We start from the raw sequence: 72,089 nt of genomic DNA, 5'->3' as shown, positions 1-72,089 counted from the left end.
AAAAACCTTTAAAAATCTTTTTCCCAAGAACCACGGGGCCAGGAAAGATGAAGATCATATGGAATTATCCTCAGGTAGCCAGATTCAAGTTTGTTCAAATCATGATCCCCGGGGGTAGGGTGAGGCCAAAATGGCCGATCAAAGTTTAACATAGGAATGTATAGGAAAAAATCTTCTTCTCAAGAACTATTGAGACAGGAAAGATGAAACTCCTGTGGAATCATCCCCAGGTAGTGTAGATTCAAGTTTGTTCAAATCATGACACCCCCCCCCCCCCCCCCCCCGGTAGGGTGGGGCCAAATGGCCGATAAAAGTTTTACATAGGAATATCTAGGGAAACCTTTTAAAATCTTCTTTTCTAGTACTGTAAAGCCATGCTTAGTGATATTTATAGGGAATCATCCTTAGGTAGTTTGGATTTAAGCTTTGTTCAAATCATGACCCCCTGGGGTGTTAAAATTCAGCCCCCCCCCTTCTCAGTAAACTTTTTGATTTGATGTGTGCTTTTTCCTAGCTAATTGCACAGGTGAGCGATGTGGCCCCTGGGCCTCTTGTTGAATTTTGCAGGCATTTGTTTTCGAATTATTTAAAAGGCATATTTTGATTACCTTCAGACCTATGATCATCAAAATTGGTCAGCGGATGCATCTTGGGACTTTAAAAAAAAATGTCGACCAAATCGTAGGTCACGATGACCTACTTTCGACATTTTATGGCGATATTTAAGTATCTTATGTATTTATTGGTTTTGAATCATCAAATTTTGTCAGTTGATGTATCTTGGGTTTTTGATAGGTTACAGTGACCTACTTTTGACATTTTATGGCTTTATTTAAGTATCTACTTATTGGCTTAGAATCATCAAACTTTGTCAGTTGATGCATCTTGGGTTTTCGGAGAACGACGTCCAAAAAGCAGGTAATGGTGACCTACTTTCAACATTTTATATTTAAGTATCTGTTAGGTATTTACCCTTACCAAAATATTGACCTTCTGGCAACATCTTCTGGCTTTATTGCAGCAACATTCTGGCAAAACATTGCCGCAATATTGCAGCTATATCGTTTTTAGCTCACCTGAGCTGAAAGCTCAAGTGAGCTTTTCTGATCACATTTTGTCCATCGTCCATCTGTCTGTATAGCTGTCCGTCTGTCTGTAAACTTTTCACATTTTCGACTTCTTCTCAAGAACTGCTGGGCCAATTTCAACCAAACTTGCCACAAAGCATCCTTGGGTGAAGGGGATTCAAAGTTGTTCAAATGAAGGGCCACGCCCTAATTCAAGGGGAGATAATTGGGAATTAATCAAAATTTAGTGGTATGTTTTAAAAATCTTCTTCTCAAGAACCATTGTGCCAGGAAAGATGAAACTTATGTGGAAGCATTCTCAGGTAGTGTAGATTCAAATTTGTTCAAATCATGACCCCTAGGGGAAGGGCAGGGCCATAATGGCCGACCAAAGTTTTACATAGAGATATATCGGAAAATTCTTTAAAAATCTTCTTCTCAAGAATAAGAAAGCCATAATTGATCATATTTATATGGAAGCATCCTCAGGTAGTGTAGATTCAAGTTTGTTAAAATCATGACCCCCCGGGGTAGGGCGGGGTCACAATGGCCGACTAAAGTTTTACATTGAAATATATAGGAAAATTCTTTAAAAATCTTCTTCTCAAGATTAACAAAGCCATAATTGATCGTATTTATATGGAAACATCCTCAGGTAGTGTCAGATTCAAATTTGTTCAAATTATGACCCCCGGGGGTAGGGCGGGGCCAAAGTGGCTGACCACAGTTTTACATAGAAATATATAGGAAAATTCTTTAAAAGTCTTCTTCTCAAGAATAGCAAAGCCATAATTGTTCATATTTATATGGAAGCATCCTCAGGCTGTGTAGACTCAAATTTATTCAAATCATGACCCTCAGGGGTAGGGCGGGGCCAAAATGGCCGACCACAGTTTTACATAGAAATATATAGGAAAATTCTTTAAAAATCTTCAACTCAAGAATTAGAAAGCCATAATTGTTCATATGTACATGGATGCATCCTCAGGTAGCGTAGATTCAAGTTTGTTCAAATTATGACCCCAGGGGGTAGGGCGGGGCAAAAATGGCCGACCACAGTTTTACATAGAAATATATAGGAAAATTCTTTAAAAATCTTCTTCTCAAGAATAAGAAAGCTTTAGTTGATCATATTTATATGGAAGCATCCTGAGGTTGTGTAGATTCAAGTTTGTTCAAACCATGACCCCCAGGGGTAGGGCGGGGCCAAAATGGCCGACCACAGTTTTACATAGAAATATATAGGAAAATTCTTTAAAAATCTTCTTCTTCAGAATAGCAAAGCCATAATTCTTCATAATTATATGGAAGCATCCTCAGGTTGTGTAGACTCAAATTTATTCAAATCATGACCCCCCGGGTAGGGCGGAAGCCACAATGGCCGACCAAAGTTTTACATAGAAATATATAGGTAAATTCTTTAAAAATCTTCTCCTCAAGAATAAGAAAGCCATAATTGTTCATATTTATATGGAAGCATCCTCGGGTAGTATAGATTCAAGTTTGTTCCAATCATAACCCTGTGGGGTAGGGCGGGACCACAATGGCCGACCAAAGTTTTACATAGAAATATATGTGTAAATTCTTTAAAAATCATCTTCTCAAGAATAGCAAAGCCATGATTGGTCATGGGACTACTTCTGGATTTGAACTTTTCAATTAAAAAACCAATTTCTACTTTTTCCTAGCCACAGTGCTCAGGTGAGCGATGTGGCCCATGGGCCTCTTGTTCGTATGTAAATAAGTTTTGCGGCAATATTGCCAGAAAGGTGTTGCGGCAATATTGCTGCAAATCATGACCAAAATATTGATCTTCTGGCTACATCTTCCGGCATTATTGCCGTAATATTGCGGCTATATCGTTTTTCGTATGTTTATTAGTTTTGCGGCAATATTGCCAGAAAGGGGTTGCGGCAATATTGCTGCAAATCATGACCAAAATATTGATATTCTGGCAACATCTTCCGGCATTATTGCCGCAATATTGCGGCAATATCGTTTTTCGTATGTAAGTTAGATATAAATTGGTATTTAATAGAAATAATGATCTATCAATCTAACAATTAACAAACTGTGCTGAGGAATATAACAAACGATAGCAAGCCACAGGGTCAATAAGAAATAGCTACTTCTGCTATTCTTTGAACAGATAGAAAATTATGTTGATCATCATGATGAAAATCAAGATATGTTTGTGAAACACTATGCGCCTGGTGGCAATAAAGTTTGAAAAAGCTATTTATAGCATATGGGTCACAGTCAAGGTCACAAGGTCATTGATCTTGGTGTCATTTGAAAGAACTTAATTAGTGGAGTATGCATACTAAATATGAAGTCTCTATCTCTTATAGTTCAAAATTTATGGCAGAGGATAAAAATGGCAATTTTTAGCATACGGGTCACAGTAAAGGTCAAAATGTCATTGACCTTGGACGGTGTTACTTGAAAGAGTTTAATTAGTGAAGGGTGCATACCAAATATGAATTCTCCATCTTTTATGACTCAAAAGTTATGTCGAAGTTTCAAAAAATCTATGTAACTAAAGTACATTGTATATGGTCACAGTCAAGGTCCTAAGGTCATTGACCTTGGTGTTATTTGAAAGAGCTTAATTAATGAAGAGTGCATACTTAATACAAGTTCTCTATCTTTTATGGCTCAAGATTTATGTCCAAGGTTCAAAAAATCTACAGGTGACTCTCGATGGCTCGAACTCCGATCTCTCGAAGTTCTCGATCTCTCGAAGTGAACCTCCGGTCCCGTTTTTTCCTCTATATAACTAAGCAAATTTACTCCTGATCTCTCGAACTTCTATCTCTCGAAGTTCTCTATCTCTCGAACCAAAACATGGGTCCCGTTACACATATTTCATTGAATTTTACTCTCTATCTCTCGAAGTTTTGATTGCGTGTGTATACAAGCCAATCAAGCGTAAAATTGATGCAGCCTGGACTTACCTGGAAAACAGTGAACGCCTGGGGCTTGGCATTGAGGTGTTAATTGGGTGTTTACATAGATGACACTTCACCTGTGGATAGTCCGTGTGTTTATATAATTAACTGATTATATTGGTAAATTATAAACTGTTTTTAAATTCACAATTTATTTGGACTTGAAAACGAGACGATAATTTTTAGAACATAATTTATAATAATCAAATCAACAGGTTCCCATAGGCCATGAACTTTTATTAGAGTCTACATAATCCCAGTATGGCAAAGATTGCACAAGAAATTCCTTTCTGAAGGACTAAATACCGGTTAAGAAAAATCTTGTGAACAATGGTGAACAGTCTGAACAGGTGAAGGACGCGATCAAGCCGCGGAATAGTGAAACCGAAAATTGCTATCATGTAATCATTAAATAAGAACAAATAACTGTATTGAAACTTTAGGTTTTATTTAGTCGGAATACGATCATTGTTGTTGAAATCAAGTAAGTATTACCTGTAAAATACGATAGAAAACGTGCAATGACTTTATTTACATACACTTCCGGGATCTATAAAAGTAGAACTTCGATGATCGGAACTGAAAATTCCGGATTTTATTTACCTTCTATCTCTCGAACCCCTCGATCTCTCGAACTTTTCTTGCGGTCCCTTGAACTTCGAGAGATCGAGAGTCACCTGTATTTTAAGGATATGGGTCACAGCCAAGGTCTCAAGGTCATTGACCTTCAGGTGTCTTTTGAAAAAGCTTAATTAGTGAATTATGCATACTAAATATAAAGTCTCTATCTTTCATTAATTTTAAGTTATGATGAATATTCGAAAAAGCTTTTTTTAGCATATAGGTCACAGTCAAGGTCACAAGGTCATTGATGTTGATGTCATTGAAAGAACTTAATTAGTGTAGTAGACATACCAAATATGAAATCTTTATCTCTCATTGGTTCAAAAGTAATGGTGAAGGTTTAAGTTTACAAACAAACAGACAGGACAAAAACAATATGTACCCCCGATCTATCGAGACGGGCGCATTAAAAATGTTTATAGAAACAATATTAATATGCTACTGTAAAAATGTCCAGCAACTCTGCATTAATTTTCAAATAACATGCTTTAATTCATCTTTTCCTGCTACTCTAGGATACTGTATAGCAGGTTAAAATCGCGGTCGGAAAAGATCGCGATTTGATCAGTTTTCAGCAAATCACGGTCGTGTGAATTCGCGAAAGAAAAAAATCATACATTACTTACAAGCATTTTTCTAAAGGTATATATTGTGTGAATTGAGATTTCCTGTTTCTATCTTACCAAGGTTTGTAAATCTATATTGTGCATATCAGACAGGAAAGCCAAGTCTATATATTGTGTCGATGTTGAACCCGATTGAATAATAACGAAACACTGGACAGATTCCGATTTGAAGTTAAAATAATGTTACGCATTCAGATTTTTAAAAAAATTTCCCGGTCTAAATTAGGAAAAAATATATTGCAGTCAAAATGTTGAACATTTAATCATCATATAACTAAAATTAATTAATTGTCGTTACCGTATTGTTATTGTAAGTGACTTTATTAAAGGTAATGACTGAGTGATACGCACGGGTAAAATTATTAAAACAAACATGTTTTACTAAATAATTACATTGCAAGTCTACTAAATGGCAAAATTAATCGCTAGCTATAGAAATTAATTTAACAATAATTAATAAGCTTTAAAAACACCAACAACTACGCAAATATAATTCAATTTGATCCATACACTCGCATAATTATAAAGACAGTCTACATCTAATCACAGTAAATAATAAAATTTCAATTTATCCTTATAAATCTTTTAAAGAATTATTCACTGTATGTTGAAGTCGCGGAATTTCTTTTTCTGCGAATAAAGCGAAAATTTACTCTGCGAGTTAATTTCCTGCTGTACAGTATATAGACATACAAGTCTAGTATGCATGCATCACAAGCACTAATTGAAACTCATATATAATTTTTCCAATTTTATCTCCATTGAATCATTCATCTCAAAAAGAATATTGGTTTTGACTCACCAAGTCTGATGATATGGAAACAGAGTACACATTCCTATAATTCTGCTAAATTCTTTTTTCTAGTCATTCCACACTATGCAGTCTTACTGCTCATCTTGACTAATCCCACTGTACACAATCAACAACTCTAATTAACTTGATACAAGTCAGTAATGAAGAAAAACATGCTTGCCTTTGAATTCCCTCCACTTTATTTAAAAAGAGGAAGTAAATGACTGAGCATGCTCAACAAATGGCTCATGGGTAATCCTAGATGTTGCCAGAAAGTTTTTTCTGGCAGTATTGCCAGAATGTCACCGGAAGTTGTTGCAGCTAGCGGTGATATTTCATTTTTTCTGGCAGTATTGCCAGAATGTCACCGGAAGTTGTTGCAGCTAGCGGTGATATTTCATTTTTTCTGGCAGTATTGCCAGAATGTCACCAGAAGTTGTTGCAGCTAGCGGTGATATTTTACTAGCCCAAAAAGCTTGTTTCTGGTGACAAAGATGTGTTGCCGCAATATAGCAGCAATATTGCTGCAATAATTTTACTTTGGTAAGGGTATTGGCTTAGAATCATCAAACCTTGTGAGTTGATGCATCTTGGGTTTTCGGAGAATGACGTCCAAAGAGTAGGTCACGTTGACCTTCTTTTTGACATTTTATGGATTTATTTAAGTATCTCGGGTACTAATTGGTTAAGAATCATCAAACTTTGTTAGTTGATGCGTCTTGGGATTTTAGAGAATTTCATAAAATCACGGTGACCTACTTTTGAATATCTCAGGTAGTTATTGGCTTATAATCATCAAACTTTGTCAGTTGATGTATCTTGGGTTTTTGAAAATCGTTTACTAGAAATTAGGCCACAGTGACCTACTTTTGACATTTTATGGCTATATTTAAGTAACTTGAGTACTTATTGGCTTAGAATAATAAAAACTTTGTCAGTTGATGTGTTTTATGTTTTCCAAGAATGTAAACAAAAAAGTAGGTCATGGTGACCTACTTTTGACATTTTATGGCTATATTTAAGTATATCAGGTAAATATCGGCTTAGAATCATCAAACTTTGTCAGTTGATGTATCGTGGGTTTTCAGGGAATGCAAACCTAAAATTACATCACCTTGACCTACTTTTGACATTTTATGGCTATATTTTTATATGTCAAGTACTAGTTGAACTAGAATTATTAAAATTTGCCAGTTGTGGCACCTTTGGTTTTCGGAGAATGTCAACCAAAAAGTAGGTCATAGTGACCTACTTTTGAATATCTCAGATACTTATTGGCGTAGAATCATCAAACTTTGTCAGTTGATGTATCTTGGGTTCTCAAAGAATGTAGACAAAAAGTATGTCACGGTGACCTACTTTTAAATATCTCAAATACTTATTGGCTTTATTAGAATCTTCAGTCTTTGTCTTTTAATGCATCTGGAATCCTCAGAAATCTTCAATCTTAAAGTAGGTAACTGTGACATACTTATGGTTTTTTATAGCTTTATTAAGATATCTTCAGTCCTAATTGGCTAAGAATCATCAAACTTTGTCAGTTGATGCAACTCGGGTCTTAGGATACTTAGAGTTAGAGGCTTCAAATTCAAGTGATATGTTGTACAATTAATCAGAAGAGCGATTCAAGAACCTTGGGCCTCTTGTTTTTTTGTTTTTTTTGTTTAAGTAGGTCAAACTTCAAGGTCACAGGGTAAAAAATCATAGTGTATTTAGAAAGGTATTGTCACAGGTAATATATGAGGGTTGTCCGGTAAAATTGTGGACAAAATGTTTTTCTCGAAAAGTTATGGGCGCACTAAGCTGAAATTTTCTGTAGATACATGTATTTATTTATCATATTGAATGTTATAAATTTTTGGATAAAATGTAGACAAAAATAAACAGTTCATTATGCATGAATTTGCACAGGGTACGGTCCTACGGTGTACAGTCAAAAATTGAAGGTTTCATCTGGGAGTACAATAGTATTGATTCTAAATAAAAGATTTAAATTAGATAAGATTGGGTTAAGAATAATCCTTATATGATTCCACAATTAAATCTGTAATCTTCTTAAAAATTTTAAGGCATTTGGTTAATTTTGGCTCAGTTTCCTGAGCATTCGAAATTTGAAAGTGGTAAACGCAATGCACAAAAAATAATGACATTTGATGACGTAAAGGCGCACCGGAAAGCAGTTGAGTTTGATTTAGATGGTGTTATAACACCCTGACTGACTTGAAATAAATATGGAAATTTTTTTTTAAAAATCAAAAGTTCCTTTACTTAGTATAGAATCGAAATAGGAGTTTTCTTAGTGAAGTCTTTCTTGATCGAGTCCCCAGGTAGTACAAACATACGGACAAACTGCTATAATTGTAATAGCAAAAGACACTGTCACTGTTGACTGTCAATATAAGATTTTCTAATAGTTGATAAGAGATGGGAATATATTTACATTTGCCAATGTCTTTCCTTATATGACAATACTAAAAGATTGAAATTCAATTTTCAATGACATGCAGTCGGTCACATGATCTGACTTTCTTGCATATATGGAAAGCCAACTGCACGAGACATTTGGGAAGTCTTAACTGTGACGTCATATGACGTTGTATTTATACGTTATGTTGCATTCAATAACAAAGTCTTAATACGGCATTTTTTCTTTGTAATGTGAATAGAAATAAAAATATAAATGTAAGAAATAAAATATTATTTTTAGAGTGTCAATTGGATATGACATGAAGTCGGTACGTGATCAAATCTATTATATAACGCCCTTCGGGCGTTATAGAATTTGATCACGTGACGGACTTTACGTCATATCCCAATGACACTCTAAAAATGTTATTTTATTTCTTGAATAGTCCGTAAATTACTAATAAATCATCAGAAGATTGCTCGTTTGTGTCAGATTGGTTCCTCAACTGTTTATTGAGATTAAATTATGTGGATCAATGACGTGCACAGTAAGGCGATACAATACATAATATAAAATCTCATAATTATAAAATTAAACAGTGTTTAATTGTTATTAATTTATGTAACGTGCCTTCTCATGTTATGTAACACATACTTTTCATGCTTCGTTTATCTAAGGCACTTTACCCTCATGTAACAGTCTCTTTTCGTGTTATATGTTTCTGTAGTGTTAATGTCCATGACTATTATATGTATTCATAACTTCATGTGTTTGTACGTCTCTATTTGTGTTATTTTTATTGTTTATATTGACACCATTTTGGTTTTAATTAATGGTCAATTAGTCCGCGCCTCTTAGCAATTGAGGGGTACCCCCTAGGGGGCATTCATCTACTTACGTAAATTAAAACAATAGAGGGAGACCCTCTAGGCAATATTGCCACTGGTCAAGTACCAGGCGCCCCCTGGCGACAGGGACCTTTTTAATCAATCAGAGCCCTGATTGAGTTATTTTTAAATAAAAACAAATTATTCAGCCAAACAAAAGACGTAATTTCATAATAACTATCTGCAACTCTCCAGGAAAGCGTCACTTTTCTGAGAAATGGCAAAGGGGAAAGGTCACAAAATTTTTTTCTCTCTCAATTTCCGCTTTGCTCTAATTTTACATCTGACGAAATTCATGTGCTTCCTGTTTAGAGCTAATTCTTTCAACATGGCGCAGGGACTTAACGTTCGCTCGTTCTTCGGCATCCCAGCCTGGTATGTTATGTGCGACGAGGAAGTTGAGAGACTTTTCGAAATCATTCAGGAGGCCAATTAAGTTCTTACCGATGCGCTGTTTCTCGTAACAATGGACTGTTCCGCATTCTGTAATGGTTGTACTTTTTGTTACCCTCAGGATTTCGCTCCCGTGCCTGCTTGCCATGTGCGTGACCAGCGTTCTCAGTGAATACTAGCCTGCATTTTCTGCGTATGTGATTGTACATTTGTTTATTGTTATATCTAATCATGTTATCCGACAACGAAATAGAAATGACAGTCGGCGAAGCCGCTGTGACTAAGTGGGCTGACCGGAAGAAACTTTCACCCCGCACAGCAAGTATACTTATTGAGCTGGGGTATGACAGCATGGAGGCTCTCTCATTACTACTCGTAAAGGATCTGCCCTCAACCATTCCTGTGGGACAAAAACGCCTGCTCCTACATTCTATAAGGCAAACCTTTCCTCGAGGCCTAGCAGCGACTGAAACCAGTAGACAAGTCTAGAGTCAAGTGCAACAACATCGGAGGCCCCAGTGGAAGTTCACGCTGATCCCTCGCCTGGGACACCGTTACTAACAGAGCAAGTGCAAGGACAATCGAGTGATAAATTCATCTCTGAGATGTTAGGCCAACTTCAATCAGCCCAAGGATCCAGCCAGCCCACAATCAACACTGCCCCAACACTGGACCAACCAGGTATGTTCTCATGGCAGGACCCTCAAATTTATCTTAAATCCCTTTCTGCCCCTACATCAAGCCAATATCATGATATTGTAGATTTTGTTAACCTGGCTGCTGCCTCACAATCTGAAAGAATTTTTATCCAACAATGAAGATGGGCATTTAGTTTTTAAGTCAGGGCCCTCAAAACCCAAGCTGGAAAACATTTCTCTGTCCCAATGGTCAGTAGCCAACTTAGCAATCCTGCAAAAATTATTGCAGGAAAATGCCTTATCGCCAAATCATATGCTAGATTACTTATCGTTTACCACCAGGGTGTACCAACTTCTGGCGTCGTACGAAATTAAGTCTGTGTTTTTCTATGACAGAGAATACAGAAAGCTTCAGAACCTGCACAAATTTAGGTGGGGCACAGACATCCCCCATATGCAAACGGTTTAATTAAAACCTAGGGTTCAATCTGCCCAGCCAAATCCCACAAAGTCTGTACGACCTATACCAAGTGGTCAATTTCCCCCTAGGGCTTCCCATACACCCCAGAGTTCAGAAATTTGCAAGCGGTACAACACGAGGAAAGGTTGTTACTCTAAACAATGTAGGTTTTCACATGTGTGCGCAATTCCGGGCTGTGCCGAGAAACACTCTTCCACTGATCATACTGCTTCAAAAAACGGTTAAAACCTTCAGGTCTCATCCTGTCTGCTTGGGAAGACAAACTCAAATATGATCCAGATAAATCTTTCATTCTTCAAGGTATCAAAAATGGCTTTCATATCATAGATCCCTCTCTGTCCCCCCAGTCAGTTGAAATGGATAATCACCCTTCAGCCTCCCCTCAGTCAAAATTATTTTCAAAAGCCACGGCCCAGATTTTAGATGAAATTAGCGAAGGCAACTATGTTCATGCACCAAATCCCCCCTATTAGTAAGTCCAATGGGCATTATTCCTAAATCAGATGGGGGCGTTCGCATAATACATGACTGTAGCCGCCCCAAAGGTGCTGCAGTCAATGATTATGTGTCAAACGAAAAAAAATTCAAATACCAGTCGTTAGATGATGCAACTAAATTAGTCAGACAGGGCTGTTACTTGGCCAAAGTAGATTTAAAATCGGCTTACCGATCAGTTCCTATTAGTGCAGAAAGTCAAAAAGTTACAGGTTTTAAATGGCCCTTTGCAGGCAAATTTTCTTATTTTTATGACACTAAACTCCCATTTGGATCCAAAGAATCCCCTGGTATTTTTCATAGACTTTCCCAAGCAGTTCGCAGAATGATGGCCCGTAGGGGTTACATTATTGTAGCTTATCTAGATGATTTCTTCATTTGTGAGAAGTCTAAACAAAAGTGCGCACAAGCTCTGTCAACATTAATACATATACGGTGGAAGAGTGTTCCTGCGCCGCATCATCAATGCCTTTACCGGCCTCAAGCACAAATCTCACAAGATTCGCTTGTCAGATGAGATCTTCCAGGATATTTCCTGGTGGAGCCAATTCCTTTAAACTTTCAATGGGAAGTCCCTACTTCTCCATACTAAGCCCATTACATCAGTTTACACTGATGCCTGCACACTGGGTGCAAAGGGTTCATGGAACCACGACTGGTTCTATTGCAATTGGGAATTAGATTTACTGTAGATCACTAAATTTTCGCGACACCTTATTTTCGCGAGAGAGTCATTGACTCTTTATAAGCGAGACATAATTTTCCCGAATTAATAATATTTCTCTATATAATCTTTAGGAATACTATTATACGCGAGAATGAAATTTTCGTGTGCTCACTGTCTCGCGTAATTACGCGAAAATAAAGTTCTCGCGAATAAAAAGTGATTTACAGTACCTTCTGCAACCAATATGCATATCAATGAAAAAGAAATCTTGGCTGTCGTTATCGCGGCTCATCGCTGGGCCCCACTCTGGGCCCACCATAGGGTTACTATGTTTTCTGACAATTCAGCCACAGTGGCCAGTATTAATAAATGCATGTCAAAAAATTCTGCTCTCATGCAATGTTTGCGCAATTTGTTTTGGCTCTCAGCCACTTACAATTTCAGATTTACTGCCAAACATGTACCTGGTAAGCTTAATTGTAAAGGCGGATTTTATTTCTCGCCTTCATGAGAAACAAAATTTTACCACCTTCTTAGACTCCATTGCACATCCTCGCACAGGATACGTGGATGGGAGTACCTGGTACTCACATATTTCTAAGCCCGCCTTTTCTTGTCTTTTTGACAGGCACACACCAACTTTCAACCACTTCCCTAGATGCAAGAGTGCGGTTGCTTAGATGCAACATCCTGGCTGATTCCACCAAGAGGACATACTGGTCTTACCTTCAGTCTTTTTTGTTGTTTTGTAATTCCCTGGGCATTGCCCTGGTGCCAATATCACCTGATAATCTGTGCAGATTCATAGCTTTTCTGTCGTTTAGGTTATCTTATTTTTCGATTAGTAATTACTTGTCAATCGTACGCCTACTGCACCTAGAAGCAGGTCGCCCAAATCCTTTAGAATCCTTGCAAATTACTAATCTCCTTAAAGGAGTGAAATGCCTCCTAGGTGCAAAATCCAATTCTAAGCTGCCCATCACCCCTGACATTTTATATAGAATGTTTCAGTTCATTAATCTGCAAAGCCCAGAGGATCTCACCTTCTGGTCAGCCTGCTTAGTAGCATTTTTCTCCTTTTTTAGGAAATCTAACCTACTTGCCCCAACTTTGGACAAATTTGACCCTAACAAACATTTGTCAAGGTCTAATATTACCTTCACCTCTAATGGAGCAGTGATAACAGTGCTCTGGTCAAAAACCATTCAATACTCTCAAAGGTCACTACAAGTACCCTTGCCCTATATCCCATAGTCCCCTTTTTGCCCGAGTTGTATGTTAAAGCTTACCTTTAGCCTCTTTCCATCCGCTAAGACCCATCAGCCAGCCTTTACCTATTTAGTGGGGTCTCAGTGGCATATATTATCATATTCAACCTTTCTACGAAAACTAAAACATGTTTTATCAAAGATGGATATTAACCCTGATAAATTCTCAGGGCACAGTTTCCGTAGGGGAGGGGCATCCTTTGCATTAGAGTGTGGTTTACCACCCAAGTTAATTCAATCCCAAGGAGACTGGCGATCAGATGCCTATCGTTCATATTTGGACCCATCTCTTTCATTTCGGTGTCAGGTAGCTGCCAGGTTAGGTTCGGAATTCCAACGAAAATACCCTAGCTAACCTGCCATGTGAGCATACCTTTTTTATACGCCCGTCTTAAGACGGGACGTATTATGTTATAGGCTTCGTGTCCGTCCGTCCGTCTGTCCGTCTGTCTGTTAGCTTTTTCGTTTCCGGCTCATAACTTTAATACTACTAGGCTTAGGATTATCAAACTTTGTCATCTGATGCATCTTGGGTAGAAGGTGTGTCGCGTACAAAAAGTAGGTCGCTCTGACCTTTAATTAAGAAGTTATAGCCAAATATGGAAAAATCCTTTCCGGCCCATAACTAGAAAACCATAAGACCTACAATCGTCAAACTTGGCCAGTTTATACATCTTAGGTAGAAGGTGTGTCGCGACCTATTTCAAGGTCACTGTGACCTTTAATTTAAGTGATTTTTTTAAAAAAAATGTGTCTTTTTACTATTCATTTACACATCCCAAATAATGTAAGAGTCTTGCACTGTTCTTATTAAAAAAGTGTTAAATCAAGAAAATACTTATTTTTTCTAAGCATATACTTGACAGCAATCAATAACAAAATAATATAATGTATGTCAGAGAAATCCTGCCTCTCCCATGAGTGTAATTATCAAGCACTGGTCAAGAAGAATTTTGATAACAGAAAATTGCATGTCAAATTAGAGAGAAATTAATGGGTTTTGAGTGCGAGGAGCCAACTGACAGAGCATTGCTGTTATCTATATCCCTTGAGTATTGGGCAAATGGGTAAGCCTGTTTGATTAAAAATAGCTTTTGTTGACTAGCTTAAGTTTTAAAATGAATTTGATGAAAAGTAATTAAAACTAATTTGATTTGCATAATAGACTAATCTGATATTATGTAATATTATTAATTTAAAAACTAATTTTATGGGGTGGGATGGAATCAAGCATGTCCATATGAATTAAATATTAAAACCTGTCGGACATTAAATCTCAACCAAAAAAAAAAAATCTTTGAGTATTTTATATGTTTTTAAAAAAAAATTATAGTAGATAGTGCAGACCCATTCATCTCTTGGTAGTAAAGAGTAGACAAGCATTCAGTTAAAGATTAATTAATGAGTTCAATGTTGGAAGGCTAGCTGTCTCAGTCGCTCTGATTAAGCTGTACCCTTTGGGGATTAGACAGAGGAACTGTTGGTCATTTGATGGCCAGCCTTTTCTTTTCAAAATTAATTTGGTATAGATTAAGTTGTTAAGACTAATTTGATGATGGGCATTTGACAAGGTCTAACACAACCAGCACAGAAATCTTTCGGTGATGTAATATTTATTATAATTGATGCCTACATCACAGGGGATGGATAAATATTTTAAGGAATGGAAAAATCATCAAAATCCTAGAATCAAGGTTGATGTGATTTTCTTGCACCTAAACTGTTCAAGAAAATTGTGTAATTTTTTGACGGGCGTATCATGCTGTGGCGCGGCACTTTATTGTATATTGATCTATGTACATATTTTTGATATTTGATATATATGTGTTTTGCTTAGTTAAGTTGCTTGTGGCTGGTGCTTTTGTGGGTTGGCCTTCACAGGATTCACATTCCTTCATCCACCCCACCATGTGCCACTAACTATTCCCTGTGCTATCCTACCTTGTGCTTACTCGGAGAGTTCACCTATTCTAAGACTCTCGATGCGAATTTCACTCAAGCCATGGTGAGACTATTTCATGAGCTAATGTACACCTCTTCGATTACCGTACTCATTCTTGGTGGTGCTTCCTCCTATTAGATCACTGATGCGTCGAGTCTGCAGCACACAAACTGTCGAAAAGATGTTCACGCTGGATGTGATGACCCTACACATTCCTGACTATACAATTATAACAAACATCATGTGCAATATCACTGTAATTGTTACTACCACCACTTGACTTGTTGTTATTTGTTTAAATTGTTAGAATAGGTGTGCATGTTGTGTGAAAGATTTTATTTATTTATTCTATTTTAATTTTATGTTTTTTTTATTTATTTTTTCCCTACACTCTACTCAGTTTGGGCCTTTGGAGGTTAACCATGATTTCATTCAACTGATTATTATCACTTACATGTCTAATGTATTTTATATTTCATTGCATAACAAATAAATCAGGGTGGTATGTCTGCCCAAACTTAACATTGTGTTGTCTTACTTTATGTCATGGCTGCAGTTTCTAAGTTTAAGGTTAAGCAAATTAATATAATATTAAACAGTGTTTAATTGTTATTAATTTATGTAACGTGCCTTCTCATGTTATGTAACACATACTTTTCATGCTTCGTTTATCTAAGGCACTTTACCCTCATGTAACAGTCTCTTCGTGTTATATGTTTCTGTAGTGTTAATGTCCATGACTGTTATATGTATTCATAACTTCATGTGTTTGTACGTCTCTATTTGTGTTGTATTTATTGTTTATATTGACACCATTTTGGTTTTAATTAATGGTCAATTAGTCCGGGGCTCTTAGCAATTGAGGGGTACCCCCTAGGGGGCATTCATCTACTTACGTAAATTAAAACAATAGAGGGAGACCCTCTAGGCAATATTGCCACTGGTCAAGTACTAGGCGCCCCCTGGCGACAGGGACCTTTTTAACCAATCAGAGCCCTGATTGAGTTATTTTTAAATAAAAACAAATTAATCAGCCAATCAAAAGACGTAATTTCATAATACTATCTGCAACTCTCCAGGAAAGCGTCACTTTTCTGAGAACTGGCAAAGGGGAAAGGTCACGGAATTTTTTTTTTTTTTTTTTTTTTTTTTTTTTTGTATGAGAGTAAAGTGTGAGTCTGTGTAGTAGGTCTAAGTTAGAGGTTAACCATGATTTCATTCAACTGATTATTATCACTTACATGTCTAATGTATTTTATATTTCATTGCATAACAAATGAATAAGGGTTATGTCTGCCCAAACTAAACATTGTGTTGTCTTACTTTATGTCATGGCTGCAGTTCCTAAGTTTAAGGTTAAGGAAATTAATTGTTTTTTATGCATATATCTATTAGAAATTTGGTATGTTTATTCAGAAAATATGTACCAAAGAGTAGTAGAAATTTCAGAATTTCAACATGTCCACAATTTTACCGGACAACCCTGTCGTACATGTGTAATGTGAATTAATTATAGTCTTATCATTCAAAAGATATGACCAAAGTTAAAGTTTTGTGACAGACAGACAAACAAATTGGGTTTTATGACCCCTGGCTTTCGCGAAAGTGGGGAAGAATGAACAGTAAATATAGAGCCTATTTATTTTAATTTCAATATGTGGTACGTGGTACTTTAACCCACAGGAAAAATGTTCAATCACAACAAAGTATCAGTGATCAGAAATCATTATTCTTTACTTGAATGGAGAAAATACATGTAAATGTTGTGTTCAATTAAATATTAAGAATATACCTGAATTATTTATAGATTTAGAAATATATAGTAAATTTCTTTTATTGAAATTTAGATCTATGGACAGATTACGTCTATTACTGCAGAAAAGTACCATAGGATCAGTAGGTCTACATTCGCACTACATGTACGTCATTTACGAATAATAAAACCAGAACCGCGCTTCCATTTTCCAAGATGAGATTTTTAAACTATATTGGTTTGACTTTTAAATATCCGGTAACAATTTTGCTCGAAGTTGGTCGCATCAACAAACACTGATTCTACAGTTTAAGGATAAATTAATAAAAAAAAAGAGAAGGCTGGGAACAACGTTTGGTTGACAGAAATAATAAGTAATAAAACGATATTTCTGTGAATGATGCATGTTTTAGATGCCGCGCCGAAAACACGGACCATGGACATGCTACATCAGAACATGTTGTCGGCGGCCAAGTTGAAGTAAATAGTGATAATTCGGAAAAAAAGTAATGACTACGATTTGACTTAGACAATTTATGGATTTTACTGATCAAACATTACAAAATTTACTTTGAATAATAATTATTGCATAAAACGCATACCCCCCTCCCCCAACCTGCTTACCCACGAATCCCAATGCAAAATTTTCTTTTGAATATAAGTATTTGACAAAAATTGATTCACTTGCAGCATACTTAGTTACTTTCTGTAACAAAATCATCCAGTTTCTGAGAATCAGTCAATTACTTTCATTGTCTCCAATTTACAGACAAGTGTGTATTATTATTATTATTTTTTTTTTTTTTTTGAGTAAAATAAGATAAATTTTAGGGACAATAATAGGTTTTGGGGTGTGTATAATTATTGTTTTAAATTATGTACAACTTTGTTTATACAAGTATACACTCAAACATTAACAGTATTACTGGAATATGTGGCAATATATTAATTTACTTCTAGAAGAAAGAAATTAGGGGGGTCCCTTTTAGTGTAGAGCTCATACCATGAAAAGTAATGCATCAACATATAATTTTTTTAAGCTTATTCTTTTTCTTAAATATAATGTAGTAAAAATAATGCAAATTTACGAAGTTTGAGTCCATATTTTTTTTAAATGACCGAGATTGTCCTGTGAAGCGTATTTTCTCACATTAAATTTTGATACAATAGCCTAACAAAGTGCATTATGTATAAAAATTCATGCAAAACAATGATTGTATATTTTTTACTAACATGTTTCTATTCTATTTGGGGTATTAAAAATTTTATATTTAGACTTTAATTAATTTATATACAACAAAATCTAGGATAGGTAAGTTTTCAATATTTTACATTTCGGGGTATATAACTCCGATAGGCTATAGCGGAAAAGTTAACATGCTGACATATAATTTTTCTTATGTCTATCCATTGCTAGGATGTATGTCTATCTTATAAAAGCAGATTTTTAAAGATTGAGCCCATTTAGTGCCGAGTATAGAACTACCTTAAGTATGCAGTGTAGTGAGGGTTCTGAAATCATGATTTAACAATTATGATGCATTGATTTCCTGAATTTTTTTCACATTGAAATAGAAGCATTGTATAATACAAATGGTTAAGAAGAGGTTCAATTCACAAAATGTTATATATATTATGAAGCTCCTTTTTTTATGCCAGGAAAACCAGATCCACCTGATGTATTCAGTGTCATTTGTTATGCGGAGAGTGCTGAAGTAGCATGGAAATCTTCTTTCAATGGAGGAGATGTACAAAATTTTACAGCCATTGCTTTTAAGGATGGTCAATATCAAACAAGTCGATCTAGCTCTATAACAGACAAGGGGGAAAATAAAGAACATGTGATATCGATTAACGGTCTTCAACCTTCTGTTACTTACATTTTTAAGGTTTCTGCAATGAATTCCCATGGAGAAACTTTGTCAAATACAGGTCCCACATGCAGAACAAAAGGTAACAAAATATGTATATATTTGAAATTCTTGCGTTGTGCAAATTTATTTTGTACATTTCTCAAATCAAGCAAACCTCAAAAGAATTGGTAGTATTTGTCTTTAAATAGAAAAGGCTGGTGCAAGTTTGGCGGCAATTGCTGGAGGTACAGCAGCTGGTGGTGTAAGCATGGCTGTTTTAGTCATTGTTTTAGTCATTGTTCTTCGAAGATACAGAGGACTTGGTAAGATAAGTATTGTTGTGTCTTGCATTATATTTTTTTTAATTTTACTTAACTTTGTTTACAGAAAAAGATCTACCAAGCTTCTTTCTTTTCTTTCCTTCATGAAGGGACTGCTTTCTGGGACTGCTTTGATCACTCGTGTGAAAAAAGTTCTTAGTGACATGATAGCTCTGCCCTCTTGTTCTAATTTTGCAGGCTCCCTGTTGTTTTGTTAACATGCAGCAGAGAGAAATTTAAACTATTAAAAAAGCAAGTATTTCTCACAATCTTTTTAAAAGTAGAGATATTCTCAGGGACTGTATATTTACATAAATGTAGTTTACAAAAATTAAAAAAATAAAGTTGTTAAGTAAGGAAGTCAGGAGAAGATTTTTATCCCTAGAAATAAACTGCAGGTTTATGAGAAAAAAATATCTACATGTACTAGGCCTATTTTATTATTTTAATGTAAAATTATGTACTCAAAATTTGCATTGGCACTATTTTAAAAAATCATTACAGATACATGTAGATATAAGCTACATGTTTTACAGGTTCAACACTTAAAAAAGAGTATTCCAAGCAACCCTCAAATACAACCGAAATATTTATTAATTGGCCATAAAATAAATTTAGCTACTATTCTTCCGTGACATAAACAACAATTATTGGGGAATTTGTTAATGAATTAGTTTTTAATTTATAAACAAGTTGTTTTAAGTTGTAAACTTTTCACATTTTCATCTTCTTAAGAACCATTGAGCCAATTTCAACCAAACTTGCCAGAAAGTATACTTCTGTGAAGGTGATTACAGCATGATCAAATGAAGGGCTACGCCCTCTCCAAAGGGGTGATAATTATAAACAAGTGAAAAATTAAGGCATATTTTTAAAAATGTTCTTCTCAAGAACCACAGGGCCAGGAAAGATGAAACTCATGTGATAGCATCCTCATGTAGTGTAGATTCAAATTTATTCAAATCATGACCTCCTGGGGAAGGATTGGGCCACAATGGGCTATCAAAGCTTTTCAGAGGAAAATATATGAAAAATATTAAAAAATCTTCTTCTCAAGAACCACTGGGCCAGAATAGAGACTACTCATGTGGAAGCATCTTCTGGAAGTGTTAATTCAAGTTTAATCAAATCATGACCCCTTGGTATGGTGGGGGTGTGGGGTAGGCAGGGCTACAATGGGGTATCAAAGCTTAAAAATTTTAAAAATCTATTTCTTAAGGACCACTTGGCCAGGAAGGATGAAACTCATGTTGAGGCATCCTCATAAAATGTAGATTCACGTATGTCCAAATCATGACCCCCGGGATATGGGGGGCACAATTGCGTGTCAAAATTGTACATAGAAATACATAGAAAAATTTTTTTAAAAATTTTACATCCACTGACTTAGGAAAGATGAAACTCATGTAGAAGTTTCCCATGGTTGTGTACATTCAAGTTTGTCCAAATCATGACCCCTAGGGGGTGGGGGGGGGGGGTAGGGGGACCACAATAGGGTTTAACATAGAAATGCATATTAAAAACTTTACAAATCTTTTTCTTAAAAACCACTGGGCCAGGAAAACGAAACTCATGTAGAAACATCCTTTGTTAATGTAGATTTAAGTTTATTTAAATCATGACCTCAGGGGGGTATGGTGGAGCCACAATGGGGAATCAAAGTTTAACATAGGGATACAAAGTGAAAAACCTTTTAAAATCATCTCTGAAACAGCAGAACCATGATTGGTCATAGTCCTATGAAAGCATCCTCTGATAGTGTAGATTCAAGTTTGTTCAAATCATGACTATTGGGGGTAGGATGGGGGCACAATGGGGGATCAAAGTTTAACATAAGAATACATAGGAAGAATCTTTAAGAATCTTTTTCTCATGGAAAGCAAAGCCATGATTGGTCATATTTATATGGAAGTATGCACTGGTAGCGTAAATTAAAATTTGTTCAAATCATAACCAATGGATAAAATAAGTAATTATTTCAGCGAACATTTATAAGGCCCTTGGTTTTATTAGCTCACCTGAGCCGAAGGCTCAAGTGAGCTTTTCTGATCAAAATTTGTCCGTCGTCTGTCGTTGTCGTTGTCGTTGTTGGCGTTGTCGGCGTTGTCGTTGTCGTTGTCGTAAACTTTTCACATTTTCATCTTCTTCTCAAGAACCACTGGGCCAATTTCAACCAAACTTGGCAGAAAGTATTCCTGGGTGAAGGGGATTCAAGATTGTTCAAATGAAGGGCCACGCCCTCTTCCAAGGGGAGATAATTATGAATTAGTGAAAAATTAATAGCATTTTTAAAAAATCTTCTTCTCAAGAACCACTGGGCCAGGAAAGATGAAACTCATGTGGAATCATCCTCAGGTAGTGTAGATTCAAGTTTGTTCAAATCATGACCCCCGGGGCTAGGGTGGGGCCAAAATGGCCGACCAAAGTTTTACATAGGAATATATAGGAAAAATCTTCTTCTTAAGAACCACTGGGCCAGGAAAGATGAAACTCATGTGGAATCATCCTCAGGTAGTGTAGATTCAAGTTTGTTCAAATCATGACCCCCGGGGCTAGGGTGGGGCCAAAATGGCCGACCAAAGTTTTACATAGGAATATATAGGAAAAATCTTTAAAAATCTTCTTCTTAAGAACCACTGGGCCAGGAAAGATGAAACTCATGTGGAATCATCCTCAGGTAGTGTAGATTCAAGTTTGTTCAAATCATGACCCCCGGGGCTAGGGTGGGTCTAAATTGTGCGTCGCAAAGTTTTACAGAGGAATATATAGGAAAAATCTTTAAAAATCTTCTTCTTAAGAACCACTGGGCCAGGAAAGATGAAACTCATGTGGAATCATCCTCAGGTAGTGTAGATTCAAGTTTGTTCAAATCATGACCCCCGGGGCTAGGGTGGGGCCAAAATGGCCGACCAAAGTTTTACATAGGAATATATAGGAAAAATCTTTAAAAATCTTCTTCTTAAGAACCACTGGGCCAGGAAAGATGAAACTCATGTGGAATCATCCTCAGGTAGTGTAGATTCAAGTTTGTTCAAATCATGACCCCCGGGGCTAGGGTGGGGCCAAAATGGCCGACCAAAGTTTTACATAGGAATATATAGGAAAAATCTTTAAAAATCTTCTTCTTAAGAACCACTGGGCCAGGAAAAATGAAACTCATGTGGAATCATCCTCAGGTAGTGTAGATTCAAGTTTGTTCAAATCATGACCCCCGGGGCTAGGGTGGGGCCAAAATGGCCGACCAAAGTTTTACATAGGAATATATAGGAAAAATCTTTAAAAATCTTCTTCTTAAGAACCACTGGGCCAGGAAAGATGAAACTCATGTGGAATCATCCTCAGGTAGTGTAGATTCAAGTTTGTTCAAATCATGACCCCCGGGGCTAGGGTGGGGCCAAAATGGCCGACCAAAGTTTTACATAGGAATATATAGGAAAAATCTTTAAAAATCTTCTTCTTAAGAACCACTGGGCCAGGAAAGATGAAACTCATGTGGAATCATCCTCAGGTAGTGTAGATTCAAGTTTGTTCAAATCATGACCCCCGGGGCTAGGGTGGGGCCAAAATGGCCGACCCAAGTTTTACATAGGAAAATATCGGAAAAATCTTTAAAAATCTTCTTCTCAAGAAACACTGGGCCAGGAAAGATGAAACTCATGTGGAATCATCCTCAGGTAGTATAGATTCAAGTTTGTTCAAATTATGACCCCCAGGGGTTGGGCGCGGCCAAAATGGCTGACCAAAGTTTTACATAGGAATATATAGAAAAAATCTTTAAAAATCTTCTCAAGAACCACTATGCCAGGAAAGATGAAACTCATGTGGAATCATCCTCAGGTATTGTAGATTCAAATTTGTTTAAATCGTGACCCCCGGGGCTAGGATGGGGCCAAAATGGCTGACCAAAGTTTTACATAGGAATATGTAGGAAAATCTTTAAAAATCTTCTTCTCAAGAACCTTTGGGCCAGGAAAGATGAAACTTATGTGGAATCATCCTCAGTTAGTGAAGATTCAAGCTTGTTCAAATCATGACCTCTGGGGCTAGTTTTGGGCCCAAAATGGCTGACCAAAGTTGTACATAAGGATATATACGGAAACCTTTTAAAATCTTCTTTTCAAGTACTTCAAAGCCATGATTAGTGATATTTTTCTATTTATATGGAATCATCATCAGGTAGTGTAGATTGTACATTGTTCAAATCGTGACACCCAGGAGGGTTAAAATTCAAGCCCCCCCTTTCAGTTTTGATCTGATATGTGCTTTTTCCTAGTAGATGTGCTCAGGTGAGCGATGTGGCCCTTGGGCCTCTTGTTATTACTTAATTACTGCGAACATATTGCTTTTCAATACATATTATTGAATGGGCTGTTTAAGTATTTTATTAACTCTAAAATGGTTAAGTATACTATACGAACTGTCTATCTTTAAATTTTATTAGCATTTACTGCTGTACATGTGAAAATGATTACTTGATTTTCATTTTAATGATAAAATTATTTGTTCTTGTTATTTAGAAAAACCAGCTGCGAAATCTCAAAGGTATGTTTTTAATGATATTCTTCAAAGTTCTTTTAAAGACTAATAGATTTTTTTTTACTTTCTGAATAAATAAGGCTTAGGGGCCCGTGGGGATCCGGGTTAGAATAGGTCCTCAGTACCACCTTGCTAGTCGTAAAAGGCGACTAAATGGGGCGGTCCTTCGGATGAGACCGTATAAACCGAGGCCACATGTCACAGCAGGTGTTGCACGATAAAGATCCCTCCCTGCTCAAAGGCCGTAAGTGCCGAGCATAGGCCTAAATTTGCAGCCCTTCACCGGCAATGGTGACGTCTCCATATCAGTGAAATATTCTGGAGAGGGACGTTAAACAGTATACAATCAATCAATCAATAAGGCTTAGGCTCAAAACACAATAATATTCTTTCAGATATCTGAATTTATAAGATATGTCTGATAGAATGACATCCGTTACAATTTAGAGTGAAAGACCTCATCAAAATCATCCTTAATTTTAAGATTTATTGCATTTGAGGAAGATCTTTACTTTTACAGATTCGGTTTTAATTTGACACACCAATATAAATTTTTATTATCACTTGTCTTTTGAAATAAAATCATTTTGGATATTTAAAAATAATTAAACAAGTGGCAAATATGGTTTGCAGGGCTGATACGGATGAGTATCACACCCTTAGTAATTAAACCTCAAAAACGGTACTTCTGATCATACATGTGTACACATACTTTGAAGATTACATTATTCTCTTAAGGTTATCCGATCCCCGGGTTCTGAAAATGAGGCATTAAGTAATTGAAAATGCTCTCAAAGATGTCTCTAAATTTTCAAATTAAAATGTATTTACACACGGTGTTTCTTTAAACTTCATCTTTAAATTTAATCATATTATATTATAGGGAAAATTAGTAAATCTCAAATAATTTTTCAGGAAATGCGATTTGAACTACCTACTGCATATTTTTTACTTGATAATTGATCAAGAAATACATTTTAAGAACAAAAATCATAGCTATCCAGGCTTTTAAAGAAAATTGCATGAATTTTACACTTATTTGATACTTTACTTTCTCCTACTTACTTCCATCGTTTCATAATGCATAGTGTATAAAGTGTTTCCTTTCAAAGAAAACACTGTAAATAACTTCTAATTTCAATTCATGCTCATAAACATTGGTAACTAAGGCTAAATTAAAAGAAATTTGGAATTTTTTAAAATATGCAAGTTTTACTTAATTTTATGAGGTACAAATGTCAACTTTTTTAATACAGTTTGTTAAAACTTTAAAGAACATTGAATCATAGGTAGAGGCATAAAATGAAAATTGGTGCATGAAAAAATTTCAATTTCAAGCTTTATTTGAAGACTTTTTGAATTAAATTATAAATTAAAGAGTTATCCTTCCTGGCTGAGGATCGTATATCCTTAATTTTAAGGATAATCTAATTGAAAAATAATAGATTATTTTCAATTTATTTGGGGGCATTTGAAATAGAAGTACATGTAGAAACAAACCCATACCGTATGAGACAACAGACCGTGTACATTGTAAGAAGTCCGTGCAAAATTATTTACTTATTTTCTTCTAAACTTAATGTGTTCTGTATTATAAGGTCTCCTGAGTACCTTAGGTGACCTATTGCTATCCGTTTTCGTCCGTCGTTGTCCGTCGTGTTTTAACATTTAAACATTTTAAGCTTCTTCTCTGAAACCACTGAACCAGTTTCAACCAAGTCCTCAACCAAAATTGTGAAATTTATGGCCCCAGGGTCAGGGGTACATGTACTAGTGCTAGGGCTAGGGTGGGGCTATATAGATTACATAGTAGTGAAAATGCATTATTTCTTTGAAAATCTTCTTCTCTGCTCTTGGGTATTAAGTAAACTAACTAGGTATATAGTTATGATGAGCAAGAGTGCTTCTTCCAACTTTGTGTTTATAATGGCCCCAGGGTCAGAGGTTCTGGTGTTAGTGTGGGGCTCTATTGATTATATAGTGAAAATGCATTAATTCTTTGAAAATCTTCTTCCCTGCTCCTAGTATTAAATAAAGCAATTAAGTACATAGTTATCATGAGAAAGAGTGCCTCTTCCAAAATTGTGAATGTTTTGGTCCCAGGGTCAGGGATTCCGGTGTTAGGGCAGGGCTCTATTGATTATGTAGTGAAAATGCATTAATTCTTTTAAAATTTTCTCTGCTTCTGGGTATTAAATAAACTAACTATGCACATAGTTATGTTGCAGAAGATTGTCTCTACCAAAATTGTGTATTTTATGGCCCCAGGGTCAGGGGTTCTGGTGTTATGGTGGTGCTCTATTGATTATATAATGAAAATGCATTAATTCTTTGAAAATTTTCTTCACTGCTCCTGGGTATTAAATAAACCAACTAAGTACATAATTATGTTGAGCAAGACTGCTTCTACCAAAATTGTGAATTTTATGGCCCCAGGGTCAGGGGTTTTGGTGTTAGGACAGGGCTCTATTGTTTGTTTTTTTTAATTCACACAACATACAGCATTATTTACATATTTCAAAAGAAACAGAATGATGTGGTTTTTTAGCTCTACTTGTCAGTGACCAGAAGAGATTATGCAATAGTAATGCGTTCGGCATCTGTCCGTCTGTCTGTAAACATTTTTTCAAAATGCTATTTCTGCTAGAATTTTCGGTGAAATTCTTTCAGAACTCTACTCCTTCTACAGTTTTGGTCTGATTTCAATATGACTTGGCACACAAGTAGACTAGACTTAGATACAAATTTCTGTATATCGGTTTCTGATTTTAGTCAAGGGTGTTGCTATTGTTACTAAAAACTTGGCACACAATTAGACAACATTAAGATACATAATTCTATGTATCGTTTTTTGATTTTGATGAACAGGTTACTGTGGTTAGGAAAAATAGAAATTTCTGCGAAATATTTTTTAAAAATGCTACTCCTCCTACGGAATTGGTCTGATTTCAATATAACTTGGCACACAAGAAGACTACACTAAGGTACTTCATTCTGTTTATCGTTTTTTTTTTATTTTATTTTGATGAATGGTGTTGCGATTGTAACTATAAATAGAAATTTCTGTGAAATTCTTTCCAAATGCTACTCCTCCTACAGTTTTGGTCTGATTTCAGCATAACTTGCCACACAAGTAGACTACACTAAGATACACAAGTTTGTGTATCAGTTTTTGACTTCTATAAACATTATTGCCTTGGTTACTGAAAATAGAAATTTCTGTTAAATACTCTCAAAATGCTACTCTAAATACAGTTTTAGTCTGATTAGAATATAATGTGGAATGCAAGTAGACTACACTAAGAACATAGAGAGACTTATAATCAAGGATCATTATTCTATTCATTGCTGTTGTAAAGTTTCAAATTGCAACTGTCACAGGGGGATCCGGGTTAGAATAGGTCTCAGTACCCCCTTACTTGTCGTAAAAGGCGACTAAATGGGGTGGTCTTATGGATGAGACCATATAAACCGAGGCCCCGTGTCATCGTGTCACAGCAGGTGTGGCACAATAAAGATCCCTGCTCAAAGGCCGTAAGTGCTGAGCATAGGCTTAAATTTGCAGCCCTTCACTGGCAATGGTGACGTCTCCATATCAGTGAAATATTCTGGAGAGGGACATTAAACAGTATACAATCAATCAATCAAATTGCATCTGCTTAAGTACTTTTCCTTTCCTTTATTATCAGTCTGATTAAAATCAAACCTTCACTAGCTCCTTTTTATTTTGTTTGTCGCGTGAAAGTCTGAAGAAACTCCATATGAGATCACGTGTGGATGACCTATTAATTAGCATATGCGAAATATAGGTCGTGACCTTTTTTAACCAATCACATTGTGCGTTCTTTAAATGCTTCATAGAAATCCAAATAACCAGTAAACAAGATGGCGTCCTCAACATTTCGTTCAAATTGTACAATTGGGAGAAAAGAGGAGCCATTAGAGTGAATCATTACAAAGAAATATATAAAGGCTTTACCAATAATAGTTTTCAGCTTATAAACGGCAAAGCCATTATGTATCATTTCAATTCAAAATCATCCTCAGGAAGTGTAGATTTACGTTTGTTCAAATTTAGTACTCCACCACCCCTGAACCTGATTTATATTTTATTATATCTAGACTTTTCAATACTGAACGGATTCTTGGTTTAACCTAGCCAGTTGCTCAGGTGAGCGGTATGGCCCCTGGGCCTCTACCCTTGCAGAATATTCCTGAGATGTCCTAAGAAATCCTAAGACAATCTTAAGATTTATTCCTCGGATATCTTGAAAAAATCCTAGGATTATTCCTAAGATATCCTGAGATGTTTTTGGAACAGGAATTCCTGGGATTTCCTTGGACAGTCCCAATTCAGGGGTTCTAGAAAAATCCCAGGAATCAAAACACCAAGACTTCCCAGGATATCCCAGGAAAATCCCAACACTTAAAATGTCCTAGGAAATCAGGAATTCCTAGGATTTCCTAGGATATCCTAGCCTCCTAGGACATCTTTTTCTTTAAAAAATCATACATAGCAACAAAGCAGAATTATAAGATCTCTGAAAAAAATTTAATGAATGTATGCATTATAAAAATTCATGGCCACACAGAAAAAATAATACATAAAATAATTTTTTAAAAATGCTGATGGTATCTGATTCAACAAATTCTTTACAATTTTACTGCTGTTACATATAGTGCAGTTATGATTCAACATCATGATTTACACACAAGGGGGGAAACAAAAGATTGTCTTATTTTCAAATTATGTTAATACATTCTGAAGCAGCTCTCATAGAATATTTATGATATACATGTACAATGACAAATATTAATAATAATAAAAAAATATTTAAATCAACAACCTAATGTAGAGAGTAGGGGTGAGGCCCTCAGGGTTTGTCACTTCTGAAGAATTCTGTACAATAAAAGATTCAGATACCAAACAGAACTAATTCATAACACCCCTCCCCCCATAAAAAAACAAAAGCAGTATGCACCTGGTGGCATCAAAGTTTGAAAAAAAAACCAAAAACATATATATATATAGGTCAAAGTCACAAGGTCATTAACCTTGATGTAATTTGAAAGAACTTAGTTAGTGGAGTATGGATACTCAATATAAAATCTCTACCTCTTATGGTTCAAAAGTAAAAGATTCAATAAGGCTATATTTTAGCATAACGATGACAGTCAAGGTCATTGGTCTTGGTCTCATTTGAAAGTGGAGTAAGCATACCCAATATGAAGTATCTATATCTCTCATGATTCAAAAGTTATGGCAAAAGGTAAATTGGCAATAGACAGATAAACAGACAGGCAAAAACAATATGTGCCCCCGAAAGAGGCCTTGAGCTCTGACCATTTCACTTCAAAATATATAAGGTTAATATTTAATTTATAAACAATATTAAATTTGTATTGATGATTAATCATGTTCTGCAGTGGGATCGTCAAAATGAGTTATAATATAAATAAAATGTCATTGCAATATCTGATGGCTTTTTGGAAATGTTAAGAGAACGAAGTGTTACAGACAGACAGATTGACAAACAGAAAGATAAACAGACCCAAATTAATATCCCCCCTGCACCTCGTCAATCCAATATAAGTCGCCAGCTTTAGTTAATCACTGATGTATCTTCTTTAGCTGTACATTTTTCTTCTTCATCGCCAGTGGCCTAGTTGCAGATCGTGAAGCCTTGTTTGCTTTTTCTTCACTCGACTTTTCACTTGTCTTTGCTAAAATAAAATTTTACTTAATGTATTCCATTGTTTAGTCTGAATATGTAATTATTTCTAAGGGATGAAAATCAAACTTGTAAAATTTAGTAGCCAAAGATGCTACAATTGTACCAAGCTTTCAGATTCTACCAGTCCATAAAAATATGTGTTTGCCCAAGTAAGATGAACCATTTTTCTCAAAAGATTTATTTTATTCACACTTGCATAAGGAAAAAGGTATGTTAATCAATTGCATACATGACGTGATTAACAAATGATGTCATAATAATCTTACTGAATAGCCTTTTTGTAGAAAATAAAATTTTAATACGCAATAAGTAACTGCTTTAGCGGCTTTACCACAGCTGTCGTATGAAGTCAATTTACTTGGCATTAAAATACTGTGAATTAAACTCTCCGTGTGAACAGAACATTAAAATCATACATTCAGTGTGCGCCAAAAGGACTAGCCTGATTCCCGAACACTAGTAAAAATTCGATCAGGCTAGTAGAATGTAGGTCAGCACTAGCCCGATCGGTCAAGTGAAAAGTTGCATGCATTTTACATTTATTTGTTGATAAATCTTTAAAAGTAATAAAATAAGTATAAAAATTCTTATTGTTTCCTTTCTTTTTACATGTGCGTGGGTTTCTTTTGTTGAAGTCTGTTGAGAACTTTCCGCAATCGGTCTTCTCTGTACAGTTTGGGTTTGTAAAATACACATCAGCATTTACTTCCGGTTATGACTGCGTTATGTCTATCAATATGAATTTCTACTGGTTTAAGCCAGACAACAAATTCATGTTGTAAAGTATGTGGGCTAGCAAAATCTGATTCGGGCTAGTAATTGTTCTTCATTACTAGCCCGATTGGGCTAGTGCTGAAAAAAGTTTTTCGCGCACACTGTACATTAACATTATTTGAACAGCTTACCTTTCTCCGCAATATTCTCCTTGTTGTAATTTGCTTCTTTTCCCTTAGTCCGAGTTTAACAGTCTGCAAAGTTATCAATAAAATTTTTTATAAGGCCTGTATATATTTGTTCTTTCGTATCTAGCTGAAATTAATTTTAATGATGGCTGTCATTGATATTTCTTGCTGATTTTTTCATTTTTCTGTTCTAAATTTTGTGAATATTATCTTGTGTTCTACGACATCTGCGTCAGTTTTCCCAACTTAATATAAGTTACAGAGATTGAAATGTACCATAAACTTTCATAGACGACTTTAACATTTACAAAAGTTATTCCCCTTTGCGGGGTCAATCCAGGGTCAACCGGCGTAAGACACTGTTTCTCCTCTATTACCTTACCAACTTTGTGGGTCAGTATCTCAGAAAAATAGTATGTATGAATTTTTTCATTACGTTTTTAAAGTTGCCCCATATTCTGGCAATACAGTTACAGACCGATATTGTTAGATATATATGTCTGAAAATAAAAATATTTCCAGGTAACTTACAAAGGACAAAGTGGGAAAAATGAGTGTTATGCCGACAACCGGAGATAACTCTTAGGAATGTGAAATCCATCTATTCTTTCAAGTTTACAAAAGAAAATTTAAAAAAAAAATTACAAGATACCTGAAACTTTCTCTTCATTTGGTAGTCTCAATTGGAGTTTCCAGTCTCATAATCCTTGCCAGGCTTCAAGGTTCTAGCTAGAAGATAACAATGCAATGAAGGCTTTATTTAAGAGTATAATTCCAAAATTTACACCATGTCAAAACATTCAATGCAAATTTAACAGTATGAGTAACTGATAATAAATATTTGTTTATAAGTCTTCTGCATACTAAATTTTAACATGTAAAACCTGGAAATATTTCACTGTGTATGTACGTTTGATCTTCATGGACTAGAATGAATCACAGTTTGCCCAAAAACCTTTTACACATAGTCAAATCGTTTCTTCTGTTTCAATATTGAAATATTATATACAACACATCACATGCACTAAATTATTAAACAACATTTGTGTGTTTAAATACATATTACAAGGAACCACTCGCCACTTACCCCACTGGCCTATGGCCATGATATCTACACTTCTTCCAACATTCCCTTTACTGCACTCCTACCGAAACCAAGATTTTTGGGAAAGAGAACATGGTTTATGTGAAGAATTAGAGTCAATCTTGGGCGTAAGTTGTGCATTTCATTGCATTTCACCAGTCTCTCTAAACATTGCCGCTCCTTGAACTCCTATTTTGCGCTTCTCGATGAAGTCTCGCGAGAGGATGATAAAGGACGGTGTAAAGTAATTTCGTGCCACACCAAGAAAATGCGGTTTGTTTATTCTTGAAAATAATTTGTGATTAATGTGAATTTACGTTTTTTTTTTTTTTTTACAAAAAGAAAATATATTTTAGCGAATATTTTCTGACAAATTAATATTCAAAGCTGAGTTGACAGTAAAATATATTTTATACGGTGTCGAGTGGTTACGACCCGATTCCGTGTTCGACCCGCGTGGTAACGACCCGAGTGGTTTCGACCTGCTTATATATGTATATACAGGTAAATAGGAGGGTTCAGGGCTTCACACTATAGGGTATACACATGGATATTCGGTAGCAATTACAGGTGTATGGTTTCAGGTATAAGGGGAAAACGTGTCATTAATTGGTTGTCAACATTGAAGTCAAAAGTATGGGTGGTTTTTTTTAATGATTTTAGGCCAACTTAGAGGATGTAATTAAATTCATTTGAAATATGATAATAATTTATATCTGAGCATTTCCCCCTTAGAAACAAATTGAACATTCAAACAAATTATAGGTCTTGGTTGGATACTTATTTAATTCATAATATTGTCTAAATGTTTTATTTTTTACTTATTCACAGTACACACAGAACACAAACATGTCAAAACATTTCTGCAGACTTATACTGGCAAAGGAATGAACAAAATATGCTGGTGATTTCATAATTCTAAAATATCAATAAATAATATCTTTCAGATTTTTTTTTCTTAATTTCCCCAGTTTAATAGAGGTTTCAGTATATATAATTGTATATAATTATAAGTCAAGAGGAAGGAATAATCACGGATAACAGAAAAAGAGAGATAACTCATTTTTTTGTTTTAAATTTTATTCATATTATTTTCTTATTTTCTTTCATCATACTCAATACATATTGTCACATAAATAAAGTATATTATATGTCATGGCATAATAGCTTTCATACAGTAACTATTAATAAAACACATTGTATCACATTGTATCCCGACCAGTGAGTGTCTGGAAGGCTGCCAGAATTGCCACATTTTACCAAGTCTATCAGTTAAAAATTTTACCTTTCTCTGAAAGAGTCCTGAGGTTCGGCCTCCCTCCTGGTGATGTCAAAGGATGCATCTAGTGCTGTGGCATCATCAGACTCTTCGGCAAGATGTATTTAAATTCAATTATATCTAAAATTGGGAAAATATTTTCATATATTTAAATATGAATAATTTAAATTTTACACTTAAATAGGTACATTGTAATGTCTTACATCTTTCATATTTATTTATTGTTTTTTATCATTCATTTATATTATTTACGTACAATTTTTGAACTATTAAGAACTATATCTAAGGTTAACAGGTTAACAGATTTATATTTTGGAAAAATGAAGTTGTACTACTACTTGTATTTTGTAGCATTTAACTTAGATACTTAGATGTATACTTAAGCTAAGTATTTCATTATTCATTGATGGTTTTCAAAATATACAAGATGTGCTTGTGTGTTAATTTATATAAATGAGTAAATATTTTTTATGTATGACTTTGATCTTTGTATTGTGTTGTGTTCATTCATAATAAAATTTTGTTTAAATTAAATTAAATTGACATAATTTAATACTTATAAGAATACTTTATAGTAAGTAATAAATGTGGCATAACTACATACAACTTTGAAGTATAACTAGCTGCAAACAAATTTACATGCATTTGAAATGAATAACAATATTTTTTTTTACACAAATAGAACCCTTTGTTCTGACTTCCAGGTACCGGTATATAGACAATAATAAACACAAATAAACTAAATAATGAAATAGATGTGACTAAATAGATAAATAAATAAATAAATAAATAAATAAGTAAATAAATAAATATATAAATAAACGAAAATTTAAATAAATAGACGAAAATTTAAATAAATAAATAAATAAATAAATACATAAATAAATAAATAAATAAATAAATAAATAAATGAATGAATGAATGAATGAATGAATGAATGAATGATGAAGGAAGGAAGGAAGGAAGGAATGAATGAATGAATGAATGAATGAATAAATAAATAAATAAATAAATAAATAATAAATAAATTAATTAATTAATTAATTAATTAATTAATTAATTAATTAATTAATTAATTAATTAATTAATTAATTAATTAATTAATTAATTAATTAATTAATAAATAAATAAATAAATAAATAAAATTACTTATAGACTTCCCACAGTGAAGACACCTACAAGCCATGGTCAAGCTTGTAAGAAGGGCTTGGAAATAATGATTCACAAAGAAAGGTTGGGACTGTGGTGTAAATAAATAATTAGATAATTAACATGCTCACCATTACAGCCTTCTTTGAAGATCAAATACTTTTTCAAATGCGTCTTCATTGTTGGACATTCAGCTGATTTTAATTGCACCGTGTTCATGTACTGTATAAACAGAGGGTAAACAGTGTATGTTTTTTCCAAGTTAAAAAAAACATCATAATTATAAATATTATTAATTATAAACAGTTATGGTCGATTCAAAAAAGCTGAATTATTGGAAGTATAACGCATAGGAAATATTAGACTATCGAAATTGTTAATTAATATTTATTTGGAACGAAACCACTCGGGTCAAAACCACGCGGGTCGAAACCACGCGGGTCGAACACGGAATCGGGTCGTAACCACGCGGGTCGAACAAGGAATCGGGTCGTAACCACCCGCATTCTTTTATACACCGGGTACTAATTGATCGAAGATCACTCTTTTGTACCACCTCTCGGAAGTTCGCGCAGTACCCGCAGACACGGTGTAGGGGTATTTTGTACACCTTTAAGTAATATCCCGACATTTTCCCGAGAATCTTTATAAAAAAAACAAGTAAGTTATTATCAGTGACAAACGACCCGCATATTAGACAAATAAAATATAAATATCCTTGATCAACCAATTCTACTAACAGAAAGTGTTACAGAAGAAAATATTTTCGAAGAACCACGATGATACATTTAGGCCAAGAACAATTTGCATGGAAACCGTCCAAACACAAATATGGCGGATCGTGAAGTTGTCACATTGTGCTGTAAACAACGACTTTTCTTCGCATCTACAAGCCTGTCACGATGTCTGTAAGTATCTTATTGCTAAGTGATGAATGAAAATTAGTATATCTGGCGATAAAACCTACAGGGAAAGCGCATTTTTATCGTATTTAATAGTTATGTTACGACTCGAATTTGGTCAAAACCTGTGAAAAGTTTTTTTTGATCTCTGTTTATGTGGATAAAATTTTCAGGAAACTCTATTAGTTTTACTGCGTATTATAGGTTTTTCTCGTTAAATAAAAGCAATACTCAATATCAAAAACATGAGGAATTATATTCTCAAACTCAATACAACACGATTCTAACCCAACAAAATTTGAAATACCAAGCTTTTTAAGTCAGAAAGTGACAAAAGTATGATGTCACAGACCAAGTCATGCTTCTTGAGTATGCTGTTTATGTAGTATTTAAATTTGTGTAGTGTACTCTTCTTTCAATGACTCAATATTTACTTTTCTTTTGTATAGTATCTCTGGCAGTTATGGGTGAATATACAGCAAAATCATACAGATTTGGATGAAGGTGTTAAAGATAGTAAAGTCAAAGACAGTTTGATGAACCAAATGACACTGATAAAGAAGAAGATACAAAAAAAAAGATACTTCTAGCCAGGCATGTGACTTTGAAGATAGTTTGGTAACCACCTGAGAGATATATAACCTGTATGCAGGTGATGACGGTATAGGAGAGCCATTTCTTATAACGTGCTCTGAGGAAAATATGTTTTATTTTGTCGAAATGAAATGCGAAGTGAAAATTAAATTGACAGATGAAGAAAATTTACCACTCCATCCTTCTGCATGTATGGTCTTCTGAATTCAAAGCCATTTGAAAACCAACTTTAAGTTAAGAGGAACACTTTATTTTCAGTGAAACATTCTGGAAAATATTACTTCTACATAGAAAGAAAAAGTTGTATTAATACTTGATGTTGTATTGCAAGATGGCCAAGTTTGTATGACCAGTGTTTTTGAAAAAAAAAACTATGCTTGCACTCAGTTTCCCATGAATGAAGCAATCTAAAGATTAAGTGTAGAATTTAATTCTAATGGATAAAAATCAACCCAGAAATGTGTGATTTGAAAATGGTGAAATATTGTTTGTCTGTAAACAATTTTTTCTTTAAAACATATTACATGTATAACTCCTCCCTGACAGCATCAATATTTCAGAAAGTATTTAATTTAAAAAATAGTTCTAGGGTCAGTGTCTTTCTATGTATCAAGTATAATATGTAATGATTGAAAATTATTCATTTTATGATTTTCTTGATATTATACATTAAAACTTTAAAAGTAATAAAATTTCCTGTCATTCTGTATTAACATTTATTAACATGTACAAGTTTGTAAAGTTTAATTTGTCTTTTTTACAAAAGTCCCAACATTAAGTCAAAAGTCTTAGGAAATGGGATCATCATAAAAATGATTAACTCCTGGCTTTACAATGAAATGTCCTGGCAAGATTTGGATTTGAAATGTTTAACAAAGAAGTCCTGGGAGATCCTAGGATGTCCTGAAATCAAATCCCAGGATTGTTACTCCTAGGATTTCCTCAAATCAGATTGTGAGGAAATCTTAGGAATTCTTAGGACATCTTAGGAATTCTTGAGAAGCATTTTCAAGTCAGGAATGATTTCTGCAAGGGTTGTTTGTTCCCCTACCCTGAATATGGGTATTAAGTAATCAAACTAAGTAATTTTAAGTGTATAGTTATTATGCCCCCGTAAACAAAGTTTCGGGGGTATATAGTTTTTGTCGTGTCCATCTGTCTGTCTGTCTCTCTGTCTCTCTGTCTGTCTCTCTATTTGTCCGCAAAAACTTTAACCTTGCCCATAACTTTTGATTTAGTGGAGCTATGACTTTCATATTTCACATGTGTATTCCTTGTGACAAGACCTTTCTTTGGGTACCACCAAATTTGACCTTTTGACCTTGACCTTGGAGTTTGACCCACTTTTACATGAAAATTTGAAACTTTTACTTTGGCCATATCTTTTGAACAATAGATACCAGGACATTTATACTTCATGTTTGTAATCTTTGTTAACAGACCTTTTATTGGATAACAATAACCTTGACCCTTTGACCTTGACCTTGGAGATTTCTGTACCTACGAAAAAACTTTATCCCTGGCTATAACGTTTGAACAATAAGTACTAGCGATTTCATACTTCATGAATATAATTCTGATGAAAAGACCTTCCATTGGATACCAGGAACCTTGACCCTTTTGACCTTGACCTTGGAGTTTGACCTACTTTAAAAATACAACATTGACAATAATTTATGAAGAGTTAGGACTAGGGCCTTAATGCTTCTCAAATTTAATCCTTGTGACAAGACCTTTCATTTGATATCAAGAACCTTGACCATTTGACCTTAACCTTGGTGTTTGACCTACCTTTTACAAACTTCAACCTTGACCATAAGTTCTGAACTGTTGGGGCTGGAGCTTTTATATTTAATATGTGTAATCCCTGTGACAATACCTTTCATTGGATATCAAGAACCTTGACCATTTGACCTTAACCTTGGTGTTTGACCTACTTTTTACAAACTTTTACCTTGGCCATAACTTTTGAACGGTAAGGGCCAGCGCTTTCATTCTTCCCATGCGTAGTCTTTAAGACGAGGCCTTTCTTTAGAACACAACAACCTTGACCCTTTGACATTGACCCGGAGTTTGTCCTGTCTTATAAAACGTTAACCTTGGTCATAACCCTGGAACAGGTGTAGCTAATGTTTACATTTCCGCATTTCTTGTGAAAAGGCCTTACTTTGGAACCAACATATTTGATCTGCTTTTGAGAAAGCTTAACCGTCGCTATGTTGCCATACGGGGGCATCAGTGTTTCACAAACACATCTTGTTATGATTAGCAATGGTGCCTCTCTCAAAATTGTGAACGCCATAGCATTTAGCTTAAAACTTGAACCAAATTCAATCATTTGAAAGTTGTTGCATGATGCAGGTGACCTATAAGGCCCATGGGCCTCTTGTTTGGTGTTCATTTTGTCATATCATGTCTTTGGAAGATCTCTCAGAAAAAATCTGCAGTGCCTCAGTTAAATGAGGAGAAAGACAAGCACTTGTCAGATTCTTCGGACGTCTCTCCGTAGCAGGAGACATAGCGTCAAGGCAAGAAACAGTGGACTGTTTCCCAAAGCCGGGAAAGTTCAGGTTCGCCAGTGAGGCGGAGGAAAACGGGACAGTCTTATTAAGGCTCGACCAAATTTTCACCATCGAGGTTTATGGGCCAGTAACATGGTGCACCGTTTATACCGGTGCCACCTCCGCCCCATCACACACCTCATGGGTATTTTTACCCACCATACCCGTATACCATGCAACCTATGTGGTTAATTGTGCAACAATGCCATTCGGGGCCAGGAAGTTGGTCAGCTCCAACTCCGCGCCAAAATATGGCGGCACCATCTATTGTTTTGACGCAGTCTCGGCATAAGTCGTCAGATAGTAACTTAGAACCAGATTACATTTCTATTTTAGCCCCAATTGATGATCATCATTAGACCAAGAGTCTCAATGTTCTAAAAAGGCTGAAAGGAGGCCCAAGCCGCCTTCTTTATTGTTTGTGATTCCAAGTTCAGCCTCAGTGGAGGAAATGGACACAATGTCACCCCCCCCTCGACGCAAGAAACCAAAGGTCATTTTTTTCCTGAAGGAAGCCTTATTATCTTCCTTGTACAAAACCAAAACAGTGGGGGGAGGGGGGGGGGGGTGTTCGAAGGCTTAAACCTAGTCAACTACAGGAATCTCTCCTTTACAAGGCTTTTGGTGACTCGGCAGTCACCCAGAGTGTTGAAAATGAATCAGCCCCTAAGTTGTGCTTTGATCTTCTCAAAAAATGTCATTGCAATCGTCTTTGTGTGCTACAAAGCCAATGAAGTTTGAGGCTCGGCCTAAGTTTAGAATGTCAGAAAGTACCCTTTACATGAATCAACATAGTCTTTATTGTGTTGTGCTAAAGTAGACCCTGTTTTCCTCAAACGTAAGGATTTGAAGAAACAAGGACTAGATTCAGATAAAAATCTTGTTATATCCCAGGTGGCTGAGCTAGGGCGTGGATAACAATTTGGTTTCAGTGCAGAATGCTATGCTAACAGGTATGGCTGCAATTTAGCTTTGCAGCAAGGCCTAGGTAGTGCCATGAATGAACTTGCTCATTCTTCTAAAAATTTTGACCCAGCTAAGTTAAAATAAGCTAAGATAGAAGCGTTCAAAGCGGTCATTGATGCATTAGATCAGATAGATAGAGCTAGCGGTTTGCAACATCACGCACGGAGAGTAAATATCGTAAAGGATACAAAGCTGAGCTCAACTTCTTTCGAGTCTGAGCTTTTAGCTAAATGAATGCATTCCAAAGAATTAGGTCCTTTTCGTAAGACAGGCCAGAATAACACATTTGGCACTGGCAGTCAAAAGCAGACAGGTGGTAGTGGCCACCATAGGGAACAGTCTAGAGGGGTATCTGGCAACTTTAAGTCTGGTAAACCCTTTATGAATAAAGGAAAGAATTCATTCAGGAACTGTCCAGGTTCAAGTAATGGAAACAATCATCAGTCTGGTGACCGTTTTAAATCCCTTTTGCAGGCAGTAGATCAGCCCTGTCGAGCCTAGGGCCTCGATAGAGGCAGAACTGACACTCCAAGTGGAAGGTAGATTAAATCTCAGGTTCATTGAAATGGCGAAACCAATTAAAGTACAAAATCTTTAAGCTAATGGACATAAAAAATGTGATTTTAATGGTTCTTTCCACATTGGACTAAGATTTTGAGATAAAAACATAAATGAATTATGCAATCTTCATATAGTTTCTTTACCTTTAAATAGAAGATAGAAATCTAGTCATAAACACACAAAATTTTTTATTGATTTAGAGGAGTTGTGATGATAAGAACGCACTGAATAACTGACGAAAGGATGGAAGGTCAAAGACATCCTACATTGTGTTGGGAATCTCTGGCAGGCAAACTTTAAACTTGGCTTCTTAAGAATCTATTCTGGGTTCTTCTTTAAAAGTATAATCATCATCGTGGTCCAGTGATTAGAGTGTTTGCTCTTAAGTCGCTAAGTAAGGGGCTGATCCTAACATTGCTGGTCTGAGTCCACTTAGGTTGACGTGGAGACGTGCAATTCGGTTGAAATTGTTTAAACTAAGGTCCTTATGTCAAAGTTCTTGATGGCATGAAAAAGAACTTCTGGTGCACAATGACCCTAAAAGCAGATTATCATATAAATTTGCAGTCTTCTACCATCAAGTGTTGAGGTCTAGATAAATCTCTGTTAAGATTCTGTTTGGCTAGATATTTGTACTGGGCGTCGGTTCAAATATCTAGCCCAGCAGAATCTCAACAGAGATTCAGGTCTAGATATGACTGAGAATTTTTCGAGAAGGACGTTAAACATGTTAAACACAAACAAAGAACCAAACTTTTATAATTACTGTCCATTTGTCAAGGACTTCAGGGGCACAAAGAGGATTGAAAATATTTGACTATAATTTTAAAACATGTACATGGACAATTAGCAGGCAAATGGATTGCTTGCTTTTATTGAAAAGTTACAATGAAGCTTTTATAAATATTTTGAATTTCACCTGGAAAAACTCCATGCAAGGTCTGAACTGTCAATTGTTTAAATGGAAGTCTAAGTAATCGAACAGAATACAAAAATTATAAAGCTTACCTGATCTCATTTTCAAATTAATCTAAAAGGTTGATGAAGTTAACTTAGTTTGTATTGTAAAATTTTATCTTATTATAGATTAAAACATGATGTGGCTGATGATGACAGTTCAAATGGTGAGTTCTTTATTTAAGCAATAAATCATTATTTTTTTTGAAAAATACAGTAACTGTTTTATATCTGAAAAATGCGTGTTAGCTCATTATAAAATTTGTTTGCGCACACACCATTGCAGTTATGTATGAAAGCCCAGAAGGCTCATTCGAGATTCAAGTTTCGAAATACGAGATTCGAAATACGAAATTCGAGTTTCGAGATTCAAGATCCAGATTAACCAATCAAAAGTGGGTTCAACATTTGATTACTCCCCTTTGTTATGTTTTTACTATCAAGAAATCGTTGAATGTATTTATAACAAATGGGTCATTTGCTAAAATGATAATGCAAGAAAAAATGTTTTATGTATTAAAACGAAATAAAAATGAAATTTGGATTACATTTTGAAAAATACATATATAATTTTATTTTTCTCTTTAAAAAAAATAGTAAATAGGTATTTATAGAAAATCATATGGTCCTATCGTTGACTTGCGGAACAAGTAGGTCGACTATTTGTTTTTTAATCAGATCTATGCTGAGGGAAAATATTGTATTTGATTATAATTAGATATGAAATACTAGTATTATGAATCGTCTCTACACTGCACAGTAATTCAAGGGTATATATATATTACATTAAATTTATAAAGGGTACATTTGTGCAGTGAGACTTGACTGTTGAATCGAACTGTAGCGTTATAAGGTTTCACGAGTATATTTTAGTTTTTGGTCATAACGGTATGGTCAGAGACTAAAATTTAAAACATGACGCTAAAGTTCTGCATCTAATTTAGACTCATCTACAATTGATATAAGATAAAATAAATGCCGCATTTTTTTTGCCAATCTGTATTGTAGATATATTTTTTAATTAATTCAAGAAATCAAAGTCTTAGATTAAGATAAATAATTAAATACTTAATTTTTATGTATTTCCTCTATCAGGAAAACAAACACGATTTTTGTTTTTTCAATACCACGTCGTTTTTCAAATTTTACAAAGTAATATTTTCAGTGTGTTTGGAAAATAGGTAGCTGGGGTTGGTAGAGGTGGGGTTATTGTTAATCTTTAGACACTTGACACTTATTTATAACCCCGGATACAAAGTAGACGATACAAAACTATATATACTCCTGATATATGTATTCTATTTAATATTTAAGACGCCATAATATAAATTGAAGTATATCTTGCTGATCAAAAATCCAATGATGATTTAAATTTCCTTTTAATATATATAACACTCTTTCTTGCATTGTAATTTAATCAAATGACTCATTTGTTATTAATATATTAAACGATTTCTTTATAGTAAAATCATAATAAAGGGGAGTAATCAAATGTTGAACCCACTTTTGATTGGTTAATCTGGATCTTGAATTTCGAAACTCGAATTTCGAATCTCGAATTTCGAATCTCGTATTTCGAATCTCGTATTTCGAAACTGGAATGAGCCTTCTGGGCTTTCGTAGTTATGAGTCAATATCTTTCAAAAACTAATCATTATTTGCTTCTATTTGAATTTTTAAAATTTTATTTTCATCACAATCTGGGTATTTACACATTTTATTCACCAATTAGAAAATGAAATAAAAACTTGTTTTTCTTCGTTTGTTTTCATTTTTAACGTAATATGAATGTTTGCATTTTTTTGTAAAGGATGGCGGTCTTGAAATATTATTTACCGATCACGATACATTGCCGTTATCAGAGCCACAAATTTTCAACATTTCATATTTTGGAGAAAAAAAACAAATATCTCAAAAGAATATTCTTAGGACCTATTTAAAGTTTTACATGTATTATGTAGTTATATGTATTGCAAACACATTATGTATTAATTTTCTTCAGTTTTTTTTTTGTCGTGTATAGCCCGTTTACACTGTGCAACCTCTCATCTCTATCACTCAATTGTCAACCATGATATCAGAGCAATATTTTAGAAATATGCATATTGTGGTATTTGAATTTCAACTCTCCCTATTGCTTGATATATGCTTTTAACAATGTTATTAGTATTCAACATTTTTATGCATACTGGGTTTTAGATAATATTTTTCATTGAATTACGATTCTTAAAGATCATGCAGTAAGTCCTTTCAGGGTAAGACTACTTTTGACGTAAAGAATATTGTGATCAAAATGACTCAGTTGAGCTATTCTTAAAAACCACAAGGCCAATATTTCAACCCGACTTCCAATAAAGCAGACTTGCATGTCAGAGATTCAAGTTCTTTCATATTTAGGGTCACTTCCGTTTAGAATAAAAGTGTAAATATGACAATATTTTATTAATCTTTTTAAAAACCACTGGGCCAGAATTGATGAAAAGGGTAAAACATTGGTTTCGAAGGGTAAGATTCATTTTAGCTCACCTAGACAAAGTCGAGATGAGCTTACACTATACAATGGCATCATTAGAGCTCTGTTTAAGTTGTTGGACCAGGTCTATTCATTATTTACTCTACCAGGATCAAATTTGCATTGATGTTGAATCTAGGGATGAACACTACCAAATTGCTTTGGATGCTGGATTTGACGTACTTTTTCCAGATAATTACCAAGTTCAAGTTTTTGGTGGTAGGTCCATACCCTAGTAAATATAAGCCCAACCTGGACCACACTTGCATTGATGAAGCATCTAGGGATGGACACCATACTAAGTACTCCTGATGTAGGATCTGGCCTATTTTTTTCAGATGAGTGACCAGGTTTAAACCTTTTGAACAGTTCATTTTCAGTAGCTACTACATGACCCGTCTCTCCATCGCAGTCTGTCTGTCTGTCACAAAAACTTGAGCCTTGCCCATAACTTTTTATTTAGTGGAGCTATGGCTTTCATATTTCACAGGTGTATTCCTTCTGACAAAACCTTTTTTTTGGTACAACCAAATTTTCCTTTTGATCTTGACCTTTGAGTTTGACCCACTCTTACAAAAATTTTTAGCTCACCTGAGTTGAAGGCTCAAGTGAGCTTTTCTGGTCACATTTTGTCCGTCCTCCGTCCAGCCGTCCGTCTAGCTATCCGTCTGTAAACTTTTCACATTTTCGACTTCTTCTCAAGAACCACTAGGCCAATTTTAATTAAACTTGGTACAAAGCATCCTTGAATGAAGAGGAATTAAAATTATTAAAATAAAGGGCCAGCTTCTCTCACAAAGGGATAAAATTAAGAACAGACAGAAATAGGGTGGGGTTATTAAAAAATTTTCTTCTCAAGAACCACTGAGCCAGGAAAGCTGAAACTTATGTGAAAGCATCCTGGGGTAGTGTAGATTTTAAATTGCTCAAATCATTACCCCCGTGAGTTTGGCGGGGCCACAATAGTGAATCAAAGTTTTACATAGAAATCTATAGGAAAAAACTTTAAAAATCTTCTTCTCAAGAACTATTTGGCCAGAAAAGCTGAAACTTATGTGGGAGCATCCTGGGGTAGTGTAGATTTTCAATTGTTCAAATCATAACCCCCGGGGGACGGATGGGGTCACAATCGGTATTACAAGGGGGAAATCTGGTTAAGTATAGCATGGTCAAAGCTTCTCAGGTGAGTGATGTGGCCCATGGGCCTCTTGTTTGAACTTTCACTTTATCTTTAACTTTTGAACCTAAGATACTAGGAATTTCATCATTTACATATGTATTATTTGTGGGAAGACCTTCCATTGGATTTCAACAACTTTGACCTTTCCACCTTGATCTTGGAGATATTCGTATTTATGATAAATTTTTAACCTGGCAATTACTTTTGAACGATAAGTGTTTGGGATTTCAAACTTCACATATGCTATTCTTGTTGAAAGACCTTTTATATAAAACCAAGAAATCTGGCCTTCTACCTTGACCTTGGAGTTTGACCTACTTTAAAAAAAACAAACTTTGACCAAAATTTTTGAAGTGGTAGGGCTAGGGCATTCAATACTTCACATATTTAATCCTTGTGAAAAGACCTTTCATTGGATATCAAGAACCATGTCCCCTGACCTTGACCTTGGAGTTTGACCTACTTTTTAAAAACATTTCCTTGGTCATAACTTTTGAACGGTAAGGGCTAGAGTTTCATGCTTCACATATGTAATACTTGTCTTTCTTTAGAAACCATGTACCTTTCAAAAAATTATCCTTGGACATAACTTTTGACCTTCACCTTCACGATGTCTTATTTTCTAAAATTTCAACTTCGGTGATAATTTCTAAATAACATGTGATAGTCGTTCATATTTGACACAATATGTCATAAAAAAAATTACATCTCACCCACAAAGACACCAAAAGCGGCCTTAAGCAGTGGACCCAATTCTTTGAATTTGCTTGTTACCTATGTTTTTAAAATTAAGGTATACAACGTACAATGAAGGGATTTTGAACGATTTTTTTAATAATTTTAAACTAATTAAAAAGCATCGCTTGATAATGATAAAAATGAAATGGACCAAATACACAAGACTGATAACATGTAAGGAAAGAGTCATTTTGCATGTTAAAAGTTTTTGAAGAGTTATCTGCCCTTGATGAAATGAAGAATATTTTTGATTTCTCAAAATTTTTACTGTTTTTCACACTTCACGATAATTACAAAGTAAATTTTAAATATCAATTAGTTCTACAATTACCTATGTCTGTAACATTACACTTGCACTGCGAGTCAAAACATCGTATCAGACGTATGTGCCTTATATGACCTACCATAATTTTTTCTGTCGATCTTTAATGAACACTGCATGTGTATATTTACCTTTTGAGAACAAACTGTTATTAAATTAGGGTTAAATAATTTAAACCTGTTATTATTGATACTTTTTTTAGATTCTATAAGCAAATATCTATTTATCTAGTTCTTTTGTATGTTTGGGAAGGATCGAGGGGGGGGGTCTTTTTCACAGTACATATTGTGGAAATAATTTAATTTTTGTTCAACACTATTTTAATTTGATATCATTTTTTGGTCGCGAAATGACCACGAATATAAGTACCTTTTGCAATTCTTGCGCCACAGTTAAATTTGAAATGATGGAGAACCCTGAAAGAAGCATTCTGGTGGAGTGTAAATACTAGATTGTTGACATCGTCATCCCCAGATGACCACCTCCTGTCAATAATACCATATATATGCTACACACGCATATATTTTTAAAAGAATTTTCATTTTGTTTCAATTCTTATTCTAATGTTTGTTTCCTTTTGAATTAATAATATTATTATAATGCTAGGTTTTTTAAATGCTTATAAATGTTTTATTTGTCACATCACTGCTTTGCGCTATGAAGAGATCTGCATATTAATCAGATTGAGACCTTTAGTGATGACTATAGAGCTAGGAGGCTTCCACCGGAAAGTGATGGCATCTCAATAGGAGTAAAATATTGTCAAAAACTTTAAAAAAATAACAAACTTATGGCAGAAAATGAGCACTAGTTACAAAGGTTGATATCATATTAATAGTAATACCAACGAAAAAACTCTTGATTAATATCAGAAACTTTTTTTTTAGATGATGGTCTGAAGGACAATGTTCTCTATGTCCCTGCAGGACCAAGAGACAATGGGGATTTAGGAAACTCTGACACAGCTGAATATGCTGAAGTTAATAAAAAAGGATATGGAAGTGACACCAATGCAAATGTTTATGCCGAAGTCAAGAAAAAAGAAGATGCGAGACCAATTTATGCTGATGTAAAACCAAAGAAAGGTGAATTTAATTTTTTAGCTCACCTGAGCCGAAGGCTCAAGTGAGCTTTTCTGATCAAAATTTGTCCGTCGTCTTTCGTCGTTGTCGTTGGCGTCGGCGTAAACTTTTCACATTTTCATCTTCTTCTCAAGAACCACTGGGACAATTTCAACCAAACTTGCCACAAAGTATCCTTAGGTGAAGGGGATTCAAGTTTGTTCAAATGAAGGGCCACGCCCTTTTCCAAGGGGAGATAATTATGAATTAGTGAAAAATTAATGGCATTTTTCAAAAATCTTCTTCTCAGGAACCAATGGGCCAGGAAAGATGAAACTCATGTGGAAGCATCCTAAGGTAGTGTAAATTCAAGTTTCTTCAAATCATGACCCCAGGGGCTAGGGTGGGGCTAAAATGGCCTACCAAAGTTTTACATAGGAATATATAGGAAAACTCTTTAAAAATCTTCTTCTCAAGAACCATTGAGACAGGAAAGATGAAACTCGTGTAAAATTATCCTCAGGTAGTGTAGATTCAAGTTTGTTCAAATCATGACCCCTGGGGCTAGGGTGGGGCCAAAATGGCCAACCCAAGTTTTACATAGGAATATATAGGAAAACTCTTTATAAATCTTCTTCTCAAGAACCACTGGGCCAGGAAAGATGAAACTCATGTGGAATCATCCTCAGGTAATGTATATTCAAATTTGTTCAAATCATGGCCCCTAGGGCTAGGGTGGGGCAAAATGGCCGATCAAAGTTTTACATAGGAATATATACTCTTTAAAAATCTTCTCAAGAACCATTGAGACAGGAAAGATGAAACTCATGTAAAATTATCCTCAGGTAGTGAAGATTCAAGTTTGTTCAAATTATGACCCCCGGGACCAGGGTGGGGCCAAAATGGCCGACCCAAGTTTTACATATGTATATAGGGAAACCTTTTGAAATCTCCTTTTCAAGTATTCAAAGCCATGATTAGTGATATTTATATGGAATTAACCTCAGGTAGTGTAGATTCTAGTTTGTTCAAATCATGAACCCCCGGGGGTTAAAATTCAAGCCCCCCCCCCCCCCCCTTAGTAAACTTTTAGTTCTGATCTGATATGTGCTTTTTCCTAGCTGATGTGCTCAGGTGAGCGCTGTGGCCCCTGGGCCTCTTGTTTTAAGATCTGCTGGTCAGAGACAAGAAGAGCTTTTGCGATTAAAAGTTGTCCATTGTCTCTCCGTCTGTCAAGCTGTTAACAATTTTTCAAATCTTTACTTCTCCAACTGTTTTGGTCCGATTTAAGTATAATTATACCCGCTGCAACAAGCTGCGGGGATATAATGTTTTTGACCCTAAATTGTACGTATGTTGACCCTTTGGTATTTGGCAAGGTCAAGATACATGTAGGTGCTACAAAGTGGGTAATCTGTTAAATAATGGAATGGCCAAATTACTCACGTGAGCATTGACACAAGCGCATTACATTCAGAGTACACTGTACATGTGACTAAAATGGGTAGTATAATCCAGGCCTAACCGGTAATATAGCACTAAATCTTTCAAACCCGGTTTTTCTTGAAAAACTTTCTATTTCTAAATTTTGCCAAATGAGATTACAGATTTTACAATTTCAGAATGCAGCAGAAGGTGGGGCCCAAAAAAATATCCCAAATCTTGTACAAAAGAAAACTAGTACATATTCTCTTGTACAAAAGAAAACTAGTACATATATTTTCTACAATAATAACAATGGGCATATTATACAAAAGAAACTAGTACATGTATTTTCTACAATAACAATAGGTATGGAGGATTGAAGGGGTGGAGGTGGATGAGTGGATAAAATGTGTAAACCACATTTTTGGAGCCAATTTCTATTTTGATAAGGATAAGGCTAATAGCCGTAACTAGAAGGCGCGGAAAATCCCTTCGGGACCCATGAACTCACACAAAATAATGATTAAAAAATACGCAATTTTTATACATTCCTTTCTATACATAAATATACATTATTTCTTTTATTAAATTTAAAGCAATATAAGTTGCATTTTTGAAAGTTCTATTTTATTGTTAAAATGTTTTATTATGATAAATTTTTATTAACGTTATTTTTTTTCTGTCATTGAAATAGATATTTACAATTTTCCACAAAAAATTTTGACATCAGGAGTTGCAGATCATATTGCTTTTAGCTCTGATGTGATTCAAACTCATGACTTCATTTATAGCTAATTGGGAGGGTGGGGGTGTCAAACAATTCTCCGATTTGTTGTTACGCTACAATTTGAATAAAACAATAAAAATCAAAAACCAGAATTATATTCACATTTCTTGTTTATTTCAAACTTACTTTACAATATGAATGTGTCAATGTATTTAGTTTGTAAATGTACATTATGTACAAGGATGCATTCATACGAAGTCAACCCGTGCACACAGGGGTAAAAGTCTAGTACCGTTAATATGGAAAACAATGAAGGTTCATATTCTGATACATATTCAAGTTTGTTATAAAATGGAAAAATTATGACCCTGAGGAAAGGAATTCTTGGGGTTAGAGAAATTTAGTTTGAATTTTTAAGAATATTTATTTGATACATTGTCCTTTTCATTTTTATTTAAATGAATCATGATAAATATTTCATAGACCTGCCCCCCCCCCCCCCCCATTTGTTAGTTTGACTCAATTTCTTTCTTCTTTGTTTTTGCAGGTTTATTTAAAAAGGGTGAAAAGACCAAACAAAAGAAAGGTAAGTAAAACGACTACCAAAAAAAAAAAAAAACGGTGTGTTTGGATTTTATTTAATATAGATCTTGATATATGCTTTATTTTGTTTGTTTATATAATTTATACATTACTGTACCTCAAATTCTATTGTCCTTTGACATTTTTAACAAATGGAGTTGTCTAAGCCCTACCTTGGCTTATCATGCATGATTGATGTATCTATTAAGAATACATGTTACAAGAATTCGAATTTTGAGTATGGCATACAATTTACTGATGCTTGACCAGATAAAAATTTTAGCTTTTCTTGTCAGTAACCAGAAGAGCTTATAATATAAATGTTTATGTTCCCAAGTCCGTCCGTCTATAAACAATTGTTCAAAATGCTACTCCTATACAGTTACCAAGTAAACTATGAATTCAGTCAAACTGGGCACACAGATAGACAACACTACGATAAATAACGGTTTTTGAATTTGATGAAAGATGTTTTCATGGCTACTAAAAAAAAGTACCAGGTATTTTTGTGAAATTGACCTTTTTTAAATGCTACTCCTACAGTTTTGGTCTGATTTCAAAAAGTAAACTACACTGAGATTCATAATTTTTGTATCGACTCTTGAATTGATGAACAGTGTTGCCATGATTTCTAAAAAAAAAAAAATCTGTAAAAATTTCTTGAACAAGTTACTGCTTCTATATTTAATGTCTGACTTCAATATCACTTAACGAGGCCCAATCTAGTTGGAAATTTTGAAAACGAAATGATAAAACAATGTAAATCTTGGAAATAAATTTGTATGTATTATGCCAAGAAAAATTAGAGTGAAATTTTGTTACCTTGCCTTTATTGTAGTTAAATGGGGGACACTTTCAAGATATGGCCTGGACCATTTTTCGTGTTTTTATACACAATTACATACTAAACTCCCATGAAAACAAAGTAATTGACAAATAAAAAAATACAAATGATGAAATGTTTTGTTTTTCACATATACCATGCAATATTCATTCCTCTTTTAAAAATGAAAAGAAAATTGGAGGTAGCCTTTATTGCAGTGAAAAGCCAACATATCAAAACATAAAAATAGGACTTATTTTATCGAAATAGATATTTATATAAGATGCATAATTATATTTATTGGATGACAATTTGCAGGAACGATGAAAATAAATAAAGTATAAACAAACAAACGAATGAAGGTGACCTGCAATGAAAATGACACACTCATACAAATTCACACACACTAGTATTTATTTAATTAGAATAGTTTAAAATAAGAATAAGTATTAATTTACTCTTACCAGTTACAAAATTGCACTAGGAATCCGTAAGGAATTTCTTAGTTAAACTGCTATAACATAGATTTCTCGCAAGAGAACTTCTACTAGTAACTAAATGTATCGTCCAGATTAAAAAGGAATAGTCCGCGCATATGTATATATACCAAGACTGACACATGCGTATATAACTACCACACCCCATACATACTGGTTCTACCACTCACACCCAGGATAATCACACCCTATTACCGGCAACTGTGACAACCGATGCAACTGTGACAACAGACGGCAAAGTTCTTTATTGCTACGACAGAGACATAATTGATATCATAATTTTGACTATTTAAAACATTCATTTACTTTCGTTTGGTGGATTCCCGTTTTTACCTTACCTTAAATTATTTTTCTGTTAAATATAAAAGTATGATTCCTTATTGAAACAAAATAAGAACAGAATAAAGCTAAATTTCAATCGTTGTTCAGGAAAAATTGGTCAAATTGAGCTAAAATTAAAAAAAATACTATTCTACGGTCACATTTCTTGTTGTATTTAATAAATTTAGACTCTTTACGACATAACTTCAAGATATGGATAATTTCTGTTGTTTAATAAAAGCGCCGCAAGCGTTTAATTTTGTTTGGTGAAATCATTTAGGCTGTCGTGTACAACAGACGAGGCAAACAATGACAGCAGATTTAAAACGAAATACGGCAATCAGAAACGGTGGATACAAAGTTTGATAAAGTATGAATTAGCTGTATCCTAATAAGCTTCAAATTTCGTCAAGACATATTTTGGCTGTTAATATTGGTCATATGCAATCACAGGAATTTATGGACATGCCCCCCCCACTAAATTCAAAAAACTCATCGTAAAGATCTCATTTTTTAGAATTTTCCTATTATACACATGATGAATAAGTGTAATAGATATAATTTGTGGAAAAATGTTAATTAAGTCTGGGGGATTCATATCGGACGGGGGGGGGTGTATTCCTGTAAACAAGTACCTGTGGTTGCCATACGAAAGCTACTGAATCAAACTATTATTCGATAATCAACATGAACATGTTTAAATTAAAGACGGTCCATTGGTGAATATTCGTAATTAAAGAAGATGGGGGAATAAGGCGGGCGAAATGCTCAAGTGCGACAGATAAGAAATGAAAAATCAAATCTCAATTATTTCAGAATTTTATTTAATATCTTATCTAATAATGAAGTTTATTTAATGTAAAATCTCTAAAATTTACAAAAATCTCACACAGACTGAAAATATTTGCCTATGAAAAAGCATACACTTGCCGTGTTCCCCCATCTTCATTTGTTTTCCCTACAATAAGTAACAGAAAACGGATATTTGGAACTGTAAAATATCAAGGACCACAGTAAAGTACTTAAAAGTAAAGTATTTAAAAATAATATTAATAACTAATCATTTTTTATGTATAAGTTTTATGTAGTTATAAACTTGGGTTTTTAAAATTGCTAATTTGGGCATTCCTCACGAAGCAGTTATGTTTGCTGCAGACTTCAGCAAACAAATTTGTACACAAGAAGAGTTTAATTTCTTGCAGATTGTTGTCGCTAGCTGCGATGTTGCGGCCGACATTACAACTATTGCTATATTATCTTGCAAGAACTCAAAATGTTTGCAGGAACATTGCAAGAAACATACAAGCCTCTATATACAGCAGCAACAAGTTCAATGGAAACATTAAATTTGACAAACCGAAGGTTTAATTGCAGGAAGCTCACATGAAAGTAAACAAAAAATCAAACCAACCAATGAAATGTAGACGGTACCTAGGTCAACAAAGAATTCGCCATTTTGAAATATTTGAATTGAAGTTGTAGATATCTCGGTATAATTTTGTAATCATTAAAAATGATTACAAAGCGATTAATTAGGTACATGTATTTATGTACAATGGCGCACACAACGTCTGGCTGATAAGATATGGTTTTGTTATACCCCCCGCTTGAAAAGCGGGGGGGTATATAGTAATCGTTAATTCCGTCCGTCTGTCTGTCTGTCCCTCCGTCCGTCCGTCTGTTATGCTTTGGGGTACCCATCTCTTATCCGCAACTCCTCCCATACCACTGAATGAAATTTAATGAAACTTTCACAGAATCTTTATTACATATAGCCATTGTGCACCTCCTAATTTACTTTTTGATCCGACACATATTTTGGGTTTCCCGGCCACAGCAAAACATGGACTTTGCCATTATAACTATATGGAGGCGGGGGGTATCATTTAGTGAGCTCATCGCTCACAGTAACTCTATTTTTAATTATTTTCATTATAAAAATAATTACTATAACTTTTCAATCGTCAACTTCCCATACTTACCTTCATCACATACGTACAGGGTGTATAACTCTCTGTTGATTAGATACGCAAGAGTATGCGCTACTTAGGATTTTCTAAAATGAAGTAAATAATTGACAAACAAATTGACGAAACAAGAATATCAACAGTCTTGTTTTTAAGTCATCATTTCTTTATTTCTATAGAATGTCATGTCAGCAAATAAAATCATTGATTCAAATGCTTATTGACTTTGTTAGACCATCATTTGCACACACTGAATTGTCGAATTATTTTTTGTTTTTTTTTTCGATCATGACATGGAGCAAACGGCAGTTGTTGTTTGGCAGGTGATGATCACTCCTCCATGAATGGGACGGGTCGTGCCCGATACTGATGTTTTAGAATTTCCCGTTTTTCTGCTCCATGTTGAATTGTTTAATCGAGTTTTGAGCTTGAACACTAAACGTTACTACATGTAGTAATATCTTTCTACAATATGATTTTCTATAAATTTCTTTGAAAAATCTAACATTGGCAGCAGGTTAAAGCCAGGGATAAACCTCTTTTGCTTGGGCAACTGATTGCTGTAAGCTTGTCAATACTAGCTACAAACTTGCTGCAAACACAAAGGTTTTTAAAGTTTGTTATGGTTTCTTTGGCTTCATTGCAGAAGATTTGCAGCAATGTTTGTAGCAAGCCTAAGTTTGCAGCAATGTATGCTTTAGACTTGCAGCAAATGTTTGCAGAGAGATTATATTTCTTTCTTAGACAATCATCTTCTGAAATAATAAATTATATAATGTAGAGATATCTGACAACTAGCGATATTTTTGTCAGTGAACTTGATAAGAAAAAAACCCTTTAAGGTCAAGATCTAGGAAATGACTTTAGAATAACTTCTCAGTGCTAAATCCATTATGACGTCATAATCACTTTCAGCTTTCTTTTTCCCGTACTTTACGGCTCTAATAGAATTATGAAGAAAATAAAGTACAATGTACATGTATTTTCATGGAATTCAATTTGAAATCACATGAAAAGTAGTCCCGATACCTATCTTAAATTTAACATTATTTTAAAGTAGAGACTAAGAACATACAAATAACCGTTTTCAGAAAAACTGTAGGCAATATGGATACATTTTCTTTGTCTGATATGGAAAAAACTCCAATTTTCAATACTGGTTTTCTTAATTTTTCATTGAAAATGCTAGTATAAAATATGGTTTTTCATCTTGTTTTTCTACAAATTATGCCCAGAAACAACTATTTTGATCAATGTAGTGTTATAAAGCATCACTAAAGGAATTAATTTCTTAATTTGAAAATTCTTTAGGCACCTTCCATTTATTAGATCTTGACCTTAAAAAGTTGAAATTTAGATTAAAGTAAAGGTGTTACTGATTGCCATTATCTGTCGTCAGTGTTTGCCACACAAACGAACATCTGTTGTTCACGACAGCCAAAATGTCTTCACCCATCAAAATCAAACGCTTGCAGCACACTTGTTAAACAACAAAGACCATCCACATTATAAAGTTGTGGTGTAGAGAGTCTAACTTAATTATATACAACAAGAAATGTGACCGCAGACTAGCAGTTTTTATTAGCTCACCTGAGCCGAAGGCTCAAGTGAGCTTTTCTGATCACATTTTGTCCATCGTCCGTCCGTCCGTCCGTCCGTCTGTCCGTCCGTGTTTACGAGAGTGCATTTATTGGGTATTTTTCATGCCAAGATTGTACTTATTGGGTACTTTTTGCTTATTGGGTATACCCAATAAGAAGTGTCGCTGAATATGATTAAAACACCCTAATTGGGTATTTGCAGGTTAGTACCCAACAAAACTTGGACACGACGATTTGTCCAAAAAAGTGTCCAAAAAAGTTGCTTTCACGGACGCACCGTGTTTTGTTATTTAAGTTTTACATTCGGAACTCTAAATTCTCGAGAGTTCCGAAAATCAACTTCCGTTGATCCTGATCATAACAACGTTTGTTTTCATGGAAAAAAAATATGGCGACTAAGAAACACTTAATGTCAACAAGATTTTCTGATTGACAAGAGAAAAGGTAAGTTATTCGATTAATATTTATCCATTGCTGGGTTCTTGTTTAAGGAAAATAGATTTTAATGTAATTTTGAAAACAATTGAGCACAAAATAAAAATAGATATATCGGAACAATTAATCCTAAGTTGCACTTGTTTGTATTTTGAATTTTCTCTAGCTAGCTGTCTTTTTAACTCTCTTGAGGGCGAGAAATATTTAGTAAATGATCGTATATTGTTAGATAATCTTTAATAAATCGAAAGTGTTGATTATTTAATTTTATATCATAACCAACTAAGTATGTTCTGACAATGTATATTGGAAAGGGGAATGAAAATTTTAACAATCGTGTGTTCATAAATCAGCTGTAAATTATCGGTTCATGTAGACAGCTGTATTACAATCGCAAAGTGAGCCGAGATGATGATAAATGGGATAATTGACAACAACTAAATAATTGTATGTAAGTTTATCTCATCTGATATGTAACTTAAGAGATTCATTGTATTACTGAAAAACTTTCAGTCAAAACAGTGCTTCTTTCTGTCCTTGATTTTGACTGAGTGTCTGCTTTATTTTGATTTTTTTTTAAATTATTGTTTTTGTCATTTGTTTTAATTAATTTAAAACAATACTGAAATTGATATAGGGCTACTATAACTATTTCACATGATGGGTGTGTAATTAGCATCGCGCTACACCCGGGGCTTCCATTTTTGAGGAGGTGTAGGGTGGTTTCGCGCCGATTACGTGTTCGCGCCGAGTGGTATCGCGTCGAGTGGTTTCGCCCCATTTATCTACAGGTAAGTAGATATGGGTAGTATACAGAATGGCTTCCCCCGATTACCTGTAATTATAACTCAGGTAGCTAAGCTTGTAATTAATTAACCCCAAGCGTTAATGTCGAGTTATGTCGGATAATCATCCCATTTTGTATTATTAATACTTATAATGAGGCCATTTTTAGCATTTGATCGTCTAATTTGGAATAATTTAGGACTGGATGTTAAAATATATTTATTTCACAAATCTAGTTGACTTTTCAATGAAGGTTGAGAATTTTCAGAATAAAAAAAGCTGACCATGGCAAATGTTTGGGGAAGAATGAAGTTTTTTGAAATACATGTTAAAAGCGCACGACTTGTCTCTCATCATTATTTTTAGTTAATCTGCTCATCATTAGTGATCAAACGATAATCAAACGACTACCCGATAAGCGGTATCTTCAGTAATACAGTGGCGCGAACCCACCTGGGGCGAATCCACTCGGCGCGAACAAGTGATGGGAGCGAAACCACTCGGCGCGAACACGTAATAGGAGCGAAACCACCCGCATTCTTTGAGGATGGGGCTAGTGGTTTTCTGCACTGAGGAATCCCCTTGGGCTATTAGGAATTTTAAAATACACATGTAATACATGAAAAGCACCACCGGTATTTTCACTCTTTTTTGCTATTAAATTCCCTAATATGGAAGTATTCCAGACAGCATCCTCATATTATCCATAAATTTCCACAACAGCATCCATTTTGCAGTACTAGAAGACTGATTTACTAAAAAAAAAAAACGATCTTTTATTTCCTAATTTGAATTCCCCCCTTTCCTTTGTTTAATATAGCAATATTTGTGTACATATATGCCTCACAGATATCTCATTATTAAATTATATACATTTACTCAATCAGCTCAATGATAAGTGTCATGCAATTATGTTGCGCTTTTTTTATTTAAAGCCATATATGACGTAACTGATAAAAAATATATTTTTGAAAAATACAAAATTAAGTAAAGAAATATAGTTAATACATTTAAATTAAAGCTTTTCATACAATTCGGAGCGCGGAGAACACCTCGTTTTATCTAATAATACGATTTTATCTTCTCTGTAATGTGTTATTTAAATCTTCTGTATTTTCTTCCAAGTCGGAGAAAATTCCGAGAATCCAAATTTAATTTTGATATCTTTATAACGCAATTGACTTAGATTTTGTAATTTACGGGAAATTTCTATCTTTATCATGTTTATATAAAGAAATGATACAAATAATAAGTTCTTATAATTTTAGTCTAATAATTTTCATTGTACATACGCCATATATGGCTTTAAATGATTCAAGATGAAAACAAAATGATTTTTGCTTCGTTTTAATTAGACGAACTAGTGAATGACCAGAAAAGGAATATTTAAAATCTTTTTTTTCATTTTTTTAAATCATTAATTTATATATGATTAAATTTTACTAGCGAAAATTAAATTAAACTTTTATTTTAAAAAGAATCATCTGTAGTTAATACCCAGGGGCCCGATTCATCAAAGGTCGTACACCCAGTCGTAGCGCTATGCCGGCGGAAAGTCGGGACTAGCACGAATATTTGTTTCATTAAAGAGCGTATCGTTACGCCTGACTAAATTTAGGCCAAAATTTTACGTCTACTCATGGGTAGGCGTAAGTTAGGGCGTAAAGTTAAAATAAGGCCTTTTTATTAATTTTAGCGAGTTCTAAAGAAAAAGTAAGGTTCTAAGAAGAATTTAAAATACAAACAATGCATTATTTAATTATACATATTATAAAGAGGGGGAGGGGGGGGGGTGTTGTTACAACTACTTGGGGACGTAGTTGATTTGAGTAATAACGTACTCAAATAATATTTTGATAAATTTCTGCTGAGAAGAAAAGATTGTCTTATTAGAGATTTCTTACGTTTTGACAATGCATTCATACACATTTGATTGTGGTATTGTATGTCTAAGGTATTGTAAATCAATTTACATATATAACTGTATTTCTACACCCCGCTTGACGGTACATGTATATGTACATGTATATACTATTTAGTAATCGGGATGTCCGTCCGTCCATCTGTTACGCTTTGGGGGAACCCATCTCTATCCGCAACTCCTTTCATATCACTGATTGAAATTTGGTGAAATTTTCACAGAATCTTTATTATATATTGCCATTGTGCCTTATTGTACTTTTTGATCCGCAACATATTTTGGGTTTCCCACAGCAAAACATGGACACTGCCATAGTTATCATCTTTCATGTAATTTTCTACATTTAAGAAAAAAATTCAAAAAAATAACCCATCTTAAAACCAAATAGCTTTTGTCATGTTTGAAGAGTCCATTTATAATTTACTTCTCGTCCACATGCGTGGATCCAGAGGGGGTCGGAGAGAGGGTTCAGAATCTCCCGAATTTGCAGATTAATTAACATTGAATGTATAGATTACTTAGTTAAGGACAAAAGTAATTATTTTCCTAGGTATCTGGGACAACTGATGTTCCCGGCGAATCATAGACCCCAACCCAGGGAGGGGGTTGGGGTCTCATAGACATATTTAGTAACAATACATGTACAGTGACTCGTGCGTGCATAACAAAATGGCTACACTTAAGAAAGCCTTCCTAATATTTACGTTGGAAAAGTAATATAAAATGTCTCAACTCAATTAATCTTAAAAATATATGTGCTGAAAGATTATTCATCAAAATTAATATTTGTCTCGGATTTATGTCTGGTACATCTCCATTTCGGCTAATGTCAGTGTAAGGAAACGATTTTTTTTTCTGTAAGACATTTTACTTACGCACTGTAGATCCAGTCTAAATTCATGAAATTGATGAAATGATGTTAAAACCTTAGCAATATCTTAAAGAATGCATATATCTTATTGTACCCCCTAAGTTTCATTTAAGAGACGTGTAAGTGCATTTTTTCATACCTTTTAGTTGCGCGAACAATAATTGATGTAACGTCGGACACGGGAATTTCGCTGTAAATGACCAATACTGAGTAACGCCTCATCATAGTTAAAATAATTTTAAATTATTTAAAAGAAAATTTTAAGAATTATTGATTACTTTAGATAAAATAAATGATTTTGTTTTTAATTCAAAGTAAATATGACATCACGAAACCGCCAATTTCTTTGCGACATAAAGAGTTAGATATTATAGTACCAACATCGTGCGCAACGTCAAGAAATTTTTGAAAGTGGTAATAAATTATTGCTTTTATAATATCGATGTAAGACGGTGATAATTACACAGTTAAGTTCAAGAATGAATTATTCCCAATTTTTTTTTTCTCAGACAAACATTGATGCAGAAGACATCTTTAGTTTTCATAATTTTGTTTAAAAGAGCAAATCTTACATAGTATAAGATAATCTGAGCGCATATAAAGCACATATAAGATGAAAATATACATGTTTTTGATTTCCTGCATTACTTACATTTTAATGAAAACAAAATAAAGAGTAGCTGTAACTAAATTTTAAAGACAGAGACCACACAAGCAGAGAATTTTTGTAAGAATATCTTTGTAGTCATTTTTCCAAACCTCTCTCTCTCTCTCTCTCTCTCTCTCTCTCTCTCTCTCTCTCTCTCTCTCTCTCTCTCTCTCTCTCTGCGTACTTTTATAACGGTACATCAAATTTAATCTGCAGATAGTGAAGAATTTTTTTCTATAACTGAACAATTATGAATCAATTGAATTGACAAAAAATTAATAAATACAGAGAGGATTATCTTACATGTACTAAAGTAGTAAACGTGTAAAATTTATTTCTTGACTCAAAATGTGTTCATATGTAAACCGTTTGCATTTTGTTTTCATTATTTTTGCTTGCATATACATTTCTTATTAAAATTTTTAAATCTTATTCTGTCTCAAACTTAATTATTAGTATTTGTCAGTAGAATCAGTATTTATCGAATCATGAAATTTATTATCAAAGGCGAAGTTATTAACCTGTATCAATTTCGGGAAGAGGTGGTGTGGCTGTAATTAAATTTCCAAAATGAATAGTTTTGCTTAATTCCGAAATACAAGTACATGTACTGTCCTTTTCATCCTTTCAATTTATTAGACTTTTATTATTGAAATATTGTAAAAAACTAAAATTGGTTTCTTAAAAGATGCATGTCTTTTACATAACACTATAAACCCATGCATGTTTCAATTAGTGCAAGTATTAATTTATCTATAACTTGTGTTATTGCAGCCCGGAGGACCGGGCTGCTCTATACATATAAGTTTAAGTGTTGGTGTATGGGGATTGGGGTGGGAGTAGTTATTTAGAATTAAATGTTTTCTAAACATTGAAAAGACTTTTAATCAGAATGTTCTTTCCGTGTTACTTAAAAATATATACGTTTTTCATATTTAATATATATAGTTAATATAATTAATTTTACTTCCGGATAAAAACGTTCTCTGCACAGTGTTTTATATTATAAAATTGAAAAATAATACAATATATACTAACTTGAATTTATGCGTGTGTCTAACTTTTTCATATTTAATATATATAGTTAATACATGTTTGTATAATTTTTTGCACCTGCGCAATGCAAAAACTAAGCGTATCTTTTACGACTAGACTTACGCCACTTTTTTACGCCCGACATAAATTTTAATCCCCGGAAGTACGCTAAAGTTAACGAGGCCCGATCTAGTTGAAAATTACGAAAACGGAATGATAAAAATGTTTAATTTATAAATATACTTGTAAATGCTTAGAAAAATTAGGATGAAATTTTGTTAAATTATTGTGGTGAAATGGGGGCACTGTCAAGATATGGACCATTTTTCGTGTTTTTATACACAATTACATACTAAAACTCTTCAAAAAACAAAGAAATTTACAAATAAAAAAAATACATGATGAATTTCTTTGTTTTTCACATAAATCATGCAATTTTCATTCTTCTTATGAAAAATGAAAAGAAAATTGGCGGTAGCCTTTATTGCAATGAAAAGGGGGCATGTCAAAACACAAAATTGAGATTTATTCTGTCCAACTACGTATTTTATAGGTCGCAATGGGTTTACATAACACCAACAAACGATTGCAATACTGTATTAGTTTCTAAATAATAAATAATTCTTATATTATGAAATCATTTTCTCGCCATACTTTATTTTTCTCTTAACACGCGACGTTGTTTTACGTGGGAAATAAGTGTAGAAGGGGGGGGGGGGGGCAAAGGCGACAAAATTGCGATTTTTACTAATATTATGTACTAGTGTAGATCACTAATTTCTGAGACACCTTATTCTTGCGAGATAGTAATTGATTCTTGATAAGCTAGACAAAATTTTTACAAATTGTGGTCATTGCTCTATATAATCTGAAGGAATTATATTATACGCAAGAATGAAATTTTTGCGACCATACCGTCGCAATTACGCGAAAATAAAGTTCTCGCGAATAAAAAGTGATTTACAGTATATAGAAAAATTAAATATTTCGGGGGTTCAATTTAAATGATTTATAGACTTATTTTATTTTTTAAAACTGAAGAAAATCCATGCATATTTAAATCCGCAATAAAAAGAGTGTGTATAAACACTTCAACATGTTCAAAGAGAAAGACTAAAATCGTTTACTTTTAGTTGCAGCGTTTGTTTTATTAAACTCACAAATTTAAATAAAACAGGATAAAATTAATAAATCTTTACCAAAAAATTGATCCCTCAAAATTATTTAGGTCCCAAAGTTGTTAATTAATCCATAGAAATGCTAGCTTTCAATGCATATTCTATAGAGCTACCAGGTAAGCAAGATCATCGAAACAGTTTAGCGCAATTTGACGTCATTTTAATTGTGACTTTATTATGTTTAATTGTGACGGCAGTCAAGGGTATTGTGACGTGCCTGAGTCGACGCTGCGTTAAAACGTATGCGCAGATCAAAGTTAAGGCTTAACTTTACGACTTTTGATGAAACGGGCCCCTGACTTTTTTCACGATGAACTTTTTTTCAATGTATACTTTTTAATTTTTGCCTCTATATTTGGGCTTGTCACTTTTTACTCGGGGATAGTAACTTTATTGCCACAAAGCTGTGGATTAGTACTTGATTTCCTTTATTGCACAGCGATGACTATGATTTAATAGCAAAAAAGCTAATGGGTTTACGTATGTGAATTTATATGATTAATGCTTACTTGTGATTTTGGGATAACTGGAGATAATGATTCCTTTTTTCCATTGATATTACATAAATATTTTCCTAAGTATTATGTTACAATAAATTGGTTTAGATTTTTTTTAATAAAAGTAATCAATGATTACAATGGAAATTAAAACCATAATCATGTTCATTGAGGATTTTCAATATGTAACAGGTCAAACAGGAACTTCAATTGTGAACATTGCAGAGAACACACTCATCAGAAGATGACCCTCAGAAATAGGACAATTGTAAGTAATCAGTAAAATGAACAGGAATACTTCATGCCAACCATAAGATTTTTAGAGACATTTTCGCTTCTTAAATTAGAAGAGATAGAGGGAAAACTTGTACATACTAAATAACTACTAGGCAACCAACCTTTAACTGCAGAAAAGCTTTTGGTATGTGCAATACAGCTACATAAAACCTCTTTAGTATTCATGTTAAGTTTGAGAAAGTACCTTAGTATTTTTTCTAGTGTTTGCCAACATTTTCATGCACACTGTTTGCTTGTTTGTACTATCATTTTATTTTAAATTCTTCGGATGCCCTTTACCTTTGCCAGTTTAGAATCATTTGTTTTAAGGGCATCTGAGGGTTGGTTCCAGAACTTAATTAATTGTAAAGTAAATACTGGTGTACTATACGGTCATAGGTTATGTTAATACATGTATAACATCTTGTTCTGATAGAGGTGGCATACAGGAAAAGAAACAATACTAGATATCACTTCAAAGGAATAAAACAGCTTCATCTTGTAGGTGTATTTTATTTAAGGATCACTACTTTATGTCTGATGTGCTGAAAGTTATTCATAATCTGTTTGACTGTAATTTTTCATATTTTCAACTTCTATCCAGCTTAGTCAATTTTAATTAAATTTTGTGCAAAGCATACCCCAGGAAGTGGGGATGGAGTTTCAAGTGTGTCTCTGTCCCTTTCAATATAATTTCAAAGCAGTTAGTAAGGTTTGGGTCAATTTTAAATCCTCTTTAGCAGAACCATTGGGCAAAAAACAATACTAATGTGAAAGCTTTATCATTAAGTGTAGAGATGTTTTTGATTACATTAGAAGTCTAAAATTTGCAAGGAATAGGTGTAAAATCTTTTTTAAAATCTACTTCTTAACAATCAGAAACTAACATACTGTCTAATTAATATGCAACATCGTTTTGTGTGTTGAATGATGATTCTATTTTGATAGAATTATGGCAGATGGGGGGGGGGGGTAGGATGAAGATGCAGTTAGACATAGATGAAAAAAAGAGTTGATATTATTTAGTTTTTCTTCCATTTTATTTATCAATACATATTTCTGAATAAGAAATATACTTCTACTTTTTGGTTGGGTTTGATCAACATAAAGGGTGATCTTGCTGTAGTCAAGAAAAACATGTTTTATACGGCAAAGAAATGCCTTTATCTAATTGCAGAATGAATAAAATGGACAGAGGCAGAACAGAAGGAGATGCATGAAATGAGGAATATTTCAAAGATTGCCTGAGCATAACCACTGCTACTGGATAAACATATGGCAATATAAAAGAGCAGGGTCAATGGAGGTATCATACAGTATAGGCCATGAGAGACCCTGAAGAAGAAAGTATTGAACAGAAACAAAAATAAAACCATTTTGACATTTATTGAAATATAGGATCAAAGTCTTACATGTAAAATTTGGGCATGTAATGACTTTTCTCTAGCTCTAAGACTTATAACAGTGATGATTTGATTTAATATCTTTATCCCGATTTGTCGAAAAAATTTGGACATAGTGCATCAATTATTTTAAAGTTTTGATACAACGAATTCATTCATTGTACTTGTAACTGAGTTTTCTGGTGCGACACTGTTTTATCGGCTTCGAAACTAAGTTTGTGATTTCCAAACCAGATTAATGAGATCATGTAATATCTTTTAACATCGGTGACTATTTAATCCATTCTTTTACATCTCAGAAGTATTTTTATTATTACAGGGAAAATATGCATTGTACATGTATCTGTAATAAACAGGATTATAAAAATTTTCCATATAATACAACACAATCTTTGCAACTGAAGGCAAATATTTTATCAAGGGTGTGATCTATTTATCAATATGGTTTTCAGCATCTTGCTCTACCTGTATTGACTTGCTCCAAGATCCAATATTTAAATTTAAATTTTGCAAACATGGTTATAAAATTTTTTAAAAGCCAAATAGTTTAGGCACAAAATGCTTATATATATCCTATCATTTGTAAAGTGTACACTGAATGAGATGTGGAATGTTAGAATTAAAGTATTAAATATGTTTTGGACTTATGTATGCTTATGCAGATAAATTTGAATTCAACTAGGGAAGGTAAATGTCATACTTATTGGGTTTGCAATCTAATGCAAGAGTATAAATATCCAAGACAAATTTGACAATTTTAATGAAGGGTATAAGTAACCCAAGAAGAATTGGACAGGTAAACATCACCTGTTGGGTTTTATTTTAATGTTGGGATGTAGTATCCAAGAAGAGTTGAACCAATGTCCAATACCTATTGGGTTTTCTTTCTTATGAAAAAAAAATTGAGTAACCCAAGAAGAATGTCCAATACCTTTTAGTTTATATACTATTGAAGGGATGAAGATATCCAAGAGGAATTGGACAGGTGTCCATTACATGTTGGGTAGTATTCTGATGAGGGGATTCTCAAGAAACCCAAGAATTAGACAAGTGTCCATTGCCTGTTGGGTGGGATGTAGATATCCAAGAGGAGTTGGGCAGATGTCCATTACCTGTTGGGTGGTATTCTGATGAAACAATTCAAGAAACCCAAGAAGAATTGGACAAGTGTCCATTACCTGTTGGGTGAGATGTAGATATCCAAGAGGAGTTGGACAGGTGTCCATTACCTGTTGGGTGGTATTCTGATGAAACAATTCAAGAAACCCAAGAAGAATTGGACAAGTGTCCATTACCTGTTGGGTGGGATGTAGATATCCAAGAGGAGTTGGACAGGTGTCCATTACCTGTTGGGTTGTATTTTAATGATGCAATTCAAGAAACCCAAGAAGAATTAGACAAGTGTCCATTGCCTGTTGGGTGGGATGTAGATATCCAAGAGGAGTTGGACAGATGTCCATTACCTGTTGGGTGGTATTCTGATGAAACAATTCAAGAAACCCAAGAAGAATTGGACAAGTGTCCATTACCTGTTGGGTGGGATGTAGATATCCAAGAGGAGTTGGACAGGTGTCCATTACCTGTTGGGTTGTATTTTGATGAGGAGATTCAAGAAACCCAAATAGAATTGGACAATGTACACATGTTCAATTGTTCTTGGGTAGTTTAATCCCTTCATCAAAATACAACCCAACAGGTATAGGACACCTGTCCAATGCCTGTTGGATACCTTCATTCTGTCCAACATGTAATGGGCATTTGCTTATTATTAATTGGTCATGACTCAAAAAGGTTTCTCCTTAAATACTTAATTTTGTTATTCAAGAAAGGTTGAACAGAGTCTGAGATGTGTTGAGTTGTGTTTTCACAATTCGGTTTTTTTTTTGCACTTAGGTATTCATGTATTTTAATATTAGTATCCTTATTGCTAAGAACAAATTAGTTAGGTGTCACAATAAAAGAGCTATATCACAGAAATTGACAAAAATATGGGTTCAAAATCAAAGGTTTTCAGTCTTGTCTTAATTTACCAGCAAATATTATATATATAATAAATTTGAAATGAATAAAAAACAATAAGAAAAAACCCAATAAAATACGGACACGAGGATTAATATCCAATAAGATTTGAACAGTAACTACCCAAATAATGCTCTCTCGTGTGTACACTTTTTTTGTATCCAATAAGCAGTATCCAATAGGACTTGGACTTGATGTACCCAATATATAACCAAATGTGTGTCCGTCCGTCTAGCTGTCCGTCTGTCTGTCTGTCTGTCCGTCTGTAAACTTTTCACATTTTCGACTTCTTCTCAAGAACCACTGGGCCAATTTTGACCAAACTTGGTACAAAGCATCCTTGGGTGAAGGGGAATTTAAATTGTTAAAATGAAGGGACATATCCCCTCGCAAGGGGAGATAATCAAGGAAAGACAAAAATAGGGTTGGGTCATTAAAAAATCTTCTTCTCAAGAACCACTGGGCCAGTAAAGCTGAAACTTATGTGGAAGCAACCTGGTATAGTGTAGATTCTAAATTGTTCACATCATGACCCCCGGGGGAAGGGCGGGGCCACAATGAGGAATCAAAGTTTTATATAGAAATATATAGGAAAAATCTTTGAAAATCTTCTTCTCAAGAACCACTGGGCCAGAAAAGCTGAAACTTATGTGGAAGCATCCTGGTATAGTGTAGATTCTAAATTGTTCACATCACGACCCCCTGGGGAAGGGCGGGGCCACAATTGGGTATCAAAGTTTTAAATAGAAATATACAGTAAAACTCGGTTATAGCGAAGTCCTTGGGACCTGTGAATTTAATTCGCTATATCCGTAATTCGTTATATCCGTATAACGAATTCGTTTAACCAGTAAAGCGAATTCGCAATATGGATGTTTTACTTCAAGAATTACTACCAAATATGTTAGGGAAGCAAATATTACAAAACATATCTTCGATAACTAAGGTTTTATTATGAATTGAATTTTATATACAAATGCTAAACGGAAATAAAGTCAGTTCAATTTATCAAACTTTTTATAATCTTTGAAAGTTCGTTATAAAAGATGTAAATTTCATTATATTTAACCCAACGGGACTCAAAATCAGTTTGCTATATCCGTAAATTCGTTATATCAGAGTTTGTTATAACCGTAAAATTTTTCAAAGTTTTGTTAAAGTATTGACGGGGACCCAGAAAAACTTCGCTATATCCGTGACTTTGCTATATCTGTGTTCGTACTAAACGAGTTTTACTGTATAGGAAAAGTCTTTAAATAACTTCTTCTCAAGAACCACTGGGAAAGAAAAGCTGAAACTTATGTGGAAGCATCCCGGGGTAGTGTAGATTCTAAATTGTTCAAATCATGACCCCCGGGGGAAGGGCAGGCCACAATGGGGTATCAAAGTTTTATATAGAAATATATAGGAACAAAACATTAAAAATCTTTCTGTCAAGTACCGTTAGGCCAGAAAAGCTGAAACTTATGTGGAAAGATCTTGGAGTAGTGTAGATTCTAAATTGTTCAAATAATGACCCCCGGGGGAAGGGCGGGGCCACAATGGGGAATCAAAGTTTTATATAGAAAAATATAGAAAAAATCTTTGAAAATCTTCTCAAGAACCACTGGGCCAGAAAAAGTGAAGCTTATGTGGAAGCATTCTGGGGTAGTGTAAATTCTTAATTTTAGGAATCATGACCCCCAGGGGAAGGGCGGGGCCATTATAGGGAATCAAAGTTTTACATAGAAATATATAGGAAAAATCTTTGAAAATCTTCTTCTCAGGAACCACTGGGCAAAAAAAGCTGAAACATATGTGCCCATGGAAGGATCATGGGGTAGTATAGATTTCAAAATGTCTAAATTATGATCAGTGGGGTAGGGTGGGGATGCATTATGTATAACAAAGGGGAAATCCGGTAAAGAAAAGAATTGTCAAAGCTTCTCAGGTGAGCGATGTGGCCCATGGGCCTCTTGTTTTATAAGCTGAGTTTGACCAATTTTTCTTGAATAACGATTGAAATTTAACTTTATTCTGTGTTTATTTTGTTTCAATAAGAAATCATTGTTTAATATTCAACAGAAAAATAGTTTAAGGTTATATCAAAAGGGGAAACCACCAAACGAAAGTAAATGAGTGTTATGAATAGTCAAAATTATGATATCAATTATGTCTCTGTCATAGCGATAAAGAACTTTGCTGTCTGTTGTCACAGTTGCATCGGTTGCCACAGTTGCCGGTAATAGGGTGTGATAATAGTAGACCACAAAACAATCACGTGACAACCAAATACTCACGTGACAGTGAACACCGTACAAACCAGAATACAATACGAACACGATGACAATGAATGCCCAGATATGAATGAATGAATGAATTTACTACAGCTATCTTATTTACTATGATAAGTGCATGGCTAGCTGTACTAATCTTAAATGAACTGAATATTTTAAATAAAATAAAAACCAAGTAATAGTCACCCTGTGACATTAGTTTCTAAAAATTGAATAAATCTTACATTACGAAATATTTTTTTTCTCCATGCTTTAATTTTTAACACACAACGTTGTTTTACGTGGAAAAAACGGTGAAAGGGGGGGGGGGAGTAAAAAGGCGACAAAAATACGAAATTTACTAGCATTGTGTATTATACAGAAAAAAAGAATATTTTGGTGGTTGCATTCAAATGATTCAGAGACTTTTTCAAACACAAGTTAATCCATGCATAATTAAGTCCGCAGTAAAAAGGGATGTGTATAAGCTATTCAACATGCTCAAGGAGAAAGACTAAAATCGTATACATTGTACTTTTAAATTTGGTTGTGTGTTTCTTTGTTTTTTTCTAACTCACTAATTGAATTAAAACAAGATAAAATTAATGAACCTGTACCTAAATATTGATACCTCAAAATAAATTATTTTCTACAAGTGATTACTTAGTATCAATTTTAAAAAACCCTGATGTAAATAATAGAAATGCCAGAATGAGCCAGCTTTCAATATGCACAGTCTATAGAGCTTCCAGGTATGCAAGATCAGCGAAACATTCTAGCGCAATTTGACGTCATTTTAATTGTGACGTTATTGTTTTCAATTGTGACGGCAGCCAAGGGTACTGTGACGTGCTTGAGTTGACGCTGCGTTAAATCGTATGCGCAGATCAAGTAGATTCAGCCATGTTAAATTTGGCACACCTGTAAATTACACATATTTAAGTGCACCAATTTTTGATTTTAGGTGTTGTCATTGTAACTAAAAATGGAAAGAACGAGGGCGCTTTTGATTGGCATTCGGCAGGAATCTTAATCTTTTTTTATTTATCGGGTTCTTGTGCAACAGGAAAGGAAAATATTTTCTCGAAATTGAGCTTTGATTTGCTAAAAAAAAAATAACTTGAAAATTGGTCAGATCAGACATTTGGTACAAAATTGTACATTTTTAAACACGTTTTTTCTAAATATTTTCTTTTATGGGTCTTCTCTCCATGATTTTGAAACGTTATTTGTGTGTATTTTAATTCAAAGAAACGAATACACTTTTTTCAAAAAATGGAGAGAAGACCCAGAGACCATGAAAAATGAACTTTTCCCCCAAAAATCCAAATGTGTGAATGTGGTGCTTCTCTGTCCTTTTTAAATCAATTATATATGTGAAGTGGTAATAGCGCAGTAAGTTGGGCTACCTGTTCAGTGTACTCAAAGTGAAACGTTTTTGGTTCGATCCTGGCATGGGGCGTTAATTTTTTTTTCCATGCAAACAACCATTTATTTTGTCAGTTCCGTTTTATGTACTGATGTATTAAAATTTTGAATCAGATAAAGAGAGTTTTGCAGAAACTCGCGATTATTCCCTATATATCGAGAAGGACATTTAAATACCCTCGTTATGTCTAAATATGGATACAGCTACGTAGAGGACTATGTTTATGGAGGGTATTTCCTGCTTAATACAGCAAAACACTTTCGTCATTTTGCACGAAAAAGGTTGGAACAACAAAAAGCACAATGGCTAAAGAAGCATTCTGAAAGATATACTGTAGACATTGTGCGAAAATATTTATCATGAAATAAAACTTCGTACCATAATCAAAATGTTGGTTTTATGTCCAAGACATTTTAATTGTTTCAAATCAAATCTTAGCTATTAGCTAAGAGACCAAAATTGCAATAACTACAGTATGTAAAAAAAAATTTAAACAATACAGTAAATTAATTTTTCCAAGACAAAACGAAATAAAGCATTAGTTTTAAGTCAAAGCATATCAAGGAAAACAATTTAATTAATCCTGTATTTTTAATATATAGTTATTACTCAATTAACTTCTTGACATCCCTCTACCACCTCTCTTTCAAAATATATATAATTTCATTGCACTGCCATTACATATGGAAACAAGATTAGATATGGGTTACCCCATATCCAAAGATATTCGACTTTTAGATTTAATATGTTTAAGAGTGTTTAATGATTTTTATAAAAAATAAACTGCACTGCATGTCTAGTTATAAAAAACTTGTGTAAATTTCGTGAGTCCGCAGCATTACGGCCACCCAGTCACCTAACAAACAGTACACATACCTGTGTCCGCAAGACCAGTTAGCCTTGGTCTACACACGTGCGATGGAGTTGTCAAACAGACTCCCGCGAACAGAGAAGTTACGATGGCAGACAGAATTTTTTTCAAAATAAGATCACATGAATACAAATTCTTATTAATAAAAATTAAACGCTTGTCAGTTTAGAAATCCCCGGCCCAGTTCGGGTTTTGTTACACATTTTATAGCTAGTACTCTCCCATATGTAGTTTGTCTACACACGTGCAGGAATCTGCTCAGGGAGTGAAAATTCCGTCATTTAATATACTAAACACACAGAACGATTATTTTTTTCTCTAAGACGAAACTATATGATGATTAACAAACAATTAACATGATTCTACTACAGTTGTTGATATACATGTAGTATAATCAATTCATAGGTGAAAAAATATCAACCGAAGAATGACCTAGATATTCTCTGTTATCAAACATGTTTAAAAAAAAAGCTTAGGAGGGAGCGAGCATAGGAATATTAACATTTTTTATTTGTATTTAGGGGGGAAAGTGATCTTTGGAGGAAAAATTTACATTAATTTTGGTTTCTTTTACGTATGACATACACAACATTATTCTTATCATGAACAATTATGTTGTATCTACTTATTAATGGTGGAACTATTTTCGTGGGAACAATTTGTGTGAGTCAAAAACGGAAAATCTGATATATTTTGCCGTTAGCCAAAATTTTCACATCATTTATTGGCAAATTGGAAGTCAATACACACCTTCCAAATATTGTTTCTCGTTGTGCTTTATATATTGTTGCATTTGAAAAAAATTAATATGAGTTTCTGCGACGTAAAAATTCTTTTAATCTGCTACACATTTAGGGAAAATAACAAAAGAACTGCAACACCCTCTTTTGTTTCAGTTTGGATCTCGAGTGAAATCAATTTTAATATTCTATTCTATAATGTACATGTACACGTAGCATGCATCAATACATTAAATATTTTAGGTGTTTATTTTTTGTGAAACATTACTATATTATAGTACCCCCTAGGAAAAATGGACATAAATGTTACAATTTTACAATGTCTTTCAAACTAAATGAAAAAAAACCTCTGGACGTGTTTGTAAAATCTGACCAGCTATGTTCAGCCAACCAAATCATGGACATTTAAACCATAAATTTTCGTACAAATAATTCCTGCAGATCACTCGCCAAATGCGCCCATCTTCTTTCTGTTGTGGTAACTAAACCTGAAATATCTGTTGAATAATTTCAAAATGGTACGCCTCCTACAGTTAAAGTCTGATTCCAAATCAACTTGTCGCCTGCGTGGCGCAATTGTTAGAGCATCTGCTTAATGTATTTCAGTGTAGTCTACAGGTGTGCCAAGTGATATTGAAATAAGACATCATTCGAACTACATATATTTTCCATGTGTCTTATGTTTTTGTTGTTCATGAAAATCAATATTAGAAATTTTAAATTTTCTTAGCGAATTTATAGCAGAGGGTACCTTTTCTTATTAGGGAAAAAGCAAAAGTCAGACAAAATTGGACAAGATGGTAAGTTTTCAATTCTATTAAACTATTGATTTGTTTTAGTTTACTATTTAAGAAGTCCATAAATTAACAGTAAGCGATATGGCATAATGAATATAATTTATACAACATCAATAATTTACATAATGTCATTATATGTATGTTATTGTGTGACTGATTGAAAACTTCTTTATAAAGAATATATTGATTTTTCAAACAAATTGCTAACTCTTCATTTATTGATTTCCATTTTTAGGTCACTTGATTGAACTTAGGTGACCTATTGCTATCTGTTTTCGTCCGTCATCCTACGTTGGTCGTAAACTTTTGAACAATTTTAACTTTTTCTCTGGAACCACTGAACCAATTTCAACCAAATTTGGTACGCAGCCTCCATGGGTGAAGGGGAACAAAAAAATTGAATTTCATGCTCCCTGCCCCCCTGGGGCCTGAGGGGTGGTGCAAAAATCACCAAAATTAATGCAATAATTAAAAATCTTCTTTTTTATTCCTGAACATCAAGTAGTCAAACTGTTGACATGAATGTAATCAGCTTAGAGTCCTCTACCAATATTTTGAAATTCATGGCCCCTGGGTCAGGGGTTCTGGTGTTAGGGTAGGGCTATATAGATCATATCGTAACAGTGCATTATTTCTTTGACAATCTTCTCCTCTCCTCCTGGGTATTAAACAAACTACCCAATAATATAGTTATGATGACCAAGAGTGCTTCTTCGAAAATTGTGAATTTCATGGCCCCACTGGATCAGGGGTTCTGGCATTAGAGCGGGGCTCTATTGA

The 72,089-nt window shown here is 34.3% G+C and overlaps 1 protein-coding gene, 1 long non-coding RNA gene and 1 pseudogene across 2 annotated transcripts; all 3 read left to right on the top strand.

The window, feature by feature from the left end:
• The first annotated feature begins 12,493 nt into the window (after positions 1–12,493).
• On the top strand, positions 12,494–13,670 carry LOC134251118 (uncharacterized; annotated as a pseudogene).
• Positions 13,671–18,644: 4,974 nt separating this feature from the next.
• Positions 18,645–71,312, top strand: LOC134251120 (uncharacterized; the record flags this gene model as incomplete). The annotated part of the gene is made up of 7 exons (XM_062733481.1): positions 18,645–18,945; positions 19,055–19,168; positions 23,683–23,707; positions 40,521–40,558; positions 46,031–46,228; positions 48,904–48,942; positions 71,277–71,312. Coding segments are annotated over exons 1-7 (751 nt in total), but the record flags the coding sequence as incomplete, so codon positions are not given.
• On the top strand, positions 54,449–63,705 carry LOC134251119 (uncharacterized). The gene is made up of 3 exons (XR_009988672.1): positions 54,449–54,591; positions 61,712–61,787; positions 62,973–63,705. It is a non-coding gene; the product is annotated as an uncharacterized LOC134251119 (long non-coding RNA).
• Positions 71,313–72,089: the final 777 nt, after the last annotated feature.

Source organism: Saccostrea cucullata, unplaced genomic scaffold, assembly GCF_032062105.1.
Source record: "Saccostrea cucullata isolate Sc308-1 unplaced genomic scaffold, CSIRO_AGI_Scuc_v1 ctg3447, whole genome shotgun sequence".
Lineage (NCBI taxonomy): Eukaryota > Metazoa > Mollusca > Bivalvia > Ostreida > Ostreidae > Saccostrea > Saccostrea cuccullata.
Note: the sequence above shows the minus strand (reverse complement) of the source record. Positions and strands in the feature narration are given on the sequence as shown.